This window comes from Cupressus sempervirens, chromosome 7 (genome assembly GCF_028749045.1).
Source record: "Cupressus sempervirens isolate cs-2001-9-10 chromosome 7, ASM2874904v1, whole genome shotgun sequence".
Lineage (NCBI taxonomy): Eukaryota > Viridiplantae > Streptophyta > Pinopsida > Cupressales > Cupressaceae > Cupressus > Cupressus sempervirens.
The window spans coordinates 106,416,795-106,488,883 of record NC_143124.1 but is presented as its reverse complement, the minus strand read 5'-3'; the positions used below and the strand labels follow the sequence as shown (position 1 = coordinate 106,488,883).

Sequence of the window (72,089 nt, the reverse complement as noted above, 5' to 3'; positions counted from 1 at the left end):
GAAGTAATGTGGAACTACAACCTTGATTTTAAGTCTCTACTAAATGGATGATAATAGATTAATATGACAGGATCTGATATGTTTAGGATGGATAGAAAAATAAAAAACTTAGGGCCAATCTTAGATACTATAACAAGTTCATGTTATGGAATCTCCTTGAACATAAAGATAAAGTTTAATATGATATCCAAACAATTAAAAATAGTACATATGAGTTTAGCTATGAAGATAATAGCAATAAGGAAGAGAAGGTGATGGAAATTCAAAAAGGGTAGATCATATAAGGTTTTCATTTATGGAAAGATATAGTTAGAATTAAGTGAGAAAATCATGGAGAGAAAGATTTGATAGAAGTACTTAGAAAATTGTCTAAGTATCACAGAGTTTATCTATTAGCACTAGCATAGTTCTAATTAGTGTGGTTCACACGGGTTATTTTGGAATGTGTGCACTTAGTAATGAAACAAATAGAGTACTAGGATGGTATACCTAAGTATGCAAGGTTGTATGGACAATAAAAATAAAGATATACTAGTTTCACAGTGACAATGTTTAATAGAGAAGATATGATAAAGATGAGGAAATGGATTTTTCAGTTAAACATTTTTTTTTATCAAAATAATTACTTTACCAATTAGGGAAGACATCCTATATGTTAACCATAAGTCACTAAAACTTAATTTTGTATTTTGTAAAGCATGTAAATGTATGAAGGTGGACAATGCAGGTTATTATGAAATAACTTGGTATAAAGGATAGAACTTGAGATGTGAAGTTTTATGATCTTTATAACTTTAAAATGATATTGTTTTGAGATGTGAATTATGATGCTATATCACATCAATACAAATATATGATCATTGTTTTGAAGAGAAGTAAAGGCACAACATATATTGAAGATATTAGTAGTTGTAAGAGGCTTTGTACTTATCTCTTATATTGAAGAACATTATTGTATATTGCATGTTTTAGTAGTGGGTTCATTTTGCATACTTTTTTGTAATTATAATAACAACTCCTAACAAGGTTGATGATTCTTACAAGGCCTAGTCATCTAATGAGGAGTGAGACACTATACAAATATAATAGACTCCTAACATGGATAATATCTTTCATGGGATACTTTTGATTAGTGGATCATTTTGTGGTTACTATCACCACTGGGGTTTTCCCTTTGGCCAAGGTTTCCCTAGTTAAAAAAAGATAGTGTTATGTGTTGCATTAATTTATGGTTGTGGGTATGTGCAGGATCATGGTGTGCCAAAAAGTAGCAATCTGAAAAATATGTAGTTCTGAAATGCCTCAAAGAATTTCAAAATCTATTCCCACTTTTTCCCCACCCATCCTGATAGTAAATGAAATAATTAATACCTTTATAATTCCTACTATATCTTTCAATACCAACCTTATATGGTCATCTTTAAAACATCCTAAAAATGTGTTTTTGGCATGTTCTTATGTGTTTTTTACTTCAAGCATGTAGCTGACGACTTTTTTTAAACCAAAATTTGATGTAATGAAAAGGGTTTCTTAAGAATGTTCTTAGCTTTTGATAAATGCAAGTTTTGTCAAATTATGAGTTCAGTAAGTAATTATTACTTATTTTCTAATGGAGTTAGCTACAAAGTGTTGATTGACATACTGGTTGAAAAATAGCTATAACTTTCAAACCGTATAAGATTTGTGAAATCCAAAAGATGCGTCACATTCTATGCTTTGACTAGTATAAGAAAAAAAAAAAAAAAAAACTTAATTTTGATTTTTTTTGAACTAGATAAGGTGGTCAGACACATGAGTTTTTTAATTCTGAAAATAGTATAGTAGAAAATTCTAAAATTATAGTATAGGCATGAGTCTACTTTTTATATCTAAAATTATATTTAAAAATATTATCATTTGATTATGATTAAGGTGGTCAGACATACACCTACTTTTTATTTTTGCCCTGAAAGTTTTGTAGCACTGCATTAAAATCCAAACTTTTGACCAATCAAATAATTTTTTCTTCAGATAAGGCCTTGTAGTTTAGAAACTAGATTCAATTTCCTACAGATTATTTTCTTACAACTTTTTGATATAAAGTCCAAAACCACTTTAAAATTATGTGTCAAGTTGACATAACCCTGATTTGCTAGTTTTTCACTACCACTTAAGGTCATAGTTTGGTACACCATGATCCTGCACATACCCTTGTATTTAATTTTTCTAAGCTTAATCAACTTAATTTCATATGCAAGTTATAAGATTGTTAATAATATCCATAATTGGGGATAAAATTATGGAATACTAATTCAGCCCCCCTCTCAACATTTCCTATTTCTAAAAATTGGTATCAAAGAATATTTACTCAAAGAATGTCTAATAGATAGATTAAGATCTCTATAGATATGGATCACTTATAAATAACCTAGAAGAAGCTCTAGAATGGCTTGATATACTTACAAACGAAAGAGATACTTTGAAAGACAAGTATGAAGATGATAAAGACTACATTGAAAATCTAACTTAGGACAAGATTGAACATATCAGACCTAAGAAAAAGTATAAAGATCAAAGGTATGATTGCAATGAAGTTTCAAGGCTTAGGAAAGAGAATGAGATCCTGAAATATGAGCTAGAGATTACAAATCTATAGCTAAGGTTGAAGGATAATGATAGGAACATTGAATCAGATTTAAGATTTGAGATCTAAAATTCCAAAGATGACATTAATAAAGTTAAAATTCAACATTTCTATATGGAAGGAAATCAAGTGGCGAACATTCTTGCAGGATACAAACATGAGGCTATTAATACTCAAGTTTACAAAAATACATATGAACTTCCAACAATGATTAAATTGGTCACTCAAAAAGAAGCCTTTCCAAGTAATGATGCCTACTTTAATTAAATTTAAAATGATGGCCTCAATCATTATGCATTTCGAAAGGGCTAGTTTCAGCATGAACAATATTTTATTTTATATGGTGGGTTGGGCCATGATGACACTAACTATAGAGGAAGTGCTACTAGCAATAAATTATTTTGTAGTCACCTCTACCTTTAATTTCCAATTATGATTTGTGATGGGAAATGGAAGCTCGGTAATCAATGAAATATTTGGGTTGATATCCTTCTCCATTTAGTTGAGGAACTTTCCATATTTTAAAGACAAATTTTAACGGGGGAATTATAGAAGCATTATGATATGGCAGCCAAGGAATCAATTTTATTTTGAATTAAACTTTTTGAAAATCAAGGGTTTGGCAAACATATTTGGCTTTCTCTTTTCAAGTTGTAGTTTCTTGTGTGTGAAGGCTTCGCTCTGGCATCTTGGGGTAGGTTGTTTAAGTTGGTGAAGCATATGGTGATTGAGTTGAAGGAGGGAGAGGAGTACCTAATTGTTGAGCTTGGGGAGGATGAAGTTATTGAGGGTTCCAATACGAGGATTCAACAACTAATAATTAAGGAGGTTTTTTAGAAGGATAAGGTGACATGGATACACTTGAAGGAAGGTGAGATTTTTTTTTAATGGAAAATATCGAAGGCCACAATGAGATGTGGACTTGGAAAATTGTGGGCTCGTAGAAGAATTAGTGGGTTAAAATCAATGGCATCTTCTTCAAGGTCACTAAAGAGCTAATTGCTAGCGCTATTGGTTTGGCATTGGAAGGTAAAACTTGGAGGAAGTATGCTAGGGTGGTGGATGTGACATTAATTAGGAAGTTTTTTTACTCTAATGAAGCCCCCTTTCGCTTCTATGGTAGATTTTCCCATGAAAAGCCCCCGGAACCCCAAGATATGGTTTGCTATGTCATAATGCAATACATAATTGTGGGAGATAGAGTCAAGGTATGCTACTAATTTCACTTTCCCATCCTAAACCATTTTAGGAATAAGGAATGCATTTCATTTCCCTATCTTCTCTTACATTCCATGGAATATTGCATGTGGAACATTAGCAAAAATAAAGAGGAGGCAAAGATCTATTTTGTGTATCAGCAAGCCTTGATTTTTTGCCTCTTTAAATTTTGTAAATGCTTTCACCCCCAAATCTTGAGCCAAAGCCCTTCACCTCTGAAAATCACTAATGGGTCAAAATTAATCCCCCTCTACTCGTGCCCACATTTATAGGGATCTCATTGGCTCTTCTTGGAAGGTAAAAATGGAAAATGTTGAGGTCCTCGATATTGAGAGTTCTAGTGATACCATCAAGAAGGGAAGAAAATGATCAATAAAAAGACTTACAAAGAAAAATCTCTTGCCAAACCCTAGTTTGGCTAAATTTGATAAATCTGCTTGAACTGATGATTCTGTGAGAAATTTTGGCCCTAGAAACAAATACAAAGCCACTAGAAGGAACTATAGGGAGTAGGAAGAGGAGGAAACTAAAAGAAAAGGTAAAGATGAGGAATGAATGGAGGAGGAACCAAATATCCCCTTTCCCTCTAGAGTTTATAATACCTTCAAAATGGAGACCATTACCCTAGATTTTGAGAAGGGAAATTTTGGAGAACAAGGTATAGTCACTTTTCCTATGAGAATCAAGAATTTAGGTAGTCAAACTAAAGAAAAGGTGAATGGGGTAGAGGATGAACAAAATATTGAAAAAATGAAAGGAGATTATAGTGAACTAGATGGGGATATGGGAGAAACTAACAAGGAAAAGGGGATCCCAAAGATTGAGAGGCTAGAGAGGTCCATTGTGAACTTGGTCAAGAAGAATGTAAAGCTTAAAGATAGGTTTGATAGAGTTCCCAATATGTCATTTTGGGTGATGCATTCGAAGGCCACCACCTTCTACTTTATACAAAATAACAAGGCCTTGATGATGCCAGTGACACAGAGATGACTTGCTCAATGTATGGTTCCCTGATTAATGAATGGTTGTGACTAGCTCTAGAGAATCCAAGGAACCAAAGAAAGGATGATTAGCATTTGGTGGTGTGCTTTTAGTTTTTTCTTTTTTTCTATGTTTAGTAGGTTCTAAGTAGCATGAGGAATCTCTCTATTAGTTTTTACTGGACTATGGATATTATGGCTCAATTTATGTATAATGTTGATATTCTAATGGTTTTTTGTAGTAGTAGTACAAAAAACATATTATTATGGTAGTTTTTGATGGTTAAGAAGGGGATTGGCTAATTTCATGGTAATGAATTCTAAATAATTATCAATCTTTGTTTTTGTTTATATGGGTTAGCCCCCATTTTGGCTTCTTCTACATCGCAAAAACATTACTTTCCTCTCAAAGGAGATGATGAATTTTATGGACTCTCGAGTTTACTAGCTAGGTATAATGAGGAATAAGTATTTATATAATAGAGAAATCTCTCCCCTATTAAACAACTCATTGTCTACTTCAATATTTTGAACAATCTTCAAGAGATGGTCCCTTCATTACTGCAAGGTATCTTATTAAATGTGAGCAATAGGAGGGATGCTAATGAGGCAACTTCTATGGAGTATCATCCAACTTTTGGTACTCTTAAGAATGTACTAGTGGAGTATCAAGGTCAATATTTTGATTACTATTGAGACCCCTATGTTACTCCCAGAAAGTGTAAAATTTAGATCAATTGGCTTTAAAATGACATGATATGAAAAAATTCCTAGTTGGTTCAAATCATTTTCCCTCTAAGGTTCTACCGACTCGATTAGTTGTGTTCTTTACTCTAGAATAAAACTTCCTCTAGTGTGTACTCTATTAAGTCTAGATTTTAATTATTAACCCCACAAAGGAGTTATGATTTTAATTAGACTAGGATATGATCTCTCAAAGTCTTCCTCAATATTAAGTATTTCTAGTAGATGGTTTGCAAAATAAAAATATTCACTTTGGATGATCTTAAGAAAAGAGGGATTTAGATAGTAAATAGATGTTCCCTCTATGAACATGATGAGGAATCCATTTCTCACAACATTTTCTCTTGTCCTTTTCCATAGGTTTTTAGACAATCAATTTCAATTATTTTCAAACTCCACCATCTAATCATCCCTTCACTAAAGTATTTTGGAGGAAAGTGCTCTTAAATTTAAGTTGGTCTTTATAGAAAGATAGAAAAAATCACATATTTGTGATAAGAAATGAGGATTTTAATATGGTTTTCCATGATTTTTTAAACAATACCAAGGGAAACACATAGATCATTCACCCTTCCTCTCATAAGTGTCATCCTAGATCAATTGATTAGGATATTTCTCCAAGCTTCAACCTTGTTAATTATTTAAATCCATATAAATTTTCTATTATGGGAATTAGAATTGATATAAAATGGGCACTCTTATAAAATATGGGCTAAACTAACTTGTGATGCATCATCTATTTGAAACATTAGTTGAGTAGGAGAGGGTGGCAATCATCAGACGTATAAAAGGAAAAATACTTGGGGTGAGTGCACCAAGATGATGTACAAAGAGGGAGGTATAAGTGGACACCCCTTTTTTGAAATTAGGAAATGGTAAAAAATTGTATGGTAAGCTAAACAAGTAAATCATTGAGGATAAGTAGAAAAATGTTAGTCAAAGCCTTACTGAGGTGAGAGAAAATTGAGAATTCTAATGAGACTTCTTTTTGGTCATTCCAAGGTAGACTCCCACATAAGGATAAAGTTATTGCTGATTGAAATGTCCCTTTACTGATTTTATATGATATTTCAAGCCTCTAATTAGATCTTTAAAATCAAACAACCAATATTTCAAAGATCCACCAATTTCTCAATAAACCCCAAATCGGGTATGCCTGAAATAGTGCCAAAAACTTCACACCTTCACAAATTATTAATAAATTTGAAAGTGGAAATTTTTATAGAAATTTCAGCAGCATAAAATCCTACAAAATGACATTTCCATATCTGTATAACATTTACACAACAGCTCCCAAACGGAGGATAAAAACAATGCTCATCGGGCTCCCGAAAACAACACAGAATAGCCCGGAAACACCACAAAAACACTAGTAATTTATAACAGAAGTATAATCACGACAAAATACATATATTCAGCTCTATTTTAACATCTAAAAGTCTGAAATATAGCAGAAATCCAAACTGATATGAAATACTCAACCGGAAACACCAAACTCTTACAAAAAACACACCCGAAAACCCACAAAACTGTACTGTTCACCACAAAGGAAAACTCGGCATGAGCATGCACATGGAATGGCTTTAAAATCCCATCCTTAGCCTTCTTAGAAACCTTAAAACTCCTGTTCTTGGGTCTCCTTCTCCACAGGTTTGGCAGCCTCTGAAGAACAACAAAGAAATGAGCAAAATCAAGTTCTAGAATGAGCCCAAAATGCCTCCAAACCCCCTAAAAGAGGGCATAACCCTAACTCACATCCAAGAGGGGTTAATAAAACATATTTTAATAATAATTTTCATTTATTAGTCCATTAGCTTCCAAATATTATCCCCTTTTTCCGAAACTTCACCTTTTTGGGCCTGCCTACCTTAGCAAAGATTATTATTTTTAATTATTTGAAAAGGGGACATGACAAGTCCTCCCCTTCCAAATATTGCTTGTCCTCAAGCAATGGCTAAACAATAAACCAATCAATCCACCTAGATCCCAAATATAGTCATGAACTATATTATTGTCAATTAACATAGGCTCCTGCAATATCCTCTACAATATAACCAAGAGGAATCCATAATCAAATTGATAATTACTACTGAATCAAACTCCAAAGTCACAACTTCCACAGTCAGAAACCCATGAGACACAAACTCTTAGAACATCAAAACCCAAGTAAAGTGGACAAATCAAACTGCCAACATAGCAAATACCATCAACGCATCCCACTGGCTTATATGAAATGTACAATCCAAATCTACAACAATGGTGAATGCTCTCGAATGAAACTGTACCAAGTATGGAGAATCCACACACTATACAACTCTTGCAGTCAACACAACTCTACAAATCACCAACCACTATCTTATAACCATAACTCCCATGCACCCCTGATGGTGAAAAGCCATCACAAGATAAATAGCAAGAAATGGAACCCAAACCAAATTTTCATGCCATCAACTCCTCAACACAAGGATCAAATGTTAACTGATGTAGATACCTTGCAGTATAATGTTGATAAAAAAAACCAACCTCAATCAACAACTCACCATGAACAAGTGATACAACCCACTGTGACTGATCACTAGCTAAGTCAGGAGATGTCATAGCCAAAGGAGTAGAATCAATAACAACACCCATTGAAGCATCACTCCAAAACTCCTGCTCTAAGTCATGTATTATTAGGCTGTCAACTGCTGAACCTATCACCATGTTGTGCCCATCACAACTCTCATCTCGAGGCATCAAACTATCCCATAATTGATGATAAGCACTAGGAACCAAAGTACATCTCTATATCATCATCTCATCAACATGGTCATCAAAGGTGAATTGATGAGCATACCTCACAATGTAATGTCGATAGAATGCACCAATCTCAGTTAGTGGCTCAGACTACAATCTAGATGTAACTATCTAGAATCAATCACTAACCAAGTTGGAACTGACTACTACCTCTGAAGACATCGCCAAGGGAGTAGTATTACTAGCAAGAACCATGCTAACTATCAACTCACCAACATCACACATGGTCTTTGATACAACATCTCTAGTCTTCATACCATTAGTACTAGAGGTCACCACCATGTCAGGCATACCACAACAATCTGCTACAGCACCCAACTCAACTGAACTTGACTCTAGTGAGGATGAACCTAATATGCCAATGTTAGTATCAAGGATGGATGCATCCCCATCTCTACTATCTTTGACAATCTAGACCATGGACATCCTCAGATCACCAGACACCACAGCTTGTGACTGTCTAGAATTTGGTAAAGTCTGTAGTTTCTCTAACTCCATGGTCACCTTAGCCAAATGAAACTGTGACTCCTTGAAAGCCAATTGTGTACTCTCAAGAATCTCATAAGTCACCTCAAGCTGCTGTGTAAGCTCACTCACCTCATCTTCCTTGGCCAACAATGCATCATATGCTGTACTGCCCCACTCCATAAGATAATCTCTATTGGCTACCAGCTGCATATAATCCTATCTCAAAATTTGGATAGCCTCCCATAAAGAGGGAAACTGTGTTAAGGAAAGATAACTTCCTTGCTTCTCATCACTAGTAGGAGAACCCCATCCATAAACTGCTAACAATTGACGAACAACATCGAAATGTTGGCAAGCAATACCAATGTCTCGCTCACTAACTCTCAATTGACTAGACACATGATGGCACTGGCTAGACTGTATCCTACAAACCTCCTCTGACGCACTATCTAAAGTAGTATCCTCAAGGTTACTGGTCTCTAGAGTATTACCATCCATATCATGCAAATCAACTCCAAAGCTCATATCAACATATGGAGTATCAAAAATTGTAGCACTGCTATCCAACTCCTCTGTACCAAAAGAAACCACCAAGGAAACTAAGTCTTCAAAACTGCCCACTGCATCCTCCTAGATGTCATCAATGCCAATATGATCCTAGGACTCATCTATACACACTGCCAAATATGAAAGATCATCAACACATTCAAGCAAAAATGGTAAACTAGATATATAAACAAAGCGCAACACTGATGTATAAAAACTAATACCAACATCGGATAAGCTCCTGACACAAGAAAAGACAACACCGTGCAATCTACTAATCAAATCCATGATAGCATCCAAAAAATCATTGCTACCAAAAATTGTTAAATATTTCCAGTCAACTGAATCCCAAATGCCAATATAACAATCTCAAGTCCATATTCGTAAACTATAATCAGCTGGTAACTCAAGAAAACTCCTCACCTAAGTAATATGACCAATACCAACTAATTCCACATACCTATCTGACATTGTCCCTATATGTTAGATGTGAATGCAAGATGAACTCGCAACATTATCAATGACCACATATGATCTACCATTCGTAGAAAGTTGAGTATCAGGAGTGCAAGATGAAACTAAACTCAATTACATGCCATGCTTATCCCCGTGTCTCTCCTAGTCTTGTAATGCCAATGGAGTATTCACTAAAGAAGCTCGAGTGTCCTCAATCTCATGAGAAAGCCTGTCAACTTCCTCCTCCTTCCTCCTCAAGGCATCTGAATAGTCTCCAATTAGGCTAAGAAGATGGTCATGATCTGATAGAAGATTTAAATAACTCAACTTTATCATTCCCATTCCTTCCCTAATCACTTGTAAGTCAACACAAGAAGACTTTTCTTGAACTCCCTTATGTCTACCCTGTAACTGAATCATCTGAATGTGATCCTCTATCATATCCCGCATCCTGTCATGATGAGATAATGAAGTCACAATACTATCTTTGTTCACTTTTAGGTGTCTGGACAAATCATGTGAAGTACTACCTGCCTCAACCTCATGTCACGAAGCATCTAACTGTGCCTAGTACTCTTTCTCAACAAGGTCATGAATGCTTAATGTCTACTCATCTCTACCAGTTATCTCACCATCATGCACAACAACATCCTCATAATCATCATCTAAACCCACTACCTCTTGTGGCAGAGTAGAATTTGAGATCTCTGCCTGGCTATAAGCTAGTTTCTCAAACTCCTCATGCAAGTTTTTAGTAATTGTGCCATCTGCCCTGTGAGAAAATCTACCAAATAGAAATCCAGTCAACTTATCCACCTTAGCTAGGTCAGACAACATGTCATTCATCATACGGTGGTGCTCAACCAACTATTCAGACATGGCATGGCTTATTTTCCTAAGTTTATCTTGAATGTCTAAATAACCATCCTTTCTACTGTTCTGACTCTGGATATCAATAGCCCAAGATCATGTCCTCTGAGATTCTGTACTATACCTGTCCATTCTGGATGAAGTAGAGTGTAACCCCAATAAGTTATAACTTCTTCAAACACCAAGAATCTTTATACTTCATATGTTTGACATTTCATCAAACACTTTGCAAGCAAGGGGTCATATGACTGATATAATTTTTCAGATTGCTTGGATGTCTTGGAAGAATTTCTTTATTCTTTTCTCACTGCAAATATCCCTTTTCTCTTTCACTTAGTTGCATGCAACCATAAATTTTGACATGTAGCTAATTAGAAGCAACATGCAACCACAAAATTCACCAAGAACTAACATGCAAATGATTAGAAGTAGCATGCAACCATAGATTTTGACATGCAGCTGATTAGAAGCAACATGCAACCATAAATTATGACATGCAAGATTTGGGTAGTTGTCAAAACTGACATGCAAACTTCTACAAACCATCAGGCTGGCAAGATCATAGCTCTGATACCACTAAAATGTCCCTTTACTGATTTTATATGATATTTCAAGCCTCTAATCAGATCTTTAAAATCAAACAACCAATATATCAAAGATCCACCAATTTCTCAATAAACCCCAAATCGGGTATGCCTGAAATAGTGCCAAAAACTTCACAGCTTCACAAATTATTAATAAATCTGAAAGTGGAAATTTTTAAAGAAATTTCAGCAGAATAAAAGCCTACAAAATGACATTTCCAGATCTGTATAACATTTACACAACAGCTCCCAAACGGAGGATTAAAAACAATGCTCATCGGGCTCCCGGAAACAACACAGAATAACCTGGAAACACCACAAAAATACTAATAATCTATCATAGAATTATAATCATGATCAAATACATATATTCAGCTCTATTTTAACATCTAAAATTCTGAAATACAGCAGCAACCCAAAGTGATATGAAATACTCAACCGAAAACACCAAACTCTTACAAAAAACACACCCGAAAACCCACAAAACTGCACTATTCAGCACAAAGGCAAACTCTGCATGAGCATGCACATGGAATGGTTTTAAAATCCCATCCTTATCCTTCCTGGAAACCTGAAAACTCCTGTTCTTGGGTCTCCTTCTCCATATGTTTGGCAGCCTCTGAAGAACAACAAAGAAATGAGCAAAATCAAGTTCTAGAATGAGCCCAAAATGCCTCCAAACCCCTTAAAAGAGGGCATAACCCTAACTCACGTTCAAGAGGGGTTAATAAAACATATTTTAACAATAATTTTCATTTATTAGTCCATTAGCTTCCAAATATTATCCCCTTTTTCCGAAACTTCACCTTTTTGGGCCTGCCTGTCTTAGCAAAGATTATTATTTTTAATTATTTCAAAAAGGGACATAACACTGATGCACTAAGAATATTAATAGAAAAATTTTGGCATGAGAACCCAAGGACTTCACCAAACCAAAAGGATGTTGTCAAAAGAAAAATTGGAAAAACAAACCATGAGCCACATGCAAAACATTTTTTGAATACAACTCAAATACAATTTTATGAAATGTTTCTTCAAATATTTTCTCAAATTAAAATCATCCTAAAGTTTTTTGAGATGAAAAAGCTATTCTATGTTAAGATAAATCATACACACACTACATGTTGTTGTAGGGTTCATGCTGAGTTTTCTATGCATTATGATTTTTATCATTATATATGTTGTACTTTGCATACTAGTGAAATATTACAGGAATATGGTCTACAATTACCTCCTAAGTCACTAAAAGAATTTATTACAAGTGTACTATGCAAATGAGATGATGGGTACATTTATTATGAGACCATGTGTTTGAAAGGGTTTTGCCGTCAATGTGGTGATTTGCAAAAGTTTCATACATGCCTACATCTAGATAATAGACATGAAATTGCTAAGACATTGGTTTCTCTTGGAAAACATAGATCAATTATATATGATGGTAAAGATGGAAAATAATTAAAGAGGTGTGAATGAGTTAAAAGTGATGTATGTGTATTTGATTTTATGAAATTATTTCAAGATAAAATAGTTTATGACTACATAGGTCATACACAAAGAACTAGATGGTTAGATGAGAAATTCAAGTTGTGTAAGGACACTTTTCTCTTGGGTACAATTGTGTCAATCATTGACTTCACTGATAACTATACACTAAAACCTTAAAATGAACTACAACCAATGTATTACAATTCTATACAAGTGTCAATTTTTGTACACATATCATTTATTCATGCACGTGATAGCATAGACAATGATAGAAAAATATTAAGAAAGTATCACTTCTATATTAGCAATGATCAAACTCATTCATTAGAGTCTGTGCAAGGATGTTTTAGAGTTTTCTGTGACAATTTGAGGGAAAGAGATGAAAGATACAAACACATTAAATAGTCAGACAATTGCACGGCAAAATTCAAGAATGCAAGGATATTCTATTGGTTGAGTAGGATGCATGTGATAAGTGAAGTGAAACATGTTTTCAATTGCATTGATATAGTACATGAAAAGGGAGAGCATGATGGTGTTGTAGGATGTGTGAAAAGAGCCATTAGTAGAGAGGAATTAAAGAATGAAGTTGGGGCAATATTAGAAAATGTTGAAATTGTCCAATTATGGAATTCTACTATGGGACTAGGTAATACATCTAAGTATATGGTTTCTAGATATTTTTCATTGATATGTGAACCTGACATTGAAAATTTGCAAGATTGTTGTATAGTTACAGGATCAAGTGAGATGCATTAATTTCGAAGTTCAAAAGTCACGTCACTAGCTATTCATACTAGAAAGCTTGCATGATTTTTCTCTTTGTGTATGCATCATTTATGGGATGAATGTGAATCAAAGAGTGGTTTGATCAATGGTCTTATAGACCTTTGCATCCAATTGATTCATATCAACTTCCTATTGCACTGCAACTCAACCAAGTTGAAGCATCAATAGATTTTGAGCATGTACCCGACCTAGTTGAATGAAGTACTAAGTTATCAATTTAATACTTGGTTAAAATAGATTACTTTCAATTTTTCCATTAACTTATCCTTCTATAAAATATAGGTCATGTATATGTAGTTATTACATATGATAATAATGATGAATGAATATATTACTTTCTATGTTAGTGTATTGAGCCCAAAAAGAAACTAATAGCTATAGTCATTAATGGTGAAGATATTGAGTACCCAATAGGATACATCATTGTGATAGGCAAATGGTTTATAAGGTAGTATATTTTTTTCCCCTACCATAAATATCTATTTGAGTCAATTTTTCATGTATAATGTATTGAAATTCTTAGTTTAAATTGTCTTTACAATTAAATGTAGGTACCTTATCAATAAATATACCACATGGTTATTTGAGTATTTTGAGACATAGAGACATATTCTTCATTACTCTAACCTTATTGTTGCAACAAATATTCAATTGATACCATATTGTGGTATGCCTCTTAACAAGAAGTTGTAGAAAGTATGTGAAACTAATCATGAGGCAATAATTGATGCAATAAGAATTAGATTTGATAAAGAAGTTCCATTGATTGATTGTGTGCTATTTAGTTGAATCATTCTACATATGGTAGAATAATTTTGAAATTTTTGTATATATGTTATGTGAAATGTTGCAACTTCATAGTAATGTGCATATGTAGATGCCAAATTTTATATCTAGAAAAGTCAAGACACGTAACATGTGCATATTTTTATTCCATATTTATTACAAAAATTCCATAAGAGATGTCACATGTGCATATGTAGATGCCAAATTTTGTTTATAAGAAAGAGAAGACATATAACATGTGCATATTTGTATGCCATATTTTGTATAAAAATCTGATAAGAGATGTCACATGTGAATATTTAGATACCAAATTTTGTATATAAAAAGAGAAAACATATAACATGTGCATATTTGTATGCCATATATTCTTTTGTATGGGTTTGATGATATTCTGAAGAAAATATTTAGTTATCTTCAACTTTTATGGATTTAGATGGTTGTCCTCTTGTATTTTTCTTCCAAATTTTCCAAAACACTAGGAAAATAAATTATAGATTTGGATACTCATTTGACTTCTCTACAACATATGCAAAACTTGGTTTGGGTTGTTTTGGACCATGTCCTTGCTATCACACTATGTCACCCCTTTGATTGGCATAAGGCATGATGATGACATCATCATGAGATCAATAGGGTCCACAAAGAGTTAGGGTTAGGTTTTTACCATAGGTAAGGTTTTTGGTTAAGGTAGGGTCAATTTGTAACTTTTTGCAAAAATTAAAAAAGTTGCTCAAGCAACTTTTTGAGCAACTTTGCAACTTTTGAGCAATTTTTGCTCTTGACATCCTTAGCTCAAATGGGTCCATCTAGAACTATTTTATGACACTAGTTAAGATTCATGGGACATATTAAGTAGCATAATACCTCAGTTTCCCATCCCTAACAACTTTTAACCTATTCAACAACTTTTGGCTCATTGAGCAACTTTTGACCAAGGACCTAATCAGCAATTTTGGCTTTTCCTAGCAATCCATGACTACTCTGTTAGTGCAGGTATGTCAAGTTTAGCCTAGGACCAACCTTTGATAGTATTGACCACACTAAACAGAAGCATCCCTAAGGGTCTATAAGCACCATCGATCTGTGATCTTTGATTGGGCATTTCACTGAGCTCGTACAAGGTAGTGAAAAACTATCAAGTGCTACAGGATCACATTATCTAGGCCCACAACAACTTATCTCAGCTTTTAGGATTTGACTTTATTTAGATTTGACATATCTCACCTATTGCCAAAAGTTGCGATGTTGCTCAATTAAAATAAGTAAGGATGTGTATATTTCAAACCATTGGTCCTTGGATCAATTCCTCTACTTTATTAGTTTTAGTTGGTAAGGTTTAGCCTAAGACTAACCTTTTTTTAACCACAACATCTCTCCAATAGTATCGAGCACACTGAATAGAAGCATCCCTAAGGGTCTCTAAGCACCATTGGGCTGTGATCTTTGATCAAAAATTTCTCTGAGCTCATACAAGGTATTAAAAAAAAGTTAGGTGCTATAGGATCACATTATCTAGGCCCACAATAGCCTATCTCATTTTTTAGAGATTCAACTTTGTGTGGATTTGGCACCCATATTTCACCTATTGCCAAAAGTTGCAATGTTGCTTAGTTAAAATGAGAAAGGTTGTGTTTATTTTAAACCCTTGGTCCTAGGATCAAATTGTCTGCTCTATTAGCTTTGGATGGTTATGTTTACCCTAGGACCAACCTTGTTTCAGCCACAATGTCCCTCCAACAGTATCAACCACACTGAATGGAAGCATCCCTAAGGGTCTCTAAGCACCATTGGGCTATGATATTTTATTGGACATGTCTTTGAGCTTGTGCAAGGTATTGAAAAATTATCAGTTGCTATAGGATTGTGTTATCTAGGACCACAACAACCTATCTTAGTTTTTAAATATTTGACTTTTTTTGGATTTGGCACCCGTATCTAGCCTATTGCCAAAAGTTGCAATGTTGCTCAATTAAAATAAGAAAGGTTGTGTAAATTTCAAACCATTGGTCCTAGGATTGAATTATCTTCTCCCTTAGCTCTACTTGCTCAAGTTTATCCTAGGACCAGCCTCATTTTATCCACAATGTCTCTTTGATGGTATCGACCACACTGAACGAAAGCATCCTTAAGGGTCTCTAAGAACCATTGGGCTACAATCTTTGATTGGACATTTCTCTTATCTCATGGAAGGTATTGATGAATTTTCAATTCCTAAAGGATCATGTTATCTAGGCCCACAATAACATATCTTAGTTTTTAGTGATTCGACTTTGTTTGGATTTGGCACCTGTATCTCTCCTATTGCCAAAAGTTTCAATGTTGCTTGGTTAAAATGAGCAAGGTTATGTATATTTCAATATATTTTTCTAGGATTGAATCATCTTCTTGTTAGCTCCAATTGGTCAGGTTTAGGCTAGGACCAACCTCATTTCAGCCACAACTTCCCTCCGATGGTATTGACCACACTAAACAGAAGTGTCCCTAAGGGTCTCTATACACTATTGAGCTACAATCTTTGACACAAATACAAAAATAATTAACAAGAACACATTCCACAATCAGTCATAGTAGAGAGATGCAATTTTTGGATTAGATTGTGTGCCATATTTTTCCATCAACATTTCAAATCACACTCTATAATCCATCATCATTTTTCTCCTTTAGTTATTCTAATCTTGATGATGGACTACAGAATGTGATTCAAAATGTTGATGCAAAAATATGGTAGACAATCTAATCTAGAAACATCTCTCTAAAAAAATCATGACATATTTTTACTTTTCATGTCTTATTACATCAAAATAAGTGACATATGATTACATGTTATAGTGAATTTGATAAACATGTTACATTTTCTATATAAAATAATGAACATTCATGTCTTCGATTAATTGCAAGAAAGTAAGGTGAAATACAAGTTTGTATGCACAGATTGAACAAGTTTAATGTAAATCAAAGTTTAATGTATATCGAAATGAATAATATATTATGTCATATAAATCATATAGTTACAAAAAGATGTTATGTCTCATTGGTACAATACAAAGATTGAATACCTAAAAAATGTTGAATGTGTACAATCGAAATATCGAATGTGCATAATACAAATATTGAATATATACAATATAAAAGTTGAATACCCAAAAAATGTCAAATGTGTATAATATAAGTGTTGAATTTGCACGATAAAAATCTCAAATATCTACAATAGAAAGGTCAAATATATGTCAATGTCATGTGATGACCACTACTACATATATATATCACTATCAATATCTATGACTATGTAGAATCATCAAAATTGAGCCTCTTTGATGGAATTTGTGGCTCACCAAGTGTCTGCAGAAGAAAAATTAAAATACACTATCAAATATCTTATCTATAGTAATATGAAAATAACTAGAAATTGGGTTCTAAATTGTAGATAGTTGAGCTATTCATTACCTCATCCCTTTGTCCCATAGTTGGACTAAATGATAGCGATAATGGGCTCCCTCATCGATGGGTGGGACTCCTCACAAAATGATGAGGTAAAGTGACAATAGGAGACACAACTACCAATGGATCAATGCTCATGGGAGGTAAAACCTGTACAAAAAGTGATAAAATGTTAGCATTATAGGTTGGCATTAGGGATTACAAATAGAGTTAAAAAAACAAAAAAAAATTGTAGCTTGAGCTAGATTTCCAGTTCTAGTAGGAGGTACAACCACTGATGAATTAATGTTGCTATGAGGCACAACCAATATGGTAATTCTTAACATGTTATAATTGTAGAGTAGGCATTAGGGATTTCTACCATACACACAAGCAATCCAAATTGAGATCACAAAAGGGCTTCAACGAAGACTCTACATCCATACCTTTCGCCTCTATTGTGTTTGACCCCATCTTTGACACTAGGGACTCGTAACAAAATGAAATGGGAAAGGATTTGCATGAAGTCTCAAAGACTATTGTAATAGGCAAAAGATATATAACACATGTTAATAAGACAAATTATTGATAATTATTATAAAACTAAAAAAACATGTACTCATTTGTAAATGCAAGTATTTAATATGTATATAGAACAAATGCATGCTATAACCTAAAATTTATGAGAAGGAAATATGAAATTTTACCTATTCCATTGCATCAACATCGACACTCTTGGAAGCATTCATCAACTTTACAAAACTAAATTATTACTAGATATATTCAACAAATAATTCAACACGTATTCATCAATATTGAGTACATGTACATACATTCATTATTATTAAATTTCAAAATATAAACTTGACTTGTATTTAATACCTTTTTTTGTTTTGGTGTTCTTGTTGAATTCTTTCCCTTTCCTCCAAACCTCGAGCTATGGGGAGTACCCTAAAGAAGAAGCAAATATAGCATAAGAGGAATCAATAAGACACATCATGAGTGTGCATAGGTGTGCAATCTATGATACAACATAGCTCTCAAGGCCAATGTTAATGGTAGAAAACATGGCATCATCAATTTGAGAGATTTCTTCCCCTAACAAGCCTTATAAAATACTAAAGAGTATTGTTATAAATATGAGATATTGTTGTAAATGGCTAGAAGACACAATAATAAGAAGAAGATCATAGGAGGGCAAGAAGAGAAAAGGACTTGAAGGACAATATCGGAAGGATAACTCAAGGCCTAGAAATTGAAAACAAAGAGACCGAGAAGGAAAAGAAAAATGCAAATAAAATTTTGGTACCTTATCAAAAAATAAAAGTGGAGATTCCCAATCTCCACACTCCTACAAGACACCCTATGTGATAAAGAGGTCGTCCGATGCAGATGGGTATATGGAAGATGAACTCACATAAGGTTCATTAGATGGAGTTCTAGTATGCTAGGAGCATGATATGTGGACGGGAATTTTATGGAATTGATGAATTTGGAAGCATTTCAATGGTAGGAGATGGAAAGGTATTATTGTACTTTTAAGAATACCAATTAAGAAAGAATATTTCATATCTAATGTATTATAGTAATTTTAAAAATATTTTAAAAACTTTTCCTCGAGTGTTCTTGCTCCTAGCTGCACACCTCTAGCAAAATGAGTACTATGCAGTGTTCTCATAGCACTTTTTGCACCCTGCATTACATATTGTTTGAACATATCAATCTAAAATTTTCCATAAAATTTTAAACTTTTTTACTTTTATGATACTTCTAGCTGATTAAATAATATCATGTCAAAACTAATGAGGTTCAATAGATGGGGTTTGGGTAATGCTAGAAGCAAGAGATGTGGATGGGAATTGGATGGATTTGATGAATGAGAGAGTTTCAATGATGGTAGGAGATGGAAGAGGATCTATAAGTGGGTTGTTAGTGTCATACCAATTAAGAAATAATATTTTTAAGCTAATATATTATTTTACTTTTAAGAATATTTAAAAAAAATTAAACTTGGGTGTTCTTGCTCCTAGCCCCACACCTCTAGCAGAACGAGTACTCTATGGTGTTCTCATACTACTTATTGCATCCTACATTGCATATTGTTCACATATCAATCTAGAGTGATCTATAAAATATTTTTTAACTTTTACAATTTTTAGGTGATTAAATAATATCATGTCAAAACTGAAACAAACAAACAAGCTTGTGATCCCTATCCACTGAAGACCATCGCCATAAAATCATCTATGAATGTGAAATCCCCGCCTCTATATGAACAAAAAGTATGCCTGTAATATATACATGGATGAGATGACACTCCATCCTGAGACACATCTATATCTATCCCATCAGGCATGTGCTGATAGCTAAAAAAAAGTGTTGATTGGGCTCCAAAGATTGTAATGATGCCACTAGTGGTGTAGGTGATAGGAGTAGAGATAACACTAGTGGTGCAGGTGACACAAGCAGAGATGAAACTGGTGGTGTAGATGATGCCGTTGGAGCTGTTGTAGGCTATGTTAACCGAGGTGCCATAGGTGATTATGATGGAGCTATTGCATGTTGTGATGACCCTAAAGGTGCATATAATGATGGTTGGGGTACCATAGATGAAGGAAACCCACCTAACTATGAGCCATGTCAAATGATAATGTTTTTCAATGATGCAATTGCATGAAGAGTCTATAAATCAATAGACTCCTTTATAATTCATGGGAGTACAACATGAGGCATGGTTTTTCATACTGTACATCTCATCTCATGTTGTGGTACCACCCTATGAGTCCCAGGTCTATCCTACATAGAACCTCTCCCTCTACCCTAGAATTGACAAATGTCAAAGTAATTTGGCTACTCACCAAGGATGAACTCACAATATAGCTTTCTCAAAAAATATAGAGGCACCTCATAACTATTACATGGGGTTAGGTCAAATACCATATACCACCTATCCCAAAAACATGATCTCATCCTAGCATGAGTGCATCAATGAATAGGAAAAGTTTTGGTTGTGTGTGATAGGGAGTTGTAGGATATAGGATCAGTGAAAAGAGAACATATGGTACCTTTCTTTATGTATTTATCTTTCAATTGCTTATATGATAACCCATTGGCATAAAATGCATGACACCTCCATGTACCCCATTTCATAACTTCCCTAGACAGATCTTTTCATTTTGGGCCATTTATTCAAGTGTATTTACTAGGGTTGAGTGGTGATCAAGTGTAGATGACCGCAACCTATTGACCATTTGGGTAATGTTAGCACTATTTTGTGAGAGGTAGTTTATGAGGTCATATTGTGTACTAGTTAAATTATGTAATTGTATGCATGGAGAGTTTATAGAAGGCAACAGTTGTTGAAAGGGAACATTGAGTGGAGGGTTTTGTGGTTATGTCACTATGGGTGGAGGGTTTGATTATGTAGGAGGTGGTCATTCTTCTCTCCCTCATTTTCATGGATTCCTTGAAGCGTCTATATTTAAAAAAATTAACAACAATTACCAAACTTATAAATTACAAAACCCAAATTACAAAATTTGATAAATAAATACATAAACGACGAATAGAATGAAGGCTTACCTTGTTTGTGGAGCACCATGGATGGAGATGCAATCATTTTTTTTTTATGGTAAACCTTATCGGGTTTTGCTAGTCTCCTTTGCAATTCACATTGGTGTTTTCATTTGAGGGTAAAATTTTTCCCTCAAACATGAACTATAGTAAAAATATAGTGTTTACAAAACACAATCAAGTTTTGTAAACTATAATGGCAAGGCTTAGATACAAAGCCTAGCCGACATTTCACTTTTCAAATATCTAAAAACTCGATTGGGTGATTGAAAATTTCAAAAAAAGTTTGGTGGGGTGGGGGGTGCCCACTTTTTTGTACACTATATTGATGCACTTACCCCTTGTCATGTATGCAACTTATCTGGGATTCTACATGGCTTACGAAGCCAATATATGGACTCTTTTCTATGGGGTCAAATTTTCCTAAGAGAGGGGTTCTTGGACAATAATTGTAGAAGGTGAAACCCTTAGCATCATCAACATTCTTATTGGAAGGTGACACAATCAATGAATTAAAGTCTTTTGAGAGACTCCATAAGATTTCTAACTGTACCATTTAAATTATCTTAAATACATCGTTTCTAAATGGGCCATATTATTTTAAAATAATATACACCAAAATAAATTAGTGTTTTTTTTTAGGCTCAAGAACTTCCCAACAAGAATATGTAACATGGTAAAATTATGTTCAAATATGATCCAAAGATACCCAAAAAGTCCTTGACAAAGATGCAAATGAAGAAAATATAGAAAATTGTCTCATATATTTTAGAAAAAGAATAAATATTCATATCACCATTTGTATTTTCAATAGGTAATTTATGAAGGAAAAATAGCCACATGAAGTAGGATTATTGGTTTAGATAGGTCTACACCATAATTCAAGAAACGTTTTATTTTTCATTCTAAGCATTCAACATTAGTGTTCATCTGGGGATTGAGAAGATCATAATTTCATGGCTATGAGAGATAAACTTGTAAACACCATTAGCTTTAGTGTTTGAAAAGTTGGTACCATTGGAGCACTTAAGTGAGGAAATTCTATCATATTTGGTCACATAATTCTTTGGAAGATTCAACTTACTATAGGATTCCCTTTCAATATATTAGTTTTTCGAGTGCAGAGGATGAATGGAAAACTTATCCTACAATTCTTTCCAACTAGTAATCTTACCCTCTTGAATGATGTCAAAAGGATTTCTTATTGCCTTCCTAGCCCACTTCCTTGCTAAGAAGCTCTAAATTAGTGCCAAGGACTTATCATCATTCTTAAGATTCAACCATATTTATTTTTACCATAATGCATATTGTTTTCATCAATGCAACTATTGTTAATGATCGACTTCCTTCCATATTCCCAAGACTTATAAATGGTTTTGAATACATTGAAACTTGTAACTTTAATTATAAAATCTTTAGGCATTAACTCTTTGATATATAGCCTCTTCCAACATGAGGGCAATATAATGCTAATAATATTGAAGCACAGAATCTTGTTTTTTTTTTTCCCCTATGTAATAGACCCACCATACACTAACATATCAAAGATGTGTTGCATCATATAGTAATATAAAGATAATAATAGAAGCAGTCTTATAAATTTTGATAGAATTATAAAGGACATATTTTAGAAAGGTAAATATAATAGTTTAATGTGCATATTATAATTTTATAATGAAGGTGAATTGATTATAATGACATGGCTTAAAAGGAGGATTGGATTTTTTCGTTAATTGGCATTGATTATTTTGTTAAATGTAGGTGGTTTGTAATTAAAAATAATTATTTTATTTTATTCGAGATTTATATATACTCATTACGGGCTATTATTTTTTAACTAGGCATATGATGACTAAGAAGGGATGTGATGGAGTAAATAAATTGGTGACATAATGAAATGCTAATAATCATTTGATATTACAATGGAGATTGATTGCAACAAAATGACAATTGAAAAATTGAAATAAATAGTTATTGGTGCAACATGATATTAGAATAGTTAAATAACTTACATTTACCTATTTATAATCATTTATTTAGAAGAGCTATAATATATTATACTAAAAATATATGTATCTTAAAAAATTTATAATTTTAATGATAAAATTATTCTTTTTAAATTTATAATATAGAAATGTTATTTTGTTTTTAAATAAAAAACTCATGTACCAATATATATTACATTTATAGGATTTGAAATTCCATTATTAAAATTATTAATTTTAATATTAGACTGTTTGAAGATAGATTTGATTGAGTGAAGGTATTTATAATGAAAAAAAATAGCATTAGCGATGAAAGAAGGAAAGAGAACACCCAATACAAGTGACAAAGCTTCAACAAAACAACCAACCATTTATATTATCAATCAATGAAACGTATTGTAGAGAAAGCGAAGAGAGTAAAAATAGGGCAATAACATTTTATTGGGCCGCGGAAAAATGCATCTTAATCTAAAAATGCACAAACAGTGTGACTGAACGACAACCACAAGGTAAAGAACTACAAGCAGCTGGGAAAGTTCACTTCGTCTCGAATCAAAGTGTAAGAAGTGCATTTGGAGCTCAATGGGTGTCTTAGTCGGAAATTCTTAAACAGAAAAAATTAAGTTCAATTTTGATTATTTAACATTTTAAATATAGGAATGAAGACTTAATGATATGATATTTAAGCCAAAAGATCTTAACGTGGTTCGAGAGAGACTGATACGGTTGCTTTGGAAGATGCCACCGATGAAGCTTCCATCCACCAAACATTAACTGAACCCGTCAGTTCGTTTGAATTGGAGTAGTCGTCAATAAAAGCAGGGCGAGTGGGCTGAGCCAGAAGATCTGTATTGCTTGTTAGCATAGTCACCACTTTTGACATTAATGGTCTCAATTCAGGAGCTCCCTGTGTGCACAGAAAAGCAATCTGGATTACCTTCAATATCTCCTCTTTATTCAATCTCGGCTCTTCCTCGATTAATCTTCGGTCTACCATGTTAAATACCTCATTTTTGTCATATAGACTCCATGCCTGCATATAGATCGGATTCCATCTTAGTTCCAAATAGTTAACAATGATACCATCAACTTTAAAAAGATCTCAGCTGAGCTCAATTTTCCTTTTCAAAATGTCTCACTAGTTTTTGATTTAAATTGCCTTACTAGATATCGCTCATAGAATTTAAATAAGCCCAATTAAAGATTTTCTTTGAAGCTTAATTACCCATCCTAAAAGAAGTTCCATGTCGGGTGGAAGTGTAGAGTCTATGTACTTTCTCCCGCTCACAATTTCGAGAACAAGCATGCCATAGCTGTACACGTCCGCCTTTTCTGTCAGTTGACCGTGAACAGCATACTCTGGTGCAGTCTAACCTCTGCCACACACCAAAATCACAGGCAACAATAATATTTATACATTCAATTTTAGAAGGGAGAAAACAGAGGTAAAGAGTAATTACAAAATCTTACCTTGTACCACCGACTCTTGTGGTAAGATGTGACTGGTCTTCTGGAAAGAGCCTTGCCAAGCCAAAATCTGCAATTTTAGGTTGAAAATCCTTGTCCAGAAGTATATTTGCAGCTTTGATATCCCGATGCAGGATTTTTAGCCGGCATTCTTCGTTCAAATATGCCAGTCCTTGTGCCGTTCCCAATATGATATCAAATCTCTTTTTCCAGCTCAGTGGTTTCGCCGTTTTTGCTGCCACAATCGTTAGGGGAAATATGTGAAGGGACTTCCACAAATTAACCCAAAAAAACCACCGAATATTATTACTCTGTTTCTCTGAGACGTATAGAAACAAACCAAATAGATGTCTGTCAAGGCTCATATTTGGCATGAATTCGTAGACCAGTAGCTTCTCTATTCCTCTTGTGCAACACCCGAGCAAACGAACAAGATTTCGGTGATGAACAGCACTGATGAGCTTCACTTCTGTTATAAATTCGTCCGATGACCTCGTCGACTGCTGTTGGAAAAGCTTCTTCACTGCAACCTCCTGGCCATCGCCAAATAATCCCTACCAACCACAAAATAAGATCTGATTACAAAACAGGACTAAACGTCTGCTTCCATTTTAAACGATCGGGAGTCACGATACCTTATAAACTTGTCCAAATCCTCCTTCCCCGATTTTCATGTTTCGATCGAAATTTTTAGTTGCAGCTCGAAGGGAATCGTAGTTATATAGATGACCCCACTTGTTGTCTTCCCCTGCTCCAAAATACACCTCTGCTACAACCATTTTGCAATCATAAAAACAGAAAAAGAGCTTTGTTACTTATGGGGGATTTCAAAGGTCAGAAAAGGAACGAGTATAGCACAATTGGATCCTGATATATTTGTACAGACTTTTGGGATATTTAAAAGATTTAAACAATTTATAAAACCATGAACATTTTATAGCAAATCTTAAGGTATCAATTTTTAAGAAATTTAAAATATTAAATTTGAAAGAGTAAGTCAATTTTAATTATTTAACAAAGAATCAAAGTTGTAATATATAATATTTAAGCCATCATTCCCTTCAAAGACTATATCCTAAAGTGTAAAGTGTTCCAAATATATCCTATAATGTAGAAGTTCCAAATATTTCATCAATTGTTTATAGAAGGGCATTTGTTTACCTGCTTCTTCAAGCTTGCTGCGGCTGGGGAATTTTCTGTGAATCATTCTCAAAGAGTGCCTGAATATAAACAACACCCACAATACAGCAATGAGAGCTGCACCTCCCAATGTTCTCACCAAGATAATCGTAGTCTTCAAAGGGCTTGCTGTAGAAACATAAACATCCAAATCTTAAGAACAATTGACAGAATTAATAACAAATCAAACAATTATGTCAACTGAATTCTACAAAGTTGTGATCGACAGGATTTGATATTAGGTTAGAACATAGGGTAAGGGTAAAAGTTCTAGTAGCAGTCTAAATTAATTTAGCACTATCTAGATTTTCTAAATCTTATGTCCGATTTTAAAGATTTTTTTGGTGAATCTTTATAGGTGAGTTCTGAGCTCAAAGCCAAGGTTTCAACTTTGGGGTATTGGCAGATCCTTTTATAGAGATTCATTGAGCACAAAGTAGTCCACAACTGTAATTTCAAAGGCTCAGCTGATACCCACTATGTTCTATAACAATAGTAGCTCACTCAAAAATGCCAATACTAATGACTAAATCATGTCCCTGAAGTCTTTATGAAACATTCTAATAGTACTACACACTCAATCACAAACCTTAAAAAGCTAAAAATGATCTACTACTAGTACATTCGTGATGAATTATTAATACATATATTCTCATTTTGATTAGTATAAGAGCAATAACCATTATAGAAACCCTAGTATAGATAATAAGGTTTAAATAAAAAAATCTCAACCAAACAATAGATTTTAAAACAAGAAGTCAATAAAGAAAGAAAAATTTGTAGTGACTTATAGGAAGAAGAGGAAACGGTTACTCAAGGTCCATAAGTACCATTTGAACAATTAAACATAAAATATTTACTATTCTTCTTATCCTATTATTGCTCAATCTCTATTCTACTGATAAAATTATTGTCCTAGACATAACATACTTTTTTGAATATAAACTTTATCAAATGTAAAACATATAAAGAATTCAACACAAGTTTGACACTAGGATTTTATGTAGAAACCCAATTTGGGAAAAACCACCAGCAACATGTCACCACTTTTTCACTCTTTTGAAGTGAGCTCTATTAGGACCCAACCTTATTAAAGGTTTACAATACGCACTACAATATGTGACCTAGTCAGAGGATTTAATCATCCTGCTAGGAGTGGCCTTGTCAAAGGACTTTGATCATTTCTTTTAGAATATTACCTCGTTAAAGGATTTACATAGACTATTATGTACTTCAAATGATTTTTAGGTCAACCTCTATTAAAAAGATTTCAATACAAATTGTTTACAATGATTAGAAATAAAATAATAGGGTTTTGATCTATATGATTACAACTCACTTTGTAGGTTCGGATCATTGTTTAGTTTATTTGATGATTCACTAATAAGCTCCCCATAATCATCTCTATTCTTCATTAACTTGAAAATCCTTCTAGAAATCAATTCATTTCCTTTCAACAAAACTTAAGCCAACTGCTCAGATTTATTTATCAATATCAGTAGCATCTACACAAACAATCTCCTTTTTCTTCTCTATTCATTATCACAAACTTGTGCATCTTTGATCTACCTTTCTCTATGCACCTTTGTGCACCTTTCAAGTTTGACTCTATATCTCTTTAAATAGATAATTCTTTCTTTCAAATTTTCCATGATCTAGTTTATCAAGTTCATTTTATATGTTCATCTTCCTTCTTTTCTAGAATATTCTCATCCATTGAATTAGATCATAGGTATGATACCTAATCCTCACCTCAAATTCAATGATCAAACTCATCAATATTATGTTCAACATGCTTTACATCCCCCTAGAAATTAGCATAGTTTGCTAGAATTCATGATTTCCTCAAATTCATATACAATATTGTTACTAGACAATAACTAATTTCTTACCCTTGATCATCACTTAATCACTCAATCATTGTAAAACTTCTGGTGAATGTCAACTATCTTTATCAGTTGGTATTTTTGGTCTATCACCGCTAGACTTTCCCAACACTTATTGTGGCTCAATTGACACTAGAATTACTCAACATTCCTTTCTTTTTTTCTCTATTGCTCAGTTTATCTTTAGATTCTTGTTATAAACAATGACTTTGTCTTATCAAAGTCTAACTAATCAAATATCAATTGTAACTTTCTTTCCATAACTCAACCTTTCCTCTAGGTACTACTTTTATGAGCAATTTCTTGAATCCTCTTCATCAATCATATAGATATGATATTTAGATTAGGTGGCAATATGTCTTATCATAAGATTTGACATCAAAGGAAAAACAATAATTGTTCCAATTATAAGTTTCCAATAACTTCTTTGCTGCAACTATGGCTAGGAATAATTCTCAACAACCAAAGCAATAGTCATATCCCTACCAAATTGTTAAAGATCAACTTATCAAAGATAAACATATCATCTAGGTAAACAATGATAAACTTACCCATAAATTCCTTGAGTAACTCATTCATGAGCCTCCTCAAAGTTCTTGGTGCATTGGTTAGGCCAAAACACATGACTACACACTCATACAATCCTTCCCTAGTCTTGAAGGAAGTCTTCTACTCATCTGCATCTCTAATACAAATTTGCAATTACCCACTCTTTAGATCTATCTTTGTGAAATATATAGCTCCACTCAAATAGTCAGTAATATCATATATCCTATGCAATGGAAATATGTACTTGATTGTGATCTTGTTGAAAGCCCATGAATTTTTGCACATCATCCATTATATATTCTTCTTTGGTGTTAATATTTCTGGTAGAATACATGGACTTAGACTTTCTTGAATCAACCTCTTTTGTAAAAAAAACATGTACTTTTGTATTCAACTCTTCACTTTCTGTTGGTGTTGTTTTTTGTGCCACCTTGTTTGGAAAATTGTATCCTAGGATTAAGTCCATTTGATGACTAATATCTCTCACTTGGGGTAAATCATTAGGTACATTATCTAACATAATATTAGGAAGCTCTCCCAACAAATCCACAACTTCTATAGGTTCTTCCTCTACTTCTTCTTTACCATCTTTTGGGATTACCAAAAAAAAACATATTCTAACAATTCATACCTTTGAGAAACTCCTCTCTATCAAAAAAACATATTTGAGAAGCATTACATACTTTTTCTTCTTTATTCTTCAATTTCTTCAACTTATGTTTCACTCCATCCTTTGTTAGAATGTTTATATTTTCTTGCTCATCATGTACATCATGTCTGTCGAACTACAATGACCTACATAGCAAGATATGACATATGTCCATAGGTATGATATCAAAAAGTACCTCATCTTAGTTTCTTCCAATCTTGAAATTCACTAGGAATTTCTCATTGACCATGACCTTATATAAGGTCATCCTATACCTAGCCAACATGGTATGGACATAGGTGTTTCTACCTCTTAAGATTTAACTTTGTGACCATCTATTTTGACACCATATTGTCATTTCTTCCACCATCAATGATCACATCACAATACTTATCTCCACATTTACACCTTGTGCAAAAAAAAATCCTCCTTTCATTAGGTTCATTCTCACCACTCAATGAGACTCTTCAATTAACTAGAATTTCTCCTCTTTCAACATCTTCATAATGGGATGATTTGGCATATCATCAACATGTGCAACTCTTGCATGACCTTTAGTTCTTCTATCTATATTTCTTTGGTACTAGGGACATTTAAATGCTCTATGCCCTTCTTCTCTACAGTGAAAACATTTTCCACGAAAACCACCTCTTCTAGATACTATCCCTCTAGTTATGAGTGCTACTGGTTAACTCATCATTTTTCTTTTGATCATAATTTTAGACTCCTTAAGACTGTTTTCCATATCTTCCACCATGACCTCTTCCACTATTCTTCTTCTCAAACTTCATATTCATCTTAAAGAATATGGTTATGCCTTTTCAATACCTTTCATTCCAACCAGACTTGACTCATCAATGATTAGCTTCTACCCATTAAGATAATGAGAAATTTTCTCCTTATCAACTCTTACATGTTCAATTCTAATCAGGTCTTGGTAGAACTCCTTAGTATACTTGTGAAAAAATATTCCCACTTGCTTCAACCCTTACATTTTATTTAGCAGATCAAGCTTATAATCCAAAAGAATGAATTATCACTTCAATTTATCTATCATTTGATCCCATCCAGTGATTTTTTCCATTCCTCTTCTGTTTAACTACAAATCTCTCACCCTAGGATTTTTCCATGACCCTTTAGTTTTTCTTTCATAAATTTAAACATATTAGGATCCTCAATATATTCATACTCAAAGTATTCCTCTAATTTGTTGATCCAATCAATTAGGGTTTATGGGTTTAGATTTACCAAAAATGTGGGAACCTTAAACTTAGGTTTTGCGGTAATCTTGGAGATGGCCATGAAACATCTTTTTCTTCTAGGTTTAGAAATACCTCTACTTCAACATTTTCTTCTTCCTCATCCTCATGCTCACTTTCATCTCTTACGATTTTTTTTTTCCTCTATGCATTTGTTCTTCCAATACTTGCATCTATCTCTAGAGGGATCTAAAACCCTCAGGGATAAAACCTATAGCTCTTTCACTATGCTCTCTTTGTGGATGCATTTTTGCACTTTCAATGAAACCCTATTGCAAACTACCTCACAATTGGTAATGTATCTACATGCTCAGCCCTAACCATGGTCTTGGTGCAACTACCTTAGAGTTAGTGATCTATTTACAAACTTTGGATCTCCTGCTATAATATCACTTGTTGAAGGGTGGTCCCCTTAATACCACAAAAACATAACAAAAATAAAGAAATGATAATAATTTGTGAGAACAAAATATGGGCTTGTTATTATCACCACAAATATACAATTATATAATTTTGTAGTACAATATGAAAACCCACATGGACACCTTCCTTAAAATTGTTTGCAACACAAAGCTATGAAATATCACCTAGATTTGTCCTAGAAAATGTAAAGGCATTCCTTATATAGGTATTTTTACACTGCTCGAGAAGCTTTTAGACATCGAACGCAAACCCTAACCCTTGAGACTAACTAACTCTGAAACTACATATAGAGTTAGCATGATACACCTTTGACATTTTTTTTGGAATTTTGGTCTACCCAAATTTAGAAGGCCATAACTTTTGAATTTTTTCTTCCATTGGCTATTATAACAACTTTTTAGAATCCTTAGCTTTTGATTTATAGAGATGATCTTGTATAAGCTCTAGTTGACCCCATTTTAAAACCCATCTAGGGCCTCTAAGGCCTTCAAAATTGAGATTGAAGTTTTTATACCAAAATTATAAGCCAAAAATATGTAATAACTCTATCGATACTCATGATATACCATTGATCCTCAACTAGTAGGATGATATATTGAAGAAACATGCCTCTAGAAACAACTACTCTATATTGAGAAAACCCTTATTCAAAGAAAAAAGGGAACTATTTTTGGGTGATGCAAGATTTCTCTTACACCCAAGATGCTCTTGAATCAATTATAAATATGATAAAAGTTCAATTTTCATTGGATAATAAAATTCCACAAATAAATCTATAAAATATAGAAAGTTGGAGAATTCTCACTATTTGACACCTATTGGATATGGTATAGTATGGTTTGATGAGCCATCCATAGACTATATCATTAAAAACTAGGATTCAAAAATGCATATTGGGTCCATTAATCATTTCTAAATTTGATGGAGAATTTGTCTCACAATGTTGCCTATTGTGGTTTCACAGTGCACACCCCATTTCTCCTAGAAATGGGGACACCCTACTATTTTTCCAACCCCTAGTCTGTAGTCTGAGTCTATCCTAGCCCTCAACCTGAAAAACTCAATTGTTAGAAATTGAATATTTTAAGCATAATTTGATTTGATATAAGGAAAATGTGTGCACTAACCCACCTAGTGCACATGCACACCTTTCCAAGGTGCACTTGTGTGCTAGGCGCCTTAGTGTGAGGGCACTTTCCTTTCAAAGTGCACACCCCCAAAGGGTGTGCTTTATCCCAGGCCTATAAAATACAAGGACCTTTCCCTCCTCCTCATTTAATTTCCTCCTACATCTAGATCTAAGTGCACCTTCGCACCCATAGAGGTGTGCCAAATCTTCAACTTCTAGCACACACAAAACTAAACACTAGAATAGAAGTTGCGCACCTTTATTCACAAAAATTACTCATGAAACTAAAAAATCAAAATGCTAAGGCAAAATCAAAACAATCGTGTGTAGTTGTTCACCTTCTTAAGGTGCACAACTATGCACCATTTTGTTTTAAAAGTTAAGTCTTGCAAGCATATTGTATGCACATGTGCAACCCACAAGGTGCACATGTACACACCCTATTAATATCTTTAAGAAAACTTTACACAAAGAAAGGGTGCACACAAGTGCACCCCACAAGGTGTGCATGTGTACACCCTTAGTTTTTAAATCTTGCTAAGGAGAAAAATTGCACCTAGAGCACACTAAAGGTGCACAAGGTGCACTCAAAAATTGCCTATTAGAGTCTAAAATGGGGATTTTGAGTGTTTTTGTGATGTTTTTGCATTCTGGGTCTGGTTTTTTAGTAATTAGGGTTTGCTTAGGGTTTAAATTTCCACCTTTCAAACTAATGTGTTTCTATTTTGAGTAGATCAAATAGCTTCCTCCATGTCCTCACTCATAGCAAAGATTGCTCCAAAATGAGTGGTCTTTAGGTTTCAAGGTGTCAAATCAAAATCACGCTTCTAGGATGCAAAATCATGCTTCTAGGATGCACATTTAGATATTTGAGACACTAAATTAGGTCATATTTCTTGGAATGTGCTCTTAGTACTCTACAAAAAAACAAATGAGAGATCCCCAATGATTTCTACATTTATCAAATCTGGGTTGGTTAATGCAACCTCACATTCTACTTCAGTGCAGTCTTTAGAACTTGTTATGGCCTTGGAAGAAAATTATGTATCAGAAGAGAGAGTGGTGAAAAGCATAATAGGAGAGATCATCCTAGATATGAGACCAAAGAACATCAAGAAAGTATTCCATCTTCCAAGGGCAGATCAATATATTAGGTTGACTTATCATCAAGCATAAAGGTGGTATAGGGACAATGAGCAGAAGGCTACAAAGATTATTAAATCATCATATCTGATTGATAAAACACATGTGGGGTAAAGAGTGGGAAAGGTAGACATGACAAGAGGTTATATAAAAGGATGATATTGGATATTCTATTGTGCTTTTGAGAAGGATTATGGGTCTACCAATAGTAGGGCATTTAAATATATGGATGGTACATTTCATTGAGACCATCAAAATGGTGAAGATGCCAATTGACTAGGCGACAATACTTAGTGAGAATCTAGATGAATACCTAGTGGTAGTTAAAAGCAACCCTAGATTATACATGACTTCATATTTGGTATATCTTTTAGCAACAAGGACTATGGACTACCCCAGATTATTCAAGAGGGGAAACATGCAAGATGCTTTTGCCTGGCCTTATGTGGTATACCACCTTCTAGTGAAGAAAAGATTGTCAAATCATAGTAAAGAGTATAAGATACTAAATTATTCTTTCATTTTTGCAATCATCTAATTCATTTAAGGTGATTATGCAAAAAGGATGTCAGTACAGGCAGTAGCAAGAATTGTAGAAATAGGTGCCTACTACATCCAATTCAAGACATTCACCTACCTAAGGGTAGCGGGTACAACTATAAATCCTAAGAAGCTCCCTAAGAATCCATGTGATAGACTCATTTTCTTGTAGATTTCATAACAACTCACATATGCATATGACAGAGTGAGAAAACAACATAAGAAGACCTAGGTATGACCCATCACCATAGGTCAATTTGGAGTCAAGCAGAAGCAGGATATCATGACTTTTGATTCAGAATGGGATCAATATCCCTTAGAGGACTATAACTCCCCTCGTTAATATTTTGACAATATGGGCAGAGTTCAATACTTGGTAGGAAAAGAATTTAAATATGAAGATGCCTTAGAGGATCATTGGATGAATACAATAGATGACTACGATATTTGGATAAGGGATTATTGTAGGATGACTCTTTATTTAGCAAGAAGTACCTTGAAAATAAAGGTCCCATTGAAGGTTGTTCAACAAGACACTTCAGATGTCTTAGATCCTTTGTATAATCAAGATAAGATATAAGATCGACCAGTTATGAATGTAGAAATTGATAAAGAAGAAATTGTAGATATCAATTATAGGATGTTGCATATCATCTAGTTGACTAAGGAATAGATTAATAAGTCATTCAAATTGGACCCATTTCCTCAAACAATAGCCTTACAGGCCACAACTCGCCCAATAAAGGGAAAAGGGGCACAAGTTACAATACCAACATTTATAGCCCAATCTCCAATAAGGCCTAAAATGGTGTATCAACATGATACGAAAGTTGGATACATTAAAGCGAGAAATAGAAACTATAAAAGGAAAAGAGTTTCTACTCATCAAGTTGATCCCAAAGATGAAGGGACTCAAGCCTGGGAGGCAACTCAAGCATCTAAGAACCAAGTGCCCCAAAATGTAGAATTTGCTCAAATTCATGATAATCCACAAGTGCCACCACTAGAATAGGGACAAGGACCTAGAGAAGAAGTAGAAGAGGTGTCCCCAAAAGATGGTCAAGAGGAAGAAGCCTCTCCATCAACTCCTAAGAGGAAAAAGGATAAAACTCCAATCAAAAGGACTAATAGAAAAAAAGTGCAAAGAAAGGTTATTCCTATTCCTTTAGTCTCGGAAACCATTCCTGTAGAGGATGAAGAAGATGAAGAGAATAACATTCCCTTGAGTCATAGGACTCATTTGGCTAGGGCTATTAAGGAAGAATGTAAAAGGAGTTCCACGATAATGCCTCCATCTATTTCCACACAACCTATTCAGGTTACAACTTTAGATGATGAACAAAAATAGTTGATTAATGAACAAGAAAATCAAGAGGTTAATGTCTTTAGCATGTTAGATTTTGATTTCATTTCTGTGGGTACTAAGCACATAGGTGACAGGATAAAGGATACGCCAACAAATAAGCCTTTACAGGAATATTGGAGTCAATTGCCACTGTTTCCCCAAGGACCTCTAGGTGCCCTAGCATCACTAGGTCAAGATTTATCTTTCTTGGACAAGATTCAACCACTCCTCTCCCTCTAATTAATGAAGAGAAAGTACAAGTTGTTTAGGAAGAGGAGCCACAAGAAAGACATGTTGATGAAGCATCAGAGGAGGGGTAGATATATGAAGAACCTCAACAAACTTCTCAAGATATAGAGGTGAGGATTGTGGACTCAATAGACACGGGGATGCCTTATGTAGATCTCTCATAGAAAGAAAAGATTATGGAGAGGAGAAATAAGGGAAAGGGTCTAGTAGAACAAGCCCCCTCTTCAACTAAGTATATGTCTTCGATGGGAACTACTCCGAGCTGGTTGAAGAAAGAGGTGATGGTTAGGCATAAAAGGCAATTGTATTGTAGTGTGGATGAGGGAAAGAAAGAATTAGTTGAAGCCCTAAAGAAACCTAAGCTATCTATGAGTGATGCACAAACATTGGCCTTTATTAGGAAAAGCCAAAAATAGGACCTTTTTTCTCATATTGCCTACCCTCCTCTACTTGAAGATACTAACGATTTGACCACGAAAGATTATCAGATTAAAGAGGGCTTTCTAGGAAAGCTCACTGTGGACACTGCTAAATTGGTGGTTACTACTAGAATTAAGGAAGTGTTTAACCACCTAGAACAAGATCAGTCTGAATTGTTGAGGCTTTAGAAACAAAATGAGCTTCTAAGAGGCTATTTGCATGAAGTGGTTGGTCCTTGGACCCTAATCATCTTGAGGCAACTCTTGGTGTAGCACTTGATAGGAAGGTGAACACAGCTATACAATTGGATCCAATTTTGAAGGCATGTCAGCAATGGTGGGAAAGTTTTGAGGAAAAAGGTGTGCAGATAAAATAGGGAAACCTTACATTATTACACCATATGCAAATTAATGGAGACAGGTCAGTTTCTCTACTAAGCCAGGACTTTGGATTGATGGATGAGGTACATACTTGGGGTAAAGACCTTCAAACATTACAAACAGTAGAGGGCAAGAGGTATTATATGCTCATGTATATATATACGAGAAATGAATTGGATAAGATAGATGATTGGATTGAGAAGAATGCTATTGGTAATAAAGTAATGGGTACATTATATGTATATATTCATAAGCTCAAGGATCAAACCCAAAAGCAGATTTTGGAAGCTCAAAAGTATTACAGTGATGCTTGCCTTGACATTTTTGAAGATGAGTCAAGGGATAAACTCATATCCGTGCAAGAAGTTGTTGAACAATTTTGGAAGACCTTTGAGGAAGCTTTGACAAATGAAGAAATTAGAGAATCATTTAAGACAGAGGAGGCATTGCTAGAATTGAATGTAAAATTGGAAGATTTTTTTGGAGACTTGCATAGAAGTAAGCAACTATTGGAAAATAGTTAAGAATACTTGTATGATGCTTTCAATTTCCTAGATGCAACCCAAGTGATGGAGACCATAGAGAAATTCAAGAGCGAATATTCAGACATACCTTTGGTATGAAGGGGAAGAAAACCTAGAAGCTAGAATTTTAGTTTTGACACTTGGGAAAATTTTGCATTGTTTGAATTTTCCACAAAGGTGCACCGACTGTTAATTGCCAATTTCAAATTTAGATTTTTCCATGCACTAGAAATGCATTTTGATAGGAGTTGAACTCCTAAAAACATCCAAAGAAGGTTGAGATTCTTTTTTTGGCATCTCTAGAGACGCTTACATCATCTAACACCTTCCTACTTCTCATCTACTTCTTCTTTCATTGTTTTAAACTCATGCACTCATTAATTGATATAAACAAGGGTGGAGTCCTACATAGTACCATTTAGAGAGTCAATTTGTATATAATTAGATTTTTTTTGTTAAATTTTAAGCATATATTTGCATGAAGGAATCTCTCACTCTCAAGACAAATTGAGGAGAAGATTTTCTATAAATTAAAGAATTAAATATATGTATTCTAGGCTGATATTTTGATGCAATAATATATTCTTTTGGTGTTCTCATTCTGAGTATAGTCATTCTATTTAGAATCTATTATTTTTGTGGATTCTTGTTCATGATAATAATGGAGCCATGTTTTATTGCATTGATTTGATTGTGTGATATTTTATTTTTGGTGTTTACCACATATTGATGAATTCCACTAATATATAGAGTTGGAGAAGAGATCACCGATTTATTCCTACATGGCTTCTCATCTCGCATGAGCACACTTCTTGTGGCCTTGTGATTTGATAATAAGTGAAACATATTTTAGTTTTACTAAATTTCCATTGATGATTGCATTAGTGGATTTGAAGAAGCATTGCTCCTACTTTCATTGGTTTCCTACCTGATCTTTTCAATGATTTAACTTGTAGATATGTTGTTACCATGGTTTATGTCCATTAGGAATTTCCCTTTTATGCTATTTACTTTCATCTCTCGTTACCTTATCTTTGTTATTTTCTTTGCTAACCCTTGGTTAAATTAGGAATTCATATAGTTGCACTGTTAGATTGCATTCATTAAAAAAAAAAAAAACTACTAAAAAACATATCTCTTTTTGTCGTTAATTTTTAAATAGCAAGTAGATTGATCATCTTATCTAAAATTGGTTCCAACTAGAAAAGGCCTCTTTGTGAACAAAAACATTTATATTCAATTGAGTAGATTTTAGTAGATCAATAGATCACTCAAAACCTTGGAGTTGATCCTAGATCAGCTTTTCAAGATAGGAGTTTAAAAGGATTCCTTTTGTTAAGCATTGTGCAAAATGATAGCTCAAAATAAGTGGTACTAGAAGGAGGGCCCTAACCATTTGGAATAGAAAAAAAAAACTTGCAATTTCAAATTTTTGTATTTTTTACAAGTTCGGAAAAAAAAATTGAACCATCACTATTCGAAGGTGCGCAAGGTCTACCGTATTTTTGAGAAAGTGTGATTCTATAGAGGTACACTTTTTCCAAAATTGATGCAAACTAGAAGATCCTGGTCCAACATCCCCATTTTATTGAGCCTTAATATCTTTAGATACTAAACTAGACTTCTTAGAACTCACTCTTTTTTGTAAGCCTCATAGTGACAAAAGATTTCCTAGAAATCTCTCACTTCTATTCAACATTTTTTCATCTGCCTCAGTTTTGCCTCCAAACCAACCACCCATCATTCCACAAAATCCTCCACCAATGGATTTTTTTGCAAATTCTCTAGGCTCACCAATCAAATTGACAAGTGTACTCAATAACCTTCATAGGAATCGTAAGAAGTTTTTCCCAAGGGTCATCTATGGAGAGGCAAGAATAGTTGAAGTTCACATCAAGCTATTCCAAGAAATTTGCAACTAAAGGAAGATTACCAATGAGACCATGTGGTTCTTCACTTATTCCCATACTCATCGAGAGCATTTTCCTTTAATTGGTATGCCAATTTACCACCAAGATGCATAAGAGACTGGAACATTTTCGTAAGATTATTCTTGGAACAATTCAAAACTTTTATCAACCCAACAGTGATACATCACCAATTCATATCAATGAAAAGGGACCCAGCTAAAACAGTTTCACACTTCAATCATTCCTTTTGTTAGAATTCTTTAGAATAACTGAGAGGTCTAGTGAATCAATTATCCAAGGTCCAAATGTATAATTAAAACCTTTTTTAGCTTAATGAACCCATAAAACATTTACTGTCACACATGCATCCATAAGATTATGCAATGACTTAAAACGTATAGGTTACTATAAAAGCAATTTACAGATATGTAAACATGAAACATAACAAATTCAATAACACACTTGACACAATGATTTATGAGGAAACCCAGTTTGAGAAATACCACCAGTAACATGCTACTCTTTCTCACTCTTCTAAAGTGATGCCTTGTGAAAGGCCAACCTTGTTAAAGGTTACAATGGACACTATTAATTTTGACCTAGTTAAAGGATTCCAATCACCCTGTTAGGTGTGAGCCTTGTTAGAGGACTTTAGACCATTCACTTGGAATGTCACCTGGTTAAAGGGTTTAGAAATGACTGTTAGGTTAACCTTAATCCAAAGGATTTACCCTAGACTGATTACAATTATTAGAGAATAACATAAAGGCTTGATCTAATAATAACTTACAACTCCATTTGCAGATTAAAGATCTATGTTTCAATCTTTGATTTTGCTTGGCTTTCATACACTTCAACTCTGATAGCATGTTCACCCTTCAAGCATTCATTCCCTTAAGCCTTCTTTCTTAACATGCCAATGTAGACTCTTCACTTAGGTAAATAAATGAAGCAATACACTAGACTCTTTGTCTTCCTTAGGTTCTTGCACATGAAAACCTTTACTTCTAACCAACCATTCCTATAAATAGGAAATTAAGATATTTTTTTGTTCATTCTCCATCGTCAAATTTAGGGTTAGGACAGATTAGATAGGATTCATTTAATCTACCCCTTATTTCATTTCATCCCTTTTTGAAACTTCTCCTTCAATTCTCTTTGAATTTACCTCGAAATAGTTTACCATGGATTTTGTACCACTAGCTCATCAATATTATCTTCCATATAGTTCACACAATCCAAGCAAAAAAACTTGTTTTCTCAAATTCATCGAATTCGTGATCTTTCAAATAATGTTGACAAACAACATTAACTTTCTTTTGATGCTCAACACACAGTGTTGCTTGACATCCTCTATAAAATCACTCAGAACAAACTAAAGTTTACTGGTGCTTGACATCAACTAAAATTTACTCAGTATCAACTGTGTTACTCAATATACACTAAGATAAACTTTTACTTGGCTCCAACTAATTTTTTGCTCAGCTTGTACTGAGTTTTATCCACACCTACTGTCAACTTAGTCAATCTTTGTAGACAAACTTTGTTACATTTGTTCTTCTAATCTTGCTCAGTATATCCAACCTTTTGCAACCTTAAGGAGATTATCAATGCACTATGTTACCACTATCTTAGCTTATTCTTGTACTCCTTTTCATATCATAATGCAACCTTTCCTCTAGATGCTATTGTTACATCTTTTAATCAAATCCTCTTAATCAATCAAATAAGTGATAGTACTCAAATCATGTAAGCAGTTGTCTTACCAAAAAATAGCAGATTTGACATCAGTGAAAAAAAAATGATTGAAACATATTTATCATACTTATTTTAATGTGTTTTCAACAATCTTCTTCTTCAATAGCTTTCATATGGCATACCGTAAGCTGGAAACACCATACACTATACTATTTGAAGCCACTATTCAGATTTATCTAAATTATATGGACCATCTCGCAGTTTTTTTCCTAAGGAGACTTCCTACTACAAGTATTGACACATTGGATAAAGTCTTCTCAAAAGAAATTACTTTTATGAAACAAGCCAATCCTAATGGAGGAGGATTGATGCCCCCAGCTCAAGCTATTACTATAATACCAACATATCCTTTTCAAGAACCACTAATGCCTAGCCAATTCATACCAATGAATCTAACTCCATTATAGTAGGCATCTTCTCCACAAGTTTTAGTTTTAACATACCCAAGATATGAACCTCCAAAAGAGGCTTTCTTTGAGAAAAAGGCAGTAGCATCCACTAAAATAGAGAACAATTTTGCATTTGAGCTTTGCCAAATGAAGAAGGCGATGTCTAAAATCACTAATGAGTTTACCTGGTTGAGGTTGTCACAAGGAGAGAATAACAACTTTTAGAGAACTAATCCTGGTCCCTACAACAACAAAAATTGAGGTCAGAACTATAATAGGAACAACAATACCACAATGCAAGAAACAACAATACGAGAAAAAATAATGGAGGAAATAACTCCAATGCTCATGATTGCAACAACAGTTTCCAAAGATAGAATCAACAATGAAACACCTATCTAAACAATGGAAGTATTCCTACAGATAATAACAACAACAATGCCCAGTATGTGGACATCAATCGGTACGGTAATAATCAGAATGTACCAAATGATGATGGTTCATATTACAATGGAAATCAACAAGTAAACCAAAATCCAATGGGAAATAGTAATGAGTCCCCCATGCAATTCAATGTCATAATGCTAGAATCCTATGATTCTTCACAGAACACAAGAATTGAACAACTAGCCGAAGAAGAATTCTCTTTTCCGCTTATTCAGGAACAAGATACTCAACCTGAAGAAATGTTTTCCTTCCAGAATGATAATCAAAATATCTAGAATTTGTGAAGTTAAAAGGAACCCATTACTAATAGTATTCCTCCCACATTACAACAAACTCCTCTAGATCTCAGAGTAATTAACAATCTGATACCTATCAGACCCTCGTATGGAGGACAAAAAAATCAGAATCAAGGAAATGTGCCTACAATCTTGAAAAACCCTACATGGTCTACTAAAAAGTATAGCATGGTGGAAGATTTGAAATAAACAAAGTCTAACATGTCCTTGTTTGACATGCTGCAAAATTGTCCTCATCAGTGAGAAGAACTCAAGAAAACTCTCGATCATACAAAGGAACCCCATAATACGAATATTATTCCTGAAAAGACAATATCTCAACAAGTCAATGCTTTGGAGGCCATGCCAACTATGTTTAAAGACAAGGTTGAGATGCCTCCCTTTTTTCTTAGCATCAAAATATATGGGAAGAATCTTCACAATTTCCTAATTGATTCATGAGCTTCTTGTAATATTATGCCACTTTCGATAACACAAAGGTTGGGAGTCACTACTCAACCATCTAATCAAATAGTGATACAACTTGACACAATAGAAGTAAAGGTTATAGGTGTGTTGAAAGATGTTCAGATACAATTGATAGTGGACCCTCAAATTCAAGACATTATAGATATACATGTGGTTGAAATTCCTGAAACATATGGATTTCTACTAAGTAGAGAGTGGATGAAATGCTTAAGAGGGTGGTTTTCAATGTATTTTACTCAATTGTGGTTACCTTGGAAAGGGTTGAATAATCAGATCAAGATTGAGGTAAAGCCAAAATTGAAAATGATGATTACCGAATACAATGCACCAAATGAGGTGCCATTCCTACAATCTAGTTGAGGCTCTTAGAAAGTGATGGCTTTTGATACGGTCTCACCTAAAACATCAGATAATCAAGATGAAAGATTCATGATTCTAATTCCAAATGAAGAGACTATAACATAGTTCATTGGTAGCATGATGGCCAATTTACAAGGTTTAGGTGAAGAAGCCAACCCAAATATATTGCTCCTTCCTAGATTTTTTAGATTGCATAGAGTTAGGCATTCAGAGTTTGAACATTCACATTCCCAACAAGTAGTTGCTTAGGTATTGACTCAAATAATGAAAAAAAAAATTGGAAACATTCCAAAGGAAGTATTTATAGAAAATCCAAATTCTGCATATGTATTTGAAGCCATAAGAAAAGATGCAAAAGAAGTAGAAGATCCTAATGCATCATATAGTGATACTTGTTCATGTGGTGGGGGTTTATCTTCTCCTCCATTAGGAATGGTTAAGATTCAAAGAAGGAGATGTTTCATAAAAGGCCAAGGGTGGACTTTGGCAATCATTCATCCCAAACCCAAAGTTGACAAAATTATAGAATTGATTGGGGAAATTTAAGATCAGCAAGAGAAACATACATTCCCCATATCAAAGATAGACAATGAAAAATCATCAAGTCCACCATGGGAGAGATTACAATGAATCCCTAAGAAACAATCCTTTAAGGTTCAAGTAAAGGAAAAGCTACATACAATCAAGTACAAGTTTAGGAAACCCAAGGAAGATTCAATCTAGACACTTTGGTTTGATGGCTCTAAGTGAAAATTAGGAGTCAGTATAGGTATTGAATTAATCAACCCAAAAGGTAGGTCTTTCTATGCAACATATTGATTATAGTTTAGATGTACTAACAATGTTGTAGAGTATGAAGCCTTGGTCCATAGACTTCTCTTCACATTAGAGAAGGGAATCAAAGCTCTCATAAGCAAAGGAGACTCCTAGTTGGTGACAAGACAAGTAAAATCAATTTATTCTTACAATGATAGAAGATTACTCACTTATTGAAAGAGATTATGGGATCTAATGGATGACTTCAAATTTTTGAAGATAAGGTCTATCCCCAGAAAGAGAAACATGGTAGTGGATGCCTTGGCAATTTCAGCCAGCGCATTACACCCCGTTAAGAGAACAAAATTTAAAAAAAAATTAGTAGAATCAAGAAAGGGGCAAAAATAGAATGGGTTCCAGAAATCAAGAAATCATTTGAGGACATCAAAGTGGCTATTTCTACAGCTCTAGTACTTGTCAGTATGGATTATGAATTGTCATTTAAAATATACTCTTTTTCTTTAGAACACTTATGTGATGGAATTCTTACATAGAAAAAAGATAGAGAGGATGAAAGACCCATTGCTTTCATGTGTTGTCCTCTAAAGAATGTTGAGTTGAACTATTCAAATCTTGATAAACAATTTTTTGCTCTAATAAAGGCAGTCAAGAAATTGCGCCACTATATATTAAGGAGTAAAGTGTATGCAATTGTGCCTAATCATGTGGTTAAGACATTACTGATGCAAAATGAGTTGGGTGAAATATGAGGAAAATGGATGGAAATGCTTCAAGAGTTTGATTTAGAAATTCAACCAATGAAATTAGTGAGAGGAAAATGATTATAAAAAATGATAGTGGATAACTAGATCAAAGATGAGAAGAAATTCAGATTTGATGATGAAACTAGCATGGAAGATCAAAAGAAGAGTAAGGTAGCTGAAGTTGATATCAATCAAGGTATAATAACCGATGTTTGGTATAAAGATACTCTTTACTAGATTTTTTAAAATCAGTACCGTAATTGGATGAATAGTTAATAGAATAGAGGATTTAAAATGAAGTGTGAATCCTACATACTACAAGATAGAAAATTGTATAAAAGGAACTATGAAGGAATTTATCTAAAACATTTGGGATGAGAAGAAGTAAAAGAGGTTTTGGAATAGTTTCATGATAAATATGGTACGAGACATGGGTCAGTAGAAGCTATAATCCATATGATCCTAAGATTTGGCTTATTTTGGCCTACAATCTTCAAGGATAGTTTTGAACATGTACATACTTGCAACATTTGTCAAACTAGTGCTAATAGAGAAAGACATCTGGTGATGCCATTACAACCAGTGTTTCTGGTATACCCTTTTTCAAAGTTGGGGATGGATTTTATTGGTCTAGTAAACCCACCATCATCGATAGGACATATGTTTGTTCTCATGGCTACAGATTATTACACACATTGGATAGAAGCTAATATTTTTAGAAATCGCAAACAAAGGTGGTTACAGACTTCTTGGAAGAACATATTGCTACTAGATTTGGGATGTCATTCTTTCTAGTTTGTGATAATAGATCAACCTTTGCATCAATATTCCTTACCTAGTTGGCACCACATAGTCAAGTTATAACAAAGTTCTCTTCAAGTTACTATATGCAAGGAAATGTTGTTGATGAATCTACAAATAAGAACTTGATCACAGTAATAAGATATTTGTTGAAGGAAAATCCTAAAGATTGGCATACACAACTCAAATATGCACTATGGATAGATCAAGTCAAGGTCAAGAATACCTTTCGAACATCCTCACACCTTCTTATCTATGGACAAGAGCTAGTATTACCACTTAACCTAAGGATTCCTATTTTGAAATTCATGAGTGGGTACACTAAAGATGTTGATAGGGTTCAGATTAGACTAATGAATCTCTTGGAGATGGATGAGATACAAATAATTGCTTTAGAGCATATGAAAAAACAACAGGTTGTCGTAAAAAGGTGGTTTGACAAGTGGACCACAATAAAGTATTTTAGAATATCTAACCTTGTTCTTTTGTGGGACAAGGAAAAAGAAAAGCTAGGTAGCCACACTAAGTTTCAACGCTTGTGGATTGGTCCTTATCAAATTGCAAAAATTCTAGGAGAAAATACTTTTAGGATGAGTTCTTTACAAAGGGAATTGGTTACATTGCTAGTCAATGGGTAGTTCCTCAAACATTAATTTGAGGCTTAACTGCAAAAAATAATAAAAAATAAAATTCCTTTTTCACATTGTGTTTATTTCTGCAAGTGTGTTTTCTTTCAGTCATGTGTTTATTTTTGCAAGTGTGTTTACTTTTATTCATGTGTTTATTTTAAAGTTGTGCCATTTCGAGGGTTAGGTGCAATCAAGATTTTATCTTGACATATTTCATAAACTATTTTCTTGTGGTTTTGAATTTTAGGAAGAGATATTTCTTTGCCAAAGCATTTAGATGCTATGTATCTTCTACCAACTTGAGGAGGATGTTACTTATAGTTGGAAAGGACTTATAGTCTTGAAATCAAGGTTGCAAATCAATAGTTCTCATCACTTTGCAAATTTAAAAGAATTGACTATCTTGGTGCTTTCGAATCAAGGTTGATAGTAGTAAAGGACAGGCTGAAACTTACCACTTCAAACAAAAGGGTCTTTACAAGTAATTGCTAAGGTCATTGTTTGGCATGAGAATCTTCACAAAGTCCAATGGAGAGGAATGCAAGTGTTATCAAATTAAAAGAGAATCTAAGAAATGACACCAATGCCTTGGCCACATAGTCTAAGCATGGTCAGGCTACAAAAAGAAAACAAAAGAAGAAAGAAGGTGGTAAGAATGAAAGATTTTGTAAAGGTCTGATGAAAATAATCTGAAAAATAGACATATGCACTCCAAAATGGCTATCTAATGTCTATTCAATCTCTTCATGGAAGAATCAAATGGAAACATGCAAGTTCTGTGAAGCAGAACTTAAAAGATTGTTGAAAACCCAAAATTCATAAAGTGATAACCCATTAAGAGCCCTCATGAATAAATTCTCTCATCTGGTCAGGTAGTGATTGATACACATGATCTGTGAAGATTTCGAATGGATGGATCGGTGGAGTGGAAGATTGATTCCAAGTTTCTAATGACTGATTCAAAGTTTGCACCATGAAACATCAAAGGGAATGGATACACTAGGCACACATTAAGCTTGAAGATTTGAGATTATGAAGTTTTCACTACCAAGGGACTTAAAAGCTATTTGAAGTGTTCAAACTTAGTTATTAATTGATACATTTTAGAGACATATATTCTGGTAAAGAAATTCCTTTGTCATTTCTTCTTTTTTGTTGGGGCTATTTGTTGTGGTTTCATAATGCACACCCCATTTCTCCTAGAAATGGAGACCCCCTAGTAAAAGTTTTTTATGCTTTTCTAGACCCCTAGTTTAGGGTTTGAGTCTTTTTTAGGGCTTTATATGATGTTTGAGTCTATCCTAGCCCTCTACCTCAAAAACTAAATTGTTAGAAATTGAAGATTTTAAGTGTAAGGTGATTTGATATAAGGAAAAGGTGCACACTAGTGCACCTAGTGCACGTGTGCACCTTCCCAAGGTGCACTCATGCACTAGGTCCTTAGTACGAGAGCACTTCCCTTTGGAATTATGAACCTACACACATGCATAGGTGTGAACCCCTAAAGGTTGAGCTTCATTATGGGCCTATAAAAGCCCAAGAACCCACCCTCCTCATTTCATTTCCTCCTACATCCAAATTTGAGTGCACCTCTTCACTTACTAAGGTGTGTCAAATCTTCAACTTCCTACACACACAAAACTAAACATGAAGATATAAGGTGTACACCTTGCGCATATATCCAAGGTGCACAATGTGCACACCTATACTCACAAAACTAAAAAATCAAAACCCTAAGGCAACATCACAATAATGGTACATAGGAAGGTGTGCAACAATGTACCATTTTGTTTTAAAAGCTAATTCTTGCAAGCATAGGGTGCGCACATGCACACATTGCAAGGTGTCCATGTGTGCACCCTTATCTTTTAAAGCTTGCTAAGGAGCAAAAGCACACCTATCACACTTTTAGCACACCCTAAAGGTGTGCAAGGTGCACCTAGAACTACCTATCAGAGTCTAAAAGGATGTATTCACTAGTTGGGGGCATACCACATAAGGCCAAGCAATAGCATCTTGCATGCTTCCCCTCTTGAATAATCTTTGGTAGTCTGTAGTCCTTGCTACTAATAGTATACCAAATATGAATTCATGTAGAATCTAGGGATAGTTTTAACTAACAGCATTTATTCATCTAGATCCTCACTGAGTATTATGCCCTTGTCAATTGGCATCTTCACCATTTTGATGGTCTCAATGAAATATACCATCCATATATTTAAATTCCCTATTGTGGGTAGACTCAAAATCTTTCTCAAAAAAGCAATGGAATATCTGATATCATCCTTCATATAACCTCTTGTAATGTCTACCTCTCCCTCTCTTTGTCCCATTGGCGTTCTATCAATAAGATAAGATGATCCAATAATCTTTGTACCCTGTCGCTCATTGTCCTTATACCACCTTTCTACTTGATGATAATTCAACCTAATGTATTGATCTTCCATTGGAAGATGGAACACTTTGATGATGTTCTTTTGTCTTAGTTCTATGAGGATCTCTCCTGTTATGCTTTTCACCACTCTTTGTTCTGATACATAATTCCCTACCAAGGCCATAACAAGTTCTATAGACTACACTACAGTAGGATGTGAGGCTGCATTAACCAACCCAGATCTGATAAGTACATAAGAGTAAAGATTATAGGATAGTAAATTATGCTTTCATTTTTGCAATCATCCAATTCATTGAAGGTGATTATACAAAAAGGATGTCAATAAAGGCAGTAGAAAGAATTGCAGAAATAGGGGCCTACTACATCCAATTCAAGATATTTACCTACCTAAGGGTAGCAGGTACAACTGTTAGTCCTATAAAGCTCCCTAGATATCCATGTGATAGACTCATTTTGCTGAAGATTGCATGACAACTCACATTTGCATATGACATGGTGAGAAAATAGCATAACTTTGAAGATCTGGGTATGGACAATCACCATAGATCCATTTGGAATCAAGAAGAAGCAAGATATCATGATTGTTGATTTAGAATGGGATCAGTATCCGTTGGAGGACTATACCTCACCTTGTCCATGTTTCTACAATATTGGTAGAGTTCAATACTTGGCAGGAGAATAATTTAAACATCAAGATATCATAGAGGATCATTGGATGAATGTAGTAGATGAATACAATATCTAAATATAGGATTATTGTAGGATGACTCTTTATTTGGCAGGTAGTGCCTTGAAAATAAAGGTCACATTGAAGGTTGTTCAACAAGACACTTCAGATGTCTTTGATACCTTATATAGTCAAGATAAGATATATGATCGGGTAGTTATGAATGCAAAAATTAATAGAGAAGAAAATGTAGATGTCAATTATAGGCGAGGCATATCATCCAGTTGACTAAAGAATGGATTAAGAAGCCATTCAAATTGGACCTAATTCCTCAAACAATAGTCTTACAGGCCATAGCTCACCCAGTAATGGGGAAAGGGGTGAAAGTTATAGTACCAACATTCATAACCCAATCTCCAATAAGGTCAGAAATGTTGTATCAACATGATAGAGAAGTTGTATACTTTAAAGTGAAATAAGGAAAGAATAAAAGGAAAAGAGTTTCTCCTTAGCAAGCTGAGCTCAAAGGTGAAGATACTCAAGCATCTGAGAACCAAGAGCCCAAAAATGTAGGAGCCACTCAAATTCAACATAATCTGCAAGTGCCACCACTAGAATAGGGACAAGGACCTGAAGAAGAAGCACAAGAGGTTTCTGTAAAACATGTTCAAGAGGAAGAAGCCTCTCCATGAGCTCCTAAGAGGAAAAAGGATAAAACTCCAATCAAAAGGACTAAGAGACAGAAAGTGCAAAGAAAGGTTATTCCTATTTCTTTAGTCCTGGAAACCATTCTTGAAGACGATGAAGAAGATGAAGAGGATAACCTTCCCTTCATTCAAAGAACTCATCTAGCTAGGGTAACTAAGGCATAATGGAGAAGGAGTTCCATGGTAACACTATCATCTATTCCCACACAACCTATTTAGGTTACAAATTAGAAGGATGAGTAGCAATAGTGGGTTGATGAACAAGAGGGTCAAGGGACTAATGTCTTCAGCATGTTGGATATTATTTCATGCCTATGGGTACTAAAGTCATAGGTGACAAGATAAGGCATACACCAAAAAATCAACCTTTACAAGAAGATTAGAGTCAATTTTCACTATTTCCCCAAGGACCTCTAGGTGTCCCACCATTACAGTTCAACATTTGTCTTTCCTAGATAAAGGTTCAGCCACTCATATCCCTCCTATTAATAAAGAGAAAGTACAAGCTATGCATGAAAATTGACACTACTAAATCGATGGTCACTAAAGGAATTAAAGAAGTGTTTAACCAACTAGAATAAGATGAGTCTGAATTGTTGAGGCTCTAGAAATTGAATGAGCTTATAAGAGGCTATCTACATGAAGTGGTTGATCCTTTGGACCTTGATCATCTTGAGGAAACTATAGGTGTGGAACTTGATAGGAAGGAGAATGCAACTATACAATTGAATCCATTAATTAAGGCATGTCAACAATGGTGGGAAATTTTTGAGGAAAAAGGTGTGCAAATAATATAGGAAATCTTAAACTATTGCACCATATGCAAGTTAATGTAGATAGGCTGGTAGCTATACTAAACTGGGATTTTGGATTGATGGATGAGGTACATACCTGGGGTAAAGCCCTTCAAGCATTACAACCAATAAAGGGCCAAAGATATCTTATGCTCATGGATGTATATATAGGTGATGAATTGGATAAGATAGATGATTGGATCGAGAATATTTTTTCTAGTAATAAAGTAATGGAGACATTACATGCAGATATTCATAAGCTGAAGGATCAAACAGAAGAGAAAATTTTGGAAGCTAAGAAGTATTACAGTAATGCTTGCCTTGAAATTTTTTTAAATGAGTCAAGGGATAAGCTCATGTATGTGCAAGTATTTGTCAAATAGTTTTAGAAGACCTTTGGGCAATCTTCAATTTATGAATACATTAGAAAAGCATTTAAGATAGAGGCTCGGGCATTACTAGAATTGGATGTAAAACAAGAATACATTTTGGACACTCAGATAGAAGTAAGAAACTACCTGAAAATAGTAACGAATAAGTATGATGCTTTGGATTTTCTAGATGCAACCCAAGTGATTGACATCATAGAGAAATTAAAGAGAAAGTATTCAAACATACCTCTGGTATGAAGGGGAAGAAAACCTATAAGCTAGAATTTTAGTTTTGACACTTGGGAAAATTTTGTATTTTTTGAATCTACCACAAAGGTGCACTTCTCTGAAGGTGCAAAAGGTGCAAAAGGTGTGCTTCTCCAAAGATGCACCAATAGTTAATAGCCAATTATAAATTTAGAGCTTTCCATGAACCGAAAATGCATTCTGATAGCAATTTAACTCCTAGAAACATCCAGAGAAGGTTGAGCTTCTATTTTTGGCATCTATAGAGACTCTTACATCATCTGATAGCTTCCTTCTTCTTATCTACTTCTTCTTTTATTTTTTTAAAGTCATGTAAAGGCTCATGCACCCATTAATTGATATAAACAAGGGTGGGTTCCTACTTAGCACCATTTAGAGAGTTAGTTTGTATATAATTAGATTTATTTTATTAAGTTTTAAGCATATATTTGCATGAAGGAATCTCTCACTCTCAACACAAATTGAGGACTTGATTGCCTATAAATTGAGAAATTAAATGTGTATTCTAGTCCAATATTTTGATGCAATAATATATGCTTTTGGTGCTCTCATTCTAAGTGTAGTTATTCTTGCCAGAGTGTGTTATTTTTGTGGATTCTTGGTCATGATAATAACAGAGCCAATAGTTTTGTTCTATTGATTTGATTGTGTGATATTTTGGTTATTGTGTTTGTCGCATGTTAACAAATTCCAGTAACATACAGAGTTGGAGAATAGCTAACCCATTTCTTCTACATAGCTTCTTGTCTCACATGAGCACACTTTTTGTGGCCTTGCAATTTGATAAGAAGTGAAACATGTTTTGGTTTTACTAAATTTTCATCAATGATTGCATCCATAGATTTGAGGAAGCACTACTCCTACTTTCATTGGTCTCCTACCTAATCTTTTCAACAATTTAACTCACATATATGTTGTCACCGTGGTTTATCTTCATTATAAATTTTCAGCTTATGTTATTTACTTTCATCTCTTATTACCTATCTGTTTTATTTGCATTACTAGCCCTTGGTTAAATTAGGAATTCATATAATTGCATTGTTAGATTGCATTCATGAAAAAAAATGGAAAATACCAAAAAAACTTTTTTTGTTGTTGTTAATTTTGAAACAAGAAGCAGATAGATCATATTATCCAAAATTGGTTTGAACCAACAAAGGCCTTGTTACGAACAAAAAACATTTATCTTTAATTAAGTAGATTCCAGTAGGTCGCAAGATCAGCTGGAACCTTGTAGTTGATCCCAGATCATCTTTTCAAGAGGAGAGTTTGAAAGGATTCATGTTGTTAAGCATCGTGCAAAATGAAAGCTCTCAACATTACCTTACAAAATGGTATAAATTTATTGGTAAACAGATTGTTCTTTCCAATGTAACTCTTACATGCTCGAACCTGTGAGAAACAATTTGATACCAACAGTTGGATAATCTATCATGAGATTGATAAATTTCCTCTGAATTCAAAGGTACAGCTCCCTTATCAATGATATTCAATGAATTTTTTTGTTCCTAAACTAATTGGGTATGTTCTTAACCCGAGAACGGAAGAGGAAAACCAAGCCAGCCCTAGATAGAACTAACACAGGCAGATTTGAACTCCTAAATCTAGCCAATGCCAAGAATCCACAACTCCTATGACTTCTTGATATTGGTAATGCAATATAGATGAAAATTATGTGAATGCAATGAAGAAATGAAAATTTAATATTCAAATTTATGCAATAGGAATATGTTCAAACACTCTGATCTACAACACATTCATTATTTGACACAAGATGCAAGATAATGTCCAAAACTGAACACAACAATGCTCTGATTGAATATATTCAAAAAATAATACCCAAATTCTCTGATTTGAAGCAAAAAATTTCTTTGTTTTGAACACAACAAATACAATGCCCTAATTTTTATTTGCCTACAAGTCTAGCCAAATCTATTATAGAAATAAATGCATGAAATTAAATGCATAAAATAAACTACTGTCTTCCCTCTACTTTAGCAATACCTACCCTTGCAAAAAAGAAGCCCCTCTCAATGGAAAAGGTTTTACAATAAATACATTCTCCAGCAATCATTTGGTTTCTTCCAGTGACTTTTCAATTCTATAACTGATCTTGTCTCTTCAACTTCTCATATTTTTTCTTTTGAAAACTGATATGCTTATTAACTTTTAAAGTTAATAATGATAGATATTAACATATTTAAATTATATGTTAACAATTGACATTTAAAAATGTTAAATCAATATCAAAATCTTTCCTTCATTGAGTGGAGAGCAAAATAGATAGTTTTGCCAGGTAAAAATGATGCATTTTTCGTGGGGCATATCTTTTTAATCCATCGTTGGATTGAGCTCATTTTTGGATATGTTCTTCCAAACTTAGTTATCTTCATTCTGACTGAAGCGATCGAAAAAATAATCAATGAGTAAAAAGATATGAATTTCTGAATTATGTTCTATATGACTGCTACAAAATCAGAATTAATAAAATAAAATTTCCAGCCATTGTTCTTTCAATGCTCTATAATCCATGTCTTTAATCTAAAACAATTTTATCTTCAATGCTTACAATGTTAATTCTCTGCTAAAATTTGAGAAAAAATTTCTGGAATTCTTATAGCGGAAATCTGACTTTTGTCTTCTCCCTTTGGTGAAAAATTCAACTTTGACTGTGAAAGTCGCAGTGGAAAATGAATTTTCCATTTTTATGTAGTGGGCACAATTTTGATGTAGATTGATTCACAAAATATTTTTCTGGAGTAATCTTGATGCTAGACCCCATATACTTTCATCTTGGATTGAGATTTTTCTTTTCTCTCCTCATGTGGAAAATTGGACTTTGCCTGCGAAAGTCGTAATGGAAAATGAATTTTCCGCTATGCATTTTTTCTTTTTGTTGGAAAATAAAATATTTGCTTCTCCAATGGAAAATTAGAAAGTGACTACGAAAGGCGAAGCAGAAAATGAGTTTTTCATTACACATTTTTCCTTTGGTGGAAAATCCCAAGTTGACTTCTCCATTGCGGAAAATCAGAAAAGTGCTTCTCCATGAAAAATTAGAAAATGACTGTGAAAGGTGCAGTGGAAAATGAGTTTTCCATTACACTTCATTTTTCCTTTGGTGGAAAATTTGAAGTTGGCTTCTCCATTGCGAAAAATTAGAAAAGTGCTTCTCCATGGTGCAAAAATGAATTTTGACTTCTATTTGCTTCCACATTTGCATATCTGGACTCAGAAATAATTCAATCCTTCATAGAAATTTTGTTAAACACACTGAGAACAATTTTAAGAAATTCTTTATGGGTGGCAACTTTAAAAGTTTTTAAAATGGTGTACTGAAAGTGCACCTATAGTTGGCTCTGAATGGGGATTATGTGCTGCAAAGTGCATAAAGAATCCAAAATCTCTAGCAAAAGACAAGTGCCTATCCATTGGATTACAGAGTCTAAGCACAAAGAAGATCATCAAAGAATTGCTTGCCAGGAGGGCGGAGGGGAGTAAGGCAAAACCAAAAGTGAGAATGCAGGGAACATTAAGCTACGCACACCAAAAATTGCGGAAACAAAAGCTTATTTACAAATACAGGTGAGGAGACCTCACCAAAAAAAGAGCAAGTAGGAAGAAACTCACACATGGCCATTAATCAAAAGGGAGAAGTATGAACCTTTTTGGAAAAGAAAATTATGCTCTAGCAAGTTAAACCAAAAACATTTCCCCTTGGCAACTTCATCATAACCAAAACTAAATCCAGAGGTACACTGAAAATATGTGGCCCAGAAATCCCTTCCAAACAACCATCCTTCATCATATATTTTTGATTCATCTGTGCTTGCACCATTAATCATTTTTTGTGAGGAAGAAAGGTATAAAGATTTTGAATCTGGTACAAGAACATACTCATCTTCATCTATTTCTACAATATCATTTTTAATAGAGATTCCAACATCCGAAACAATATTGAAAAATTTAGGATACTCAAACGGTTCTGAAAATGATGTTCCATCATATGCACATTTATCATAGTCGATTTGAATAGAACTTTTAGATTTCAAATCCAGGCTGAAATAAAATGATTCTTCATCACACATTGGATCAATCTGGATTGAAGTAACTTCATCCTTTCTAGTAGCTATCAAGTCTGAAAATTCCCTATCCAAATTCAAAGCTTCAATACTTGAATCGGTTGTAGAAGAAGACTTACATTTGACAGGCACCAAGACTCGATTAGCTTCTATTTCATGGAAAATAAAAATATAATCTGGTTCTTTGTCCTCCCCATGATGTTGCAACACTTTTTTAGTCAAAGAGAATCTCTGCTCAAACTTTGTTCTTGCATCCATTTCTTCAATCATATTTTCAGATTTGGTAAAATGATTATCAACACATGCTCCAGCCTTTTTGTCAACACAGATTTCTTCAAGAAAACTTAGAGTTGTATTATCTTTGAAATAAAATGATTCCAACATAGAATCATCATCAACTTGTGTAGGTTTAAAATCACTTTTACAAATATCTTCTTCAAACTTAAAAGTTTCATATTCCACTTGCTTACAAACCAAAGGATAATTTTCAAAAGAAACTTTATGTAAAAGATGATCATCATTTTCATCAAATCTGAAACTTGTAACTTCAGGAACAAAAGAAACCATAGAAAAATCCTCATTTTCTATTTCACTTACCATTTCCCAGCCGCTATCAAGAGTGTCTTTGCCCATTGAAATTTGTGCCTTTGGAAGTTGGGGTATTTCTTGTTCTCCAAGAACTGAACAATTAACTGACATTGGTTCTTGATTTACTGGTTTTTCTTCAAGCACTTTTGCTGAAACATAACTCCCCTTTCTTTGGTCTTGGACATTGAATTATTGTTGGTATACACACCTTAACAAAAGAGTGGATTGATGATCTTCGGAGAGACTTAATCTCTTCTTTTCGGCTTCAGCAATGCTTTGTTTAAACGCAGTCCAAAGAAATTGTAAATTGAAATCACTTTCAGCTTCTATCTCTTTGAATGTGGGTTTTCTTCTAGTTTTCTTTCTTGGTTGAACCTCGTATTCGCTCAGGACCAAAAAATTATAGGAGACGTGATGGTGCAAAATTTTTGCAATCTCATCATTATCTACCTTCAATTCCTTTCTTAGCTACAACACCCTTTCTCTACAATGCTGCAATAACTTTGATTTTATTTCTATCTCCTTTAATTTGTGATACCTGGCACAAACACTTTTTCATAAAAGGACTGGTGCATGATCTTCTTCAACGCTCAAATTCATTTTTCTTCCATGGGTAATGCTTTCTCTAAAAGCATCAAAAAGATCACGCAAGATTGGATCCTGAGTTTGATGAAGTTCAATCAAAGAAGGATCTAGCCTTCTTCCTTTCACAACTTTAATGGGCATGGTCTTTTAATAACAGAGTCGCCAATCTCCTACAAGTAGAGATAATTTCTGAAAATGAAAGCACTGGACTCTTCAACTAGAAATGATGAGGATCAAAATAGAGTCGCCAATCTCAAGTAGAGATAATAATATAAATTGAGGAAGTAAAACTTCAGCACTAATCTTCTTTTCCACTTCCCCAGCAAAGTCACCAAAAATCTGTTGGTAAACAGATTGTTCTTTCCAATGTAACTCTTACATGCCCGAACATGTGAGAAACAATTTGATACCAATAGTTGGATAATCTATCATGAGATTGATAGATTTCCTCTAAATTGAAAGGTACAGCTCCTTTATCAATGATATTCAACGAATTTGTTTGTTCCTAAACTAATCAGGTACGTTCTTAACCCGAGAACAGAAGAGGAAAACCAAGCCAACCCTAGATAGAACTAACTCAGGCAGATTTTAACTCCTAAATCTAGCCAATGCTAAGAATTCACAACTCCTATGACTTCTTGATATCGGTAATGCAATATAGATAAAAATTACGTGAATGCAATGAAGAAATGAAGATTTAATATTCATATTTATGCAATAGGAATACATGCAAATACTCTGATCTACAACACATTTATTATTTGACACAAGATGCAAGATAATGTCCAAAACTGAACACAACAATGCTCTGATTGAATATATTCATAAAATAATACCCAAATTCTCTTATTTGAAGCGAAACTTTTCTTTGTTTTGAACACAACAAATACAATGCTCTGATTTTTATTTGCCTGCAAGTCTGGCCAAATCTATTACAAAAATCAATGCATGAAATGAAATGCATAAAATAAACTACTGTCTTCCCTCTGCTCTAGCAATACCTACCCTTGCAGAAAAGAAGCCCCTCTCAATGGAAAAGGTTTTACAATAAATACATTCTCCAGCAACCATTTGGTTTCTTCCAGTGACTTTTCAATTCTGTAACTGATATTGTCTCTTCAACTTCTCATATTTTTCCTTTTGAAAACTGATATGCTTATTAACTTTTAAATTTGATAATGATAGATATTAACATATTTAAATTATATGTTAATAATTGACATTTAAAATGTTAAATCAATATCAAAATCTGTCCTTCATTGAGTGGACAGCAAAATAGATAGTTCTGCCAGGTAAAAATGAGTCATTTTTCGTGGGTCATATCTTTTCATTCCACCATTGGATTGAGCTCATTTTTGGATATGTTCTTCCAAACTTAGTTATCTTCATCCTGACCGGAGCGATCGAAAAAATAATCAATAAGTAAAAAGATATGAATTTCTGAATTCTGTTCTATATGACTACTACAAAATCAGAATTAATAAAATAAAATTTCCAGCCATTGTTCTTTCAATGCTCTATAGTCCATGTCTTCAATCTGCAACAATGTTATCTTCAATGCTTACAATGTTAATTCTCTACTAAAATTTGGGAAAAATTCTCTGGAATTCTTATAGTGGAAATCTGACTTTTGTTTTCTCCTTTTGGTGAAAAATTCAACTTTGACTGCAAAAGTCGCAGTGGAAAATGAATTTTCCATTTTCATGTAGTGGGCACAATTTTGATGTAGATTGATTCACAAATTATTTTTCTAGAGTAATCTTGATGCTAGACCCCATATACTTTCATCTTGGATTGAGATTTGCCTTTTCTCTCCTCATGTGGAAAATTGAACTTTGCCTACGAAAGTCGTAGTGGAAAATGAATTTTCCGCTATGCATTTTTTCTTTTTGCTGGAAAATGAAATATTTGCTTCTCCAATGGAAAATTAGAAAATGACTATGAAAGGCGAAGCAGAAAATGAGTTTTCCATTACACATTTTTCCTTTGGTGGAAAATCCCAAGTTGACTTCTCCATTGCGGAAAATCAGAAAAGTGCTTCTCCATGGAAAATTAGAAAATGACTACGAAAGGCGCAGTGGAAAATGAGTTTTTCATTACACTTCATTTTTCCTTTGGTAGAAAATCTCAAGTTGGCTTCTCCATTGCAGAAAATTAGAAAAGTGCTTCTCTATGGTGGAAAAATGAATTTTGACTTCTATTTGCTTCCACATATGCATATTTGGACTAGAAATAATTCAATCCTTCATAGAAATTTTGTTAAACACACTGAGAACAATTTTAAGAAATTCTTTATGGGTGGCAACTTTAAAAGTTTTTCAAATGGTGTACTGAAAGTGCACCTACAAAATTATAGAACAAGAAAAGGAAAAGGAAAAAGGATTATTTTGAGATTGTTGAATTGTCAAGTTTCTTAAAAAAATTTGTTTTCTTCCTAGATATTACATTCCATGTAATTTTTAAAAAATTATTCATTGTATAAATTAGGGTCTTAAAGAACCTTTTTATTATGCATGAAGAGAAATTCCTCCCATTCATTAGATGCTAATAAAAAATGAAATTTCCACCTTTATCACATCTCACCTTAATCATATTTAAATAAATCCATATAACCAAAGTTGGTTCGGGTGCAAAATATTTAATCCACAATGATAGAGTAGTTTAATGAATATAATCATTAGAAGATGAATTATTGTTCATGAAAAATGAATGATAATGAATATTGATGGGGACATAGCCAATATGGTGACATCGATTAGACCCGTCATCAACCCAAAAATATTTCCACCATAGAATAAGAAAGTGGGAAACATCTCTAAATCAATCTTGTGATTCTATGTAAATGAAATGAAATATTTATAATCAACATTTAATATTTCATAAAATATTAAGATATCTATTTTAACTTCCCAAAGACATAGAGAATAATCCTAAGAGTAATTTGAAATTAGAAATGTAAAAAATTATTCTTGGATATATTATTTACACTTCAAACATTTTAAGGAAAAATGTGAAAGAATAGAAATATTACAATATCTTACTTATTTATCATATATTTTGAGAGCTTGAAAAGCTATTAAACTTTTTTTAAAGCAATGGAGGAATTGGATTTATAGATGCCACCAACTTATAATCAATGATTTCATGTTTTACTAGATAGCACTAGATATGATAATGTGATTTTTTATTAAAAACTACTTGCTTTGTGTGGTGAAAATTACTATGTTGAATATCAATTAAATGCCTTCAATTGCAAGACTAGTTAAAACCCACATGTGTCCCAATTCTAAGGTCAGACTTGATAAAAATATTTTAACTCAATTGAAATAATCTTGTTTTAGGAAAATACAATATTTGGGAAAATAAATGTCATAAATTCAATGAGAGAATAGGAAACTAAAGAAAAAAATCATAGATATTCTTATCATCCAAGACTCCATGGGTAGAAAACTAAAAGATATCAATAAATGTAGAAATGAACATACTAAGAAATCACATGAACATAACTATCTTTGAAAAATAGAAAATATTGTTTGGGAGGTTTAGAACACCATCAAGTTAGGTCCAACTAGGAGGTTAATCTTTGAAAACCTAGTCCCTTAAAAAATAATCAATTGGTTATCTTCCAACAAATTGCTAATTAAAAATAGTTGTTGTAGCCATTGATAGATATGATCAAAATCCAACATAGATAAAACCATATTTCTATGATTATTAGACTATATAAAAATTATCGGTTGAAGCTATTCAAACAAATGGTCAAATTTTCTTTTTTTTAATTGAAAGAAGCATTTTATTAACAAAAATTAAACATTTACAAATATATGACAACAAATACAATGTTGTCTAGTATAACAACATTAGCTATATTACAACAAATGATCACCCAAGGAAGTATGATTCAAAGAATTTAACTTTAGTGCAAGGTCAAGGAAGAGAGGAAAGAAAGAAACTATATTTTTCTTAACTCAGAAATCTTGAAATCCCTATTGCATTAAAAAATTTCAATACTATATTTTGAATCATAATTCAAATTAATTATAGTGATAAATATTTGTTTGATTTAAACTAATTAATAAACCCTAACATCATAAAATCATTAAATAAAATCTATAAACTAATCACTTACTATTCAATAATTACAACATCTTCATTGTTAATAAAATAATCATTTTTAATAACACTATGAGTATTTTAGTATCAAAAGTGGAAGATAACTAATCAATTAGGAAAAGCTGTTTAGAAACATATAATTTTATTTATAGATAATCAACAAATACTATTATTAATCCCTGAAATAATAAAAAACTAGTATCATTACAATATTATAAAAATATACAATGCATATTAGTTAACTGGTTTAAATGATTCCAATAAGTAACTCTTAGTTAATCATAAATTAGTTTAACAATAATATTGGCGTAAATTAGGGCCATAAAGGCCTAGAAATTTATTATACATAAGAGAAATTCCTCTTACTCATTAAATCTATAGTTAAAAAGGAAATTTCTACATTTATCATATGCCATCATGATCATACTAAAACAAGTGTCACGTAGTGGTGGTACTTGCCATAACAATAATTGATTAGTTAAAAGTTATCCTTCAAAAAAATAATTAATTAAAAATAAATATTAATAATTATAAAGATTTTCTTATAATATTATAACTAGTAGTATTAGAGAATATGTTAAAATTTCAATCTTAGTAAAGTAAAATAAATTATTTTCAAGTAGTAATAAACATAATCCTATCATTAGAATGAATTAAATCTTGAAATATTGAAACTTCAAGTAATAGTGGGTATATGCACCGAGTTGTAGTGCCAAAAAGGTGACAACTCTTTTTTTTTTTCTATTTTCAATAGTGGTTATGCGCTATAGCTTGTACGCACTTTAAAAAGAGTGAATTTTTATAGATGGGCTGCATACACATAGCCCATCATTTTCATCTCTATTTTTTCGCATTCCTACACCAGTAGTGCATACGCAAGTTCAAGAAACAAAGGGTTTTGCCATCCCGATTGCCAATATGCCTCCTCGCTAGCAAAATCTGAGATCACAAGCACGCCAATGCCGATGCCGTATGTGATCTTAACTTCATTATGCACTATTTGATATGTTTTTCATATTGTTTTGTAGGTTTTTTATATTTTTTTGTATGGTTTTTACAATTTTTATTTAAATTTGTTTATTTATTTGGATTTCAATTGATTTTTTATTAATAAATGTCCATAATCAACTGAAAAATCCACAATAACCTCAAAACCCTCAAAACAAAAACCCTCCCCAAGAAGAAAACCAAATTCCACAACCCAAACCAATTTCAAGACCTTCGCCAGGCACACAAGAAAATATAATAAATAAAATAGAGAGAGGCAAAACTGAATTAGGACTCATTGCTCGATTGAAAGAATCTAGACAAACCATTCCAATGAGGGTTCAATTGGCATCATCCCTTGAATCCATCAAGACCCAGATAGCCTCAGTTAGTGGTCAGTTAGATATTTGGCGGGTTAAGAGGGATGAACAAAAAAGATTTTATCCAAATAAGTTATCGTATGAAGATGTTAAAAAAAAAAAGAAACACCACAAGGTAGAATATGTGCATTATTTAGAAAACTTGGTGAGCAAAATATTGTTAGAGAGGGTACTAAATGGTTCCCCATCCATTGGTGCATACACGATGCTATTAGAAATAATTTTTGGGATAAATGGTGGATGGTTTTTTATGCCCCTCCTTTCAACAATCACGAGGTCCCCATGTATTTTTTGCAGAAATTATATTGTGAGTTTGTCCTTGGGGAGATCCCTAATTATTTTGATATATTAGACTCCTAGGATAGAGGTCCTAGGGTAGAGGTGGGGGGTCATCATTTGAGAGGTCAATAGCATGTCATGACCCTAATATAGTTAGGGCACCTATGGTCAAGCCATAGCGCGAGCATGTGACTATTCCTTCACTTGTGAAGGAACATGTAGAGGCCAATGCTATAGGGACCATTAATGCTTTGATGCAGACCCTCATCCATTCCACAAGCCCATTAGTTGAGGGGGAGCCTTTTGTGCGTTGTTTTCACATGTGCACTTGATGTGGATCCCTATGCGCATTTGGCACCCATGTTGGAGATGGTGTGGATGATGGGCTTGTCACTGATCAGTTCCTGAAAAAAACATTTGGCATTGACACATAGGTAAATTATAATTATAATTTACTAATTTGATCACATTTCATATGTATAGTGAATGATTAATTAATTGGCATCTATTGACATTGTTCAAAATTCAGGGTCAAAGTGTTGCCGAGCCTAGCAGCGATCCTCTGGCCCCATTTTTTGTCCCCTCCACAAGTCCAAAGGTATTTATTGATTTAATCATTTAAATTAATACATCTATTTATTAAGTAATAATATTAAGGATTGACAAAAAAAATTATGCATGTGCTTTAGTTCTCTATTGGACCGTCAAACTTTACTATGGACTCAGAGCATAGACATCATACAAGCTATGTACAGGTACATTTGTTTCATGTTAATTTAATTCATTTGATTATATTTGTTTCATGTTTCATGTTACATGTAACGTGTATTGTATGACATTTAGCTCATGATGTCAGACACCCCTCCTCATCTTCGACAGTCTGTTGGTCGTGGAGTGGCCACAACTATGGCTAGCTCACAACCATTGACTGAGGTATGAAAGAATTTTCTTCATTTTAGTTGTTGTTTATAATAGTTAGTCTCAATATTTCTAATGTTATTTATAAGTGATTATATTTATTGAGTTTTTGTAGGGTCTCATCACACCTGATCATCCACAAGCCTTCAAGGTGGACTTACAGAGTGACTATTTGATTGCAGTAAGAAAATAATTGATTTTGTGTCTACATATATTTGATTTTAACATATAATAAATATTGATTAATATCTACTTTGTTTGTATCAACTCAAGTTAGAGAAGAGCCTCAACAAGAGAACGAGCAAGCGTGTCAAGACGACCCCATCATCTCCACCGTCTCCATCCACACGATGACAAAAGATGTCGAGAGATTTGTTTCGTTCCCCTCATGGGAAAGAAAGATATAGTTGATCTAGACATGTATATATACAGGCATTAGTGGGCATATTTGATACACATTTGATGTGTATGACATTTTATATTTGATGTATGACATTATTTGACTTATGACATTATTGGTTAATATATGATATGTTTGTTCATATACGACATTATTGGTTATCATAATATATTATATGTTTGTTAATGTACATGACATTATTGGTTATCATTTTATATTATATGTTTGTCCATGTATGACATTAAATTAGATATGTTCATGTATGACATTAAATTAGATATGTGCATGTATGACATTATATTAGATATGTTTATGTATGACATTAAATTCAATATCTAATCTATTCAAAACTTTGATAAAATATTGATTAACAATAAAATTTATCACTGTTTAAGCATAAGTTAATCATTTGCAATAGGTCATCGTCATATGATTGATGATCTTGTTCATGTTTAAAGTTTTCCTTCTCTATCATTTTTTTATCAAGTTTAATTCAATACCTAATTAGTTTGAATTTTTGATACAATATTGATTGGCAATAAACTTTATCAGTCAAGATCGATTAGGACTTCTTGGCAATAAGCTTTATCAGGCAATATTCGTGGACCTCTTGGCAATTGGTCACCTAAATGAGAACCTTGAGATTTATTAGGAACTCCATGAAAGAAATCAGTAGCTTGAGAAGCTCTCCATTTGTTAGTTGAATTAAATCCTTGGATTGTAGACAGTTGGTCTTCATTGTACAGACCAATTTTATAGATATATAATCAAATAAATAGTGTATTCATCTAGCCATAGAAATATCATTACATAAGAAGAAGATCAAGTTTTACAATTGCTAATAATCATTAATGTATGCACATACACTTAAACCTAAAAAAGATGACCTAAAGAAGACAAATTAAGTATGAAGTCGATACAAAATCAATAAGAGAGTTCTATCATGATATCATCAATATTTTTTGAATTAGAGAAAAATAAGTATTAATATGATGATCTCTATGAATCTATATCACCATCTAGATGTCTCTTTGCATCTCCCTAACTCTCTCTATTTTATCTCACATTCATCCTCTTCTTATATCTCTATTCATTTATCACTATGTTTTTATTTCCTTTAATCTTCATGTGTACCTACACCTTCTTTTGTTTCCCTCTATCTCTATGCATCTTGTCCATGTTCAGCAAGCATTGGAGTTATAGGGATAGTGTTAAGAAACATCCTTATGTTGCAAAGCAAGGTGAGAAGGTGAAAATAAGGGCATACTGTAAGTTGGAAGCTGAGGATGATTTAATGGTTGATAAGTGGGCATTTTATTATGATGATCCTAATGATCAACACATTTGCATGGAGGTTGTCCAAGGAAGAGCTCATTGTAGTCTTATGCTATATGACAATCCATATGCAGATGCTATTTGGAATAAGTCTTATTTTGTCCCTTGATTATAATCTTGGCTCCATGATGTTATGATTGGGGAGGTGGTTAGATGGAACTATGAATATCTTTAAGTAATAAATTGTATTGATTTTGATTTAATTTATTATTAAAGATTTTAATGGATACAACTTTGTTCTAAATATCTCACTCTCTCTTATTCCCCTCATCTTTATATTTCTATTTTTTCCATATCTATTTTTTTCCCATATCTATGTAGCCATCTATCCTCTTTATCTCCTCCTTACTAATGCAGAGATATTGTGCAAGAAGTGAGGTTTAAGACCTTTCTTCTTCCTAATCTATTAAACTAAACTTGTGCCCTTCCTAATATCTTACTCCATTAGGATATCATTTTTTTGGCCTATCCAAAGTGATAGGGTCATTTGTGAACTCCTCCAAGGTGAGTACTTCTCCAATCAAGATCTTGCACCTTTTTGTTTTAGGGACACTAGCCCTATTCCAAGCCAATAACTGTAACTCTTCACGAATGGCTTCACCAACCCCAAGTTTCTATTGGGACATCTTCTTTATGTTGAACTGATTGAGAATCAACTCTTGGTTTAACCCTCTAATTGTCATACAGTACAAAATGTTGACTATCATAGAATTCCTTGTAGGTCTCCTACTCTGATTTTCTGGACTTAAATTCCTCTTAGGTTGAAATCTATCTATTCTATGAGTAGATTCAGACACCCTTTTGGAATTTAGCTGACCACCTGGAGCTAACAAAGCAAACGATTTGATCCCATGACGAAAGGTGAGAGAGATTTGGAAGTTGGCAACTTTATACTAGCCAACACTACAAGTTTTAGCATCACCCGAGATGGCATCATAAAATGAAAATGGAGTGTGTTCTCCAAAAAGTGAGAGAGGTTAGTGTAGGCCTTTGCAACATAATCCTATAGGAACTAGGATTACATCCATATCTCACATGAGCTTTGAGATATGCCCCATCAAAGATTGCAACCCTATGGCATTTAGTGACCCTTAGGAACATTCCAGTTCAGCGTGCCTGAGAATGTTTGATTGCCAAAGGAGACAGGAGGGGGTTGGGGATAGGGTTTACCTAGCCATTTGAAGCTAATAGAGTAGACAATTCAATCCCACAATGAAAGGTGAGAGAGATTTGGCAGTTGGCAACTTTGTACTGGCCAACACTACAAGTTTCAGAATCACCCGAGATGGCATCATAAAATGAAAATGGAGGGTGATCTCTAAAAGTGAGAGAGGTTATTGTATGCCTCCGCAACACAGTCCTGTAGGAACTAGAATCACATCCATACCCTACATGAGCTTCGAGATATGCCTCATCAAAGATCGCAACCCTATAGGATTTAGTGACCCTTAGGAACGTTTCGGTTTGGTGTGCTTGAGAACATTCAAGCACTGAAGGGGATAGGATGAGGTTGGGGATAGGGTTTAGCTAGCCACCTAGAGCTAATGGAGCAGACAATTCAATCCCACAACAAAAGGTGAGAGAGATTTGGCAGTTGGCAACTTTGTACTAGCCAACACTACAAGTTTCAGCATCACTCGAGATGGCATCATAGAATGAAAATGGAATGTCATCTCTAAAAAGTGAGAAAGGTTATTGTAGGCCTCCACAATATGGTCCTGTAGGAACTAGAATTGCATCCATACCTCACATGAGCTCTGAGATATGCCCCAACAAAGATCACAGCCCTATGGCATTTAGTGACCCTTAGGGATGTTTCGATTCACTGTGCCCAAGAATGTTTGACCACTAAAGGGGATAGGATGAGGTTGGGGAAAGGGTTTATCTAGCCACCCAAAGCTAACAGAGCAGACAGTTCAATCCCACGATGAAAGGTGAGAGAGATTTGGCAGTTGGCAACTTTGTACTAGCCAACACTACAAGTTTCAACATCACCTGAGATAGCATAATAAAATGAAAAAAAATTGTGATATCCAAAAAGTGAGAGAGGTTATTGTAGGCCTCCATAACATGGTCCTATAAAAACTAGAATTTCATCCATACCTCACACGAGCTCTAAGATATGCCATGTCAAAGATCGCAACTCTATAGCATTTAGTGACCCTTAGAGACGTTTTGGTTTGACATGCCTGAGAACATTCGAGCACTGAAGGGGATAGGAAGAGCTTGGGGATAGGGTATACCTAGCCACCCAGAGCTAACAGAGTAGATAGTTTGATCCCATGACAAAAGGTGAGAGAGATTTGGCAATTGGCAACTTTGTACTGGCCAACACTGCAAGTTTCAACATCACCCGAGATGGCATTGTAAAATAAAAATGGAGTGTGATCTCCAAAAAGTGATAAAGGTTATTGTAGGCCTTTGCAACATCGTCCTTTAGGAACTAGAATCACATTCATAATTCACACAAGCTCTGAGATATGCCCCGTCAAAGATCGCAGCCCTATGGCATTTAGTGACCCTTAGGGACGTTCTAATTTGGCATGCCTGAGAATGTTTGAGTGCCGAAGGGGATAGGATGAGGTTGGGAATAGGGTTTACCCAGCCACTTGGAGCTAACAAAGTAGATAGTTTGATCCCATGACAAAAGGTGAGAGAGATTTGGTAGTTGGCAACTTTGTACTCGCCAACACTACAAGTTTCAACATCACCCGAGATGGCATCGTAAAATGAAAATGGAGTGTGATCTCCGAAAAGAGAGAGATTTTATTGTAGGCCTTCGTAACATACCTCACACAAGCTCCAAGATATGCCCCGTCAAAGATCCCAGCCCTATGGCATTTAGTGATTCTTAGGGACATTCTGATTCAGCATGCCCAATAATGTTTGAGTGCTGAAAGGGATAGAACGAGGTTGGGGATAGGGTTTACCCAGCCACTTGGAGCTAATAGAGTAGATAGTTTGATCCCACAATGAAAGGTGAGAGAGATTTGGTAGTTCGCAACTTTTTACTGGCCAACACTGCAAGTTTCAACATCACCCAAGATGGCATTGTAAAATAAAAATAGAGTGTGATCTCCAAAAAGTGAGAAAGGTTATTGTAGGCCTCCGTAATGCGGTCCTATAAGAACTTGAATCACATCGATACCTCACACGAGCTCCAACATATGCCCCATCAAATATATCAACCCTATAGCATTTAGTGACCCTTAGGGACATTCCAGTTTGGCATGCTCAAGAACATTCGAGCATTGAAGGGGATAGGATGAGGTTGGACATAGGGTTTACCCAGCCACCCAAAGCTAACGGAGTAGATAGTTCGATCCCACGACAAAAGGTGAGAGAGATTTGGTAGTTGGCAACTTTGTGCTAGAATAGAGTTGGAGTTTGATCTTTTGGAATCTCTAAGAAGTGAAAAAGCATCTTAGTCACTTTAATATATTTTGAAGTTTGATATATTTTCATATTCTAAGTGATACACATGTACTAAGTAAGATTTGACTATAGATATGGGGTACTTTGTTTGGTATAGATATTTTCATTCAAGACTGAATACCAACTACTTCCCTCTTGTACCAACCAAAATCTTATTCACTCAACCTTAACACAATGTGACATCAGCAACTGCAACCTCCCCTATATCAATAGAGACCTAAAACCATCCAACATAATCCAAACTATAAAACAGTGGTTAGATTTACTGTTATTATTCACAAACCGGTAATGTGGCAATTGGCATTGTTCTTCACACAAAGTGACAGGAATGAGACTTTCGAACTTCAAGATTCCCCACACACTTAAAGATGGTTTAAAAAAAAATTAAAATGGCCAAAACAAGGTGTACCAATGGTTGGAACCTTAGTATGTAGCATCTAATGAAAACTAACACCACAAACACTACAGTTTCAAAACTCCACTCCACTCCAGCATACACTAACCCTACCTTGCACACAGGCCTAATTAGCAAGTTTAAGTGTGGTTTACAAAGAAAATACCAAGAAATGGGTGCATGGACTTCATTCTTCAATCCAAAGCATTCTTCTAGGTTAGATGAGGGTGTTTTCCTGATTTGACATGTCCTCAACTCCTATTCTTTTCATTACTTAATCAAAACATCAAATCTAGGTCTAATACATGGGTCTTATTAGCCCTAGGGCTTGCTCCCATTTATTCCAAATTCAACCCCCTATTCCAGAACCATCAAAATATGAAAATACATAGCTCTAACCTACCCCATTCAAGTTTCAAAGAAATTCCAACCATGGGAACTCAAACTAGGGCCATTTCTTTGGCAAAACCCTAGGTTCAAGGGTTTCACAGGCAGTGAGGAAGGAAAAATGTATAACTTTCAAATGGAAACTGATCTCTCCTTAAAACCACCTCCAAATTTCTTCAAATTAGATACCCTAATTGAACAATGCAAAACATCACCCTTTCAATCTGAAAAATCTATACTATACGGCCAAAAGTAGTCATAAAATGCTAGAACAGTGAGTTTTTTATTAGATTTGAGTGCAAAGGGCCTACAAAGGCATTTACAAATAGTTTAGACCATCCAAAGATAGTTTTTGCACTTTTTGGAATTTCAACTAACCACCAACCGAAATGAATCCTAATCATTCTAAATGATTATTATAGGACTCAAAACCACTAAACCAACCTTAAAAAGTGTAAAAAATTATGAAATACAAAATTTTTCTAAAGAGCAATTTTTGCAAATAATAGTTGTCAAACTGAAAATGAGGTTGTATGGGAAAGGTCATTGTACAGAAGGTGGACAACATTGGTGAATAAAAAACTCAGATTTTATGCCTTTTTTACTATTGTTTTAATTCTATATGGCCTATACGAATTTTTGGTGGTACAAGTCGTATATGGTTGGATAGAGGGTTGAGTTAGGATTTTTTTTCAATTGGTTTGAGGTCTTTATCTTGTATACATCAAAAGTTATATCAGTTTTAGTGCAGATAGGTCAGATTTACTCCAAATTTGAGAGTTTTAGCAAGATGGAATCCTAACTTGCAAACCGACTGTGGAATTTCAATGCCACTTTGTGGAATACAAGTTAGGAGAGGTTTCTTTGAGATGGTAGAGATTTAGGGCTGTAGGAGCATGGCATCTATTTTACTAGCAAGCCCTAGACTGAACATAATCTTATGTCTAGTCTAGATTTGAAGGAAAAAGAAGGATCAGGCTCCCAAACTGATTAATCTGACCCAAGTAAAGGGTGTAGAAGTAAAAGTTTGACGTATAGTAGATATCCAAGTGGTTTAACCAAGTATGTAAACCCATTTGTTTATGTTTTCCTTGTAACCCAACCTAAATTGGCCATTTAGGACTGTGGCACAAAGTGGGTATAACTTGATGTCGGAGCCGAGTTGGTGATTAATCTTTTGGAATATCTTAAGGGATGTTGAAGAAATTTTAGAAAAGAAAAAATAGTGGGGGGTCCTTTGTATGGTTTGGAAGTTTGACCATTAAAACTAGAAATTGTCCTAGTAGGAAGTACTAGTAACAGTTTTAAATTTTGATTATTGAGTGTTGAGAAACCTCAAGTTTGGGATTTTTCTTGTTTTTTGGAGTCTATAATAACCATTTAAGAAGTATTTTCCTTTGTAGGCCTATTGGTGGCAGGGAGTCCCTAGGTGTTGATCCAAGTTGTTTGAGTACCCTAAGTTTGAGGGTTGGGCTTGTGAAGTGGAGTCCACTTGCAGGGTAGAGTCTCCTTGTATTAAAAGTCCATTGGATCCTTAGTCCTTGGTGTCTTAAATGAAAATGAAAGTGACAAGATCTAGTAGCTCAATCGATAACACAAATTTTCCAATTGTTGGCCAACACTAGTGCAAGAGCACCAAGGTCACAAGTAGGAGGCAAGATGAGCAATCTTTAGGTGGATTGGAAGAAAAATGGCCTTCTAAGATCATTAAAACTTGTAATTAGTTTAATCATGGACATTTGATCTTGTTTTGATCATATATTGATCATATTGTAATCAAAGCTTTAATGTAAGCCTTAATGGCATTATTGAGCCTACATGGTACCTAGGGGTCACTAGGAATGGATTTGGATTGATCCTAGGTTAGGGGTGGATAGAAAAGACCTACAAAGGTCTTGAATAATATAATAAGTCTATCAAAGCCTCTAAAAGATGTAAAAGGCACTAAAAGTGCACTACTTTGTAAAATTGCCAACATTCGCAATATAAGCCAAAATGGGCTTAATCGAGTCATGTAAGGGGTCCAAAGGGTAGATATGATTTTTGTTTAATTTTTTGTGTTTAATAAGGTCTCAAATAACCATATTAATTTAATGGGATAGTTATGTAGCAAGAAATATCAAAAACTTGTCAAATGACAACTAAAAGTGTTAATTTGACAAAAAAATAAGGTAATTAATGCACAAAGGTGGTTAGATGGGTAGTTAGGGAGGTTTCATTTGGTTTTGAGAGTCTAAATGATTTTAAAACCTCCACATGTGGGAGACAATTTTTGATGGTCTAAAATGATTGGTAATGTAAGAGTTTTGAAGTTTGAGCAATGAATGCATAGTTTCCCTAAAATTTTGATCAAAAATCCAAACTTGTAACTATTGTAATTTCATTTTCATACTACCTTTTGATCTGATTATTTTTGGAGGTGGTAGGTAAATGTTTTAACTTTCATTTAGCATTGGTATGAAGGTTTATTCAATCATTTTGTATTTTTCATATTGATTGTCCTAAAATTTGTTGTAGGTGACAATTTAAGAGGGGTTTGAGAGTCATTTTGTGAATCTGACCCATTCTACTTTATGTGGTTATTGGGGCTTGCGGAATGGGTCAAGAATATTGTAAAATATGGTCTTTAATAATTCATGTGCAAGGAAGAACCTAGAGTTTATTTTTTGATGCCCAAGGGTATGGGGTTGAGTGAGAAAGAGTGCATAAAAAGGGGTATGTGACTGCTCCAAAGGTGGATTTAGTTTTTTCTCCAAACAAGAGTTGAATTTCATGTTGTAATTCATCCAATATAACCAAATTGAAGGTGTTTGAACCATTTTGGGGTTCTAGAGACATTGCAAAGTAAGATTTCTAGAAAGTCCTAGGGTAAAGGGGTTAGAAAGGAGGGTTTTGTAAAAACCATTGTAAAGTTGATCATGAGACCAAAAAATAGAAGAATCCTTGCATTTGAGTCATTTATAAAGACATTTTTGGGTCATGGGATTTCCAAGAGTAAAGGGATTGTGAGTTGCTTTGTAAATGGCCTCAAACTAGGCTTACTTAGTAGATTGAAATAGCTAGTTTTGAGTGATATTTTACAAAACAAGTGTAGTTGGTTTTGGAGTATATTTTAGAGTGAAGAAAAGGTTATTTTAATCACCCAATATTTTAGGAAGTTCTATGGGAAATTTTTGAGAAAATAACAAATTAGTGACTGGCAAGGGCTAGTTAAGCCTAGAAGAGGCAAAATTGAGAAAGTCTAAGAGATGAGTTGTTGAGAGTGTGCAAGGAGTTGGAACATGTTAGATGGGATGTTTTGAGATGATCCAAGTTGTTGGGGTCATGTATGAAGCCAAGGACAAGTTTTGGTATGTTGGAGGCACCAAGGTACGTTAGGTGCATGGTGAACAATGTGAGCGTTTAGAAGACAAATTGAAGATTTGGGTTATAACCTCTTAGACATGGTTGTAGAAAGATGTTACCAAGTTAGAGACCTCCTCTTGAACCCTAGTAGAGTCTAATTCCTTGGGTAGATTCCAAGAATACAAGAGAATCCCAGAGTTGAGTTGTGGTTCCTAGGGGAATATAGGAGGGTGTTACATCAAACACACACACTTGTTGTATAGTCACAAATATTGTGATCATTCATGAACTTGAACAACTAACACCATGTTAGAAATAGTGTTGTGAAAAAGGACTAAAAAATAGAGGGAATTGGCCGTCAAATATGCATGATTTAAATAGCTACATTAAATAGCCCTTTACTTCATAAATCACTTCAACTCAATCATTACGTTGTATAGACAACCTCATCATATGTCACTTGAACAAACCTATCATGTAAAGAATGAGGGAAAAATCCACAAAATTAAATCTTAAAATGTTACAATAGTAAAAACCTCATGGAACACACATGGGATGAATATATATAATCAAGTATCAACCCTTTCCAACATTCCAACTTTATGATAATAATGAGTCAA

General features: G+C 34.0%; 1 pseudogene; it reads right to left on the bottom strand.

The window, feature by feature from the left end:
- Positions 1-24,017: 24,017 nt before the first annotated feature.
- On the bottom strand, positions 24,018-55,022 carry LOC149545712 (uncharacterized; annotated as a pseudogene).
- Positions 55,023-72,089: the final 17,067 nt, after the last annotated feature.